The following is a 72,089-nucleotide window of genomic DNA, read 5'->3' as shown; positions in this document are numbered from 1 at the left end:
GAGACTATAAATAGGAGGCGGGACTTCCTGGTTTTTTGTCTTGGACAAAGCAATGAATTTGGCGCGAGCTAACTGTTTCATGGAGGGAAGAATATATTCGTGAGTAATTCTGGCCTTATCTATAATTTCCTCGTTATCTCCAGAAACTTGGCAGGCCCGTGGGTAGACGTGGCCAGGACATGTATCTATGTAAATAAAAGGAAAAAAAAGGAAGGCCTCTGACGGACTCTTTGTTGGGAGTATTGGGGGAAGGGAAACAGAACACCCTTAGAGTCCTCTTAGGAATGTGGTGAGGTCAACAGTGGATAGATTTTTAATAAAACTTTTGGGGTTATGAGAAGAGACCACAAAGTCAGGTAATGTATTCCAAGCATAGATAATTCTGTTACAGAAATCTTGTTTTCTGCAATCTAAACTGGTGCGGTTGACATTAAGTTTAAATCTGTTGGGAGCTCTTGTGTTATTGTAGTTGAAACTGAAGTAGTCATTGGCAGGAAGGACATTATAACGGATGATTCTATGAGCTAAACCCAGGTCCTGTCGAAGGCGACGAAGTTCCAAGTTTTGCCCCGCCCCCATCTATTCTCTGCCTCCCAAGTCTCACCTGATCAGGAGGGAATGGAGATTTTGCAGTAACCTTCCCCTGGATTGGGGAGGGAATGGAGATTTTACAGTATCCTTCCCCTACTATGCCCACCAAGCCATACCCACAGAACCGGTAGTAAAAATTTACAAAACCCATCACTGACAGGTACATGTGAACAGTCCCAATAAACTGATTTATTGTTAAAAAAAAAACCTTGTACATAGGAATCTTTTCAAGTAACAGCACCTGCTTGGAGTTAGATAAAGGTCAATGGAATTCAAGGAGAGTTAGATTTATACAGCTTATGGCTACATAGGGATTTTTGATGGATCCTTATTTTAACTCTATCCCTAGGTTCTGCCCTCTTTCTTTTACAACTGAAATTAACACATCGGTGCAGTTTATTAAATATTTACTTTAAAGATTGATACGATGTCCTTCAAAACATCATTATCCCATGCTTGTAAAATCTGTCTGAGTTTCTCTCAGGGGTTGCTAGCCATTAGCAATACCTGTTGAAATAGACAAATAGTCTAATTTAGCACTTTCCAATTATTTCCTTTATGCAAACCATTACATCTAAGTCAAAATTTGGAAGTTGGGTTGATTTTGTGTGATTCATGGACAGTATAATTGATGTCCCCTCTTTTTAGAAAAAATCCATGGGACTTCCGAAAATAGCCTGTCCTATCCAAAATCTTGGAGCAACTATTTGACTGTTTGTTTGCTTGTTCACTCATTTCATTTCGTTTATACATTGTGTTCTACTAGTTGCAATGCGGCCTGCAGAATATCGTAGTGGTTTTTTTTTTTTTAATGAGAATGCTAAAATGTGTTGCAATTTTATGCTTTTCCTAAATTTCACACTTATATTCATGTTATAGCAAATGGCAGCACCTTTGGCGGATATTGAAAAAAATAAGGCTGATTGTGTCTGGTTAGTAGGCAGATAGGAGTCCTCTAGCAAATACTATGATTGTAAGCTACATTACAGACAGATGACAAGGGACTTTTTTTTATCATTTATGTATTTATTTTAACACCCACATCAGAGGCCATCATCCGTATCCTCTCTGATAGTCCTTGGACCAGAAATTGGGAATCACTAGAGAAATTCAGTGTAAGGTGTTTTCTTGATTTTTGAAAACAGATTCTGAGAACATTTTGTGTTTTCCCCTGTATCTTCCATCTTAAAGAATTAATTTAATTGGCTTTTCTAAAAGTTTGTTTCTATTGCCTTCTCAACACCTGGCATTTAAGGTATGCACTGTAAATGGCAGCGAGGAAAGAGTAGTACTCACGAGTTTCTCTGCCTCTACAAATTATTTATCCGATTTGTTAAAGAAATGTGAAAATCTCTGAGCCGTAAATGATCAGTAACACCTATTGGATTAGCACTGCACAAACACATCTGGCATCTCTGAGAGATGCACAATACATTATGCATTTGCAAATGTAGTGATTGCACTATTGAAACGACATAGCCATGCAATCTTTTCTTTCCCCCTCCTTCTGTTTGGTTTTCATACCTTTTGTTGTGTCTGCGCCCCCCGAGCCGGGCCTCCAGCCAGAAAGTGACTTGGAGCTGGACCTGCTGCCAGAAAGTGACTTGGAAAGTGAGGAGGAAGGGCCGTCAGGACTTACCTCGGGAGCACCGGCTTCCGTGGCTCAACTCCAGGAGCCAGAGGCAGGCCAAGTGGACAAGATAACGAGGCCTCCGTTCCCTGACTCTTCCCCTTCCCAGGCCACGCCTTCAGACCCAGGTGATGGCAATCAGGCTTGGTTGGACCCTAGGTTTCATAGGCAGGAGAGGAGGGAACAACAGAAGCAGGGGTGGAGCAGACCTAGGAAGTGCTGAGTCATGGAGCCACACCCCCCACAGGATATAAAGGCAGCAAGCACTGCTGTGTCTCTTCGTAGCAGGCAAATCAACTGATTAACTAAGAGCTGAAATTTGTTCCTGGGTGACTCACCGCATCGAGGGAGATAACAGAGAACTTGGCAGACAGTCGCTATCCTGCTGCCAGAGCTGATAGTGCCGGCTAATTAAGCCATCACTTGGACGGAGGCGAAGGGGGGACAGAACACCTTTTACCTGTGCTGAGCTAGTGTTACACCAGTTCAGTGTTGCTGAATCGGGGCCAAACAAACTGCAGTGCCCTATTCAGCACTCTTGGTGTTATTAATGAATGTTGTTGGGATTGGATTTTCCAAACATTTGCTGGCTGACTGAATCAGTAAATTATGACTCCTTGGTGCTATATTTAAATGTTATTCATGAAAATGGAGGTTGGCCTTTTAGAACAGGGCTCTCCAACCTTGGCAACTTTAAGACTTGTGGACTTCAACTCCCAGAATTCCTCAGCCAGCTTTGCTGGCTGAGGGATTCTGGGAGTAGAAGTCCACAAGTCTTAAAGTTGCCAAGGTTGGAGGGCCCTGTTTTAGAAGATGAACAGGAAATGTTTTCTTCCAAAAGTGCTTAAGTTTATAGAATGGATAGGTTGCTAATTTCTTCTTCACTGCCAACTGATGGAGAGGAAGAACGGAAAACTGTCAAATGCCTGTCAGAGTTCATCTTAATCTATAGAAAAGAAAGTTCTTGTGTACCATGAGCTCTCAAACTGTGCTTCGGTATCGTTTTTATATGAATGCTCAGAATAGAAATATCCAAACAACCTATCATAACCATCTTCTCAAAAGAAGGGACATGATCAGCCACAATCTTTGTAGCTAAACTGGGCATGTACTTTATTTGCTAACATTCACCCCACAAAACAACTCATTTCAAAAGCTCTCCACAAAAAGTATGCATTATGAATTTATGGGCAAGAAAATATGTGAATTAGGGAAAGCACTGTTTACTATGCATGTGTGTCTGTGTACACACACACACACACACACACACACACACACACACGTATAATAAACACTACTTTCCTTACTTCACACACACACACACACACCATAATAAACAAAGTAAAATTATATAGGGGGGAGGGAGGGAGGGAGGGAGAGAAAGGGAGAGAGAGAGAGAGCAAGACATACAAAGACCAATTAGGGACTATGTGAATACACACACACACACACACACACCATATTCCATAATTGTGCTTTTCCTTGGATGAGAAGCAAAATATTTTCAAGGGAGAAAACCAAGACAGTCCAGTTGCCTTCTGAAAAACAGCTTTGGGACAATCATGACCTGGATGACTGAGAATCTCCACAGACTAACAGCTTTATTATTTTTTATAGCTAACTCAAGGTAGCCAACATATCTAATATCCCTTCATCCTCCTAAATTTTCCTCAAAAGAACAACTCTGTGAGGGCTGAGAGAATGACTGGCCCAAAGTCATCCAGCATAAACTAGAGCCATGATGGCAAAACTATGGCACGCGACTCCCCCGCGCTCTCCCGCTTTTGGCATGTGACAGCAAAAAGGTTACCCATCACTGAGCTAGAGAAAAGTGTGTGAAAGGAGAGAGATTTTATATGGTATGGTCAAGTTAATCACATAGTTTAGAAAAAAAATAAACATACCCATTTTTCTTAAAAATAGTTTGCTGAAAATATAATAATAGGCAATAATAATAATAGGCAAATATTTAAATATTTATTTATTTATTTAAATCATGTCAAGACCACCCAATTCCAATGATTCTGAGTATTTAACAGATAAAAACAGTAGATAATCAAAATAAAATCTTAAAAGATGGCATCATCCAAGGGTGAATCAGTGAAAACTCTCACAAAACCTTAGAAATAAAAAAAAAAATAGATAGAAGCACACAGATCTACATATAATTTCTTGGGAAAGGAACATATTTTTAATGTTATTTCCAAAGCAGTAAAGTGGGGGCTATATAAATTTCCAGAGAGAGATGCTATTCCAGAGGTCAGGCAATGCTATATAGAAGGCCTATCTCCTGGGTCCTGCTACATTTCATTATTTAACTGACATGATCAAGAGAAATTCAGCTCTGCTTGATTTTACAGGATAGGAAGAACACATCTCACCCTGACTTAAAATGGATTTAGGTTGATTCATGCATCAGTGGTCTAGGCTTCTTAATCCTGAAAAATAATCTGATTAGAGAACATATTGTTGGCTTCTTAATCCAATTCTCATAGTTGTGAAAATGTGAGTCTACGTTCATGTTCATACACACCAAGCGATGTGTTTTCAGCTGCCGTCAAGCAGTTCCAAAAGACGAAAATGATCAAATGATAAGTTACTCGTTGGATACGGCATTCAATTAATTTTAAAATAAAATGCTTTGATCAGATTCATATATCTGTAGACAACAAATTTTCAAAATTCCGAGAGGTAAATGTTGACATGGTAAATGAAAGAGGTAGAACTCAGTTCTCCCAAATTCTTGGATGAGGTCAATCAGAAAATTAAATTACAAAAACATTTAGAATATCATGTATACAGGGACCAACATTGCACACACTTAATATTCTTGCATAGAAAAACTCAAAGAAATAGTGCAGGATTTATTTATTTTATTTATTTATTTATTTATTTTGTCATAACAATATATGTAGGTATCATACAAAAAGATTATATAATATATAAACACATATATGGGTAAATATAAGGAGGTATAAGCATATATGTATATAGGAAGAAGAAAAGAAAAACAATAGGACAGGAACAGTAGGCTCGTTTGTGCGCTTATGCACCCCCCTTATGGTCCTCTTAGGAATGGGGTGAGGTCAATAGTAGAAAGTTTTTGGATAAAACTTTTAGGATTATGGGAAGAGACCACAGAGTCAGGTAAAGTATTCCAAGCACTGATGATTCTGTTACAGAAGTCATATTTTCTGCAATCTAGATTAAAGCGGTTGACATTAAGTTTAAATCTATTAGTTGCTCTAGTATTATTGCAATTAAAGCTGAAGTAGTCTTTGACAGGAAGGACATTACAATAGATGATTCTGTGAGTTAAGCTTAGGTTTTGTCGAAGGCGACGGAGTTCCAAGTTTTCTAAGCCTAGGATTTCAAGTCTGGTGGGATAGGGTATTCTATTGTTTTCAGAGGAATGGAGAACTTTTCTTGTAAAATATTTCTGGACTCGTTCAATTGTATTGATGTCGGAGATGTGGTGAGGGTTCCAAACAGGCGAACTGTATTCTAGAATTGGAATAGGATTGGAAGATGTGGAAAGACCTGGCCCATAGAATCACCAAAAGTCAGACACAACTGAATGTATAACATCATCATCACCATCACCATCATCATCATCATCATCATCATCATCATCATCATCATCATCATCATCATCATCAATATTCTTGCTTTAATCTGTGCAATAGAAGCTGATCCTTCCTATGGAAGAAATTGACTATGGTTTTGCTCTGCGGAAGACACAACACAGTTCTTTTGCTATGGGCAAAATGTATATTTCTTGTTGGCTACTGGTTGTGAAAAAAGATTAATTTATTGGGTATCAGAAGATTGATCATATCCTTAAGTATTCATTTCCTTGTTTATGAGTGAAGTGAGTTTGAAAAACATGTGAGCATGTTCCTGTTGCTTGGCAACCATGGGCAATATCTAAAAAATGAGCCAATCAACTTATAAAGCACGATTCTTTCTCTGATTGTAGTGTGTGTGTGTATCTGATATAAAAGTTGCAAATTTTAACATCCCAGAATTTGTAATATAGTGCTCGAATCATTGTTAAAATGGGAATGACTATTGTCTCTGAATACCTTTCAGTATTCATTTGCACCATAATTCCCACTGTTTGTAAGATCAAGCTGCCTAATTCATGCCATATCCATAATATATCATATAATACATTATAGAGCAACCGGTGATGGTTTTTTCTTTGACTAAAATGAGTTATTTCTTTCACAAATGGAAAATAATTTAGATTATTCTAAATCAATTTGTAGAAGATTGAGTCAGATTTCTTACTAGCCAATATCAATCAGAATAGAACTGGAAGGGGCCTTGGAGGTCTTCTAGTCCACCCCCTGCTCAAGCATGAGATCCTATACCATTTCAGTAAGGGGCTATCCAGTCTCTTCTTAAACACCTCCAGTGATGAAGCACCAACAACTTCCGAAGGCAAGTTGTCCCATTGGTTTTATTGTTTGCACTGTTAGGAAGTTTCTTCTCAATTCCTGGTTGCTTCTCTCCTTGGTCAGTTTACAGCCATTGTTTCTCATCTTGCTTTCTGGTGCTTTGGAAAAGATGTTGACCCCCTCTTCCTTGTGGCAGCCCCTCAAATACTGGACTACTGCTATCATGTCACCCCTAGTCCTTGTTTTCCCTGGGCTAGCCATTCCCAATTCCTGCAACCATCCTTCATATGTTCTAGTCTCCAGGGCCTTAATTATCTTAGTTACTCTTCTTTATCTTGAGCTTCATCCACACAGTCATTAAAATACATTTATTTAGCTGGTAGCTATTGTAATTATAACCACCAAAAATATCAGGAACATAAAAAAGACTATCTTTTGTGGGGTTCTTGGTAGACTCTGGTTTGGTGGTTTCTTGCAAAATTTTATTATCAATAGCAATAGCAATAGTACTTAGACTTATATACTGCCTCACAGTGCTTTTATAGCCCTCTCTAAGTGGTTTATAGAGCAGCATATTGCCTCCAACAATCTGGGTCCTCATCAAGCTAGGTAACAACATTAAATATTTATTTATTTATTTATTTATTTAATTTAATTTAATTTAATTTATATACCGCCCTTCTCCCGAAGGACAAACATTCTCGTTTGTTGAGATTTTTTTTTTCCCTCTTAAAATTCTAAACTTTTGAGGAAATTAGTGCTCTTATTTCACTTTGAGGAAATTAGTGCTCTTATTTCACTTTGTTTAGCGTCATTTTACTTCTGAATGTTTATTCATTTATTTACATATCAAATTAAGAGACCCATCTCCCCTGCTGTCCTTTGGGCAGTGCACAATTAAAAGATAAAAACATGAAAACCATATAAATATTATATTCCAGTAGGAGGCGGTTAAAACAAGAATAGAATAATTAGGGTTAAAAAGCTGGGGGGGGGAGCCTTCAACGCATTAATCAACACCATGGTTGCATGCTCCCCTGTGAGACCCAAGCAAATTGGCAGAGCCAGGTCTTCAAACACTTCTGAAAGGAGAGGAGAGTGGAAACTCACCTCACCTCTGGGGGGAGAGTATTCCAAAGGGCAAGAATAGTGGCAGAGAAGGCTCTCTTCCTGGGCCTCGCCAGTTGAAATTCTTTAACTGACAGTCTGCAGCAACCTGCCTGACTGGGTGGGAGTGGCAGTAATGAGAAAGCAAAATGAGGATTATGGTTAGAGCCAGTTTAGAGAAAAGAAGGACTGGGGGACATGATAGCAGTATTTCAATATTTGAGAGGCTGCCACAAAGAAGAGGGGGTAAATTTATATTCCAAACCCCCATGAAGGTAGGATAAGACGCAATGAATGGAAACTAATCAAGGAGAGAAGCAACCTAGAACTAAGGAGAAATTTCCTAACAGTGAGAACAATTAACCAGTGGAATGGCTTGCCTACAGAAGCTGTTGGTGCTCCATCACTGGAGGCTTTTAAGATGAGATTGGACAACTATTTATCAGAAATAGTATAGGTCTTCTGTGAGAGCAGTGGGTGGGGCTAGAAGACTGTTATTCTGCGATTCTGGATGGGCCAATGTAATAGTTTTAACATAACACAAATGGAGTTCCTGTCACGGAAGAGTCCCAAAATAGCATCCTTCGCTTGCAGCAGGAGTGGATAGTCTTTTTCGCAACGGGGAGCTGCATTTTGGAGTGACTGTGAGGGTTTTGCAAGGTGGGCTCCACAATGGTGGTGCCAAAATATCTGAACTTCATTGAACTTTTGTGGATATGGAGAAATTGAAGGGGTCAAAATGGCAGTTTATCTTATTTTGCCCAGAATAGTCTAAAACAGTTCATTGGACTCTCCAAAATGGGCCAAACATTTTAGCCTTGCTTTCTTGATCATGGAAAACGAATGTGATAGGCTGCATTTCTTGTTTGTATTGATTTTGGTCTGCAGACAGAAAACAGGGCTTTGGATTTCTGTTTTCTATTGACTATTGCTTTCAAATTCATTTATTTTTAAAGCATGAATACAACTTAATTGCATATTTTATTATTTCCAATATAGATATAGATATAGATATAGATACACACACACATACACACACACACACACAAATAGTGGGGATATCCCATCTTTTCCATAAAGTATTTATCTGCAGTTTTAAAGATTTTTTCTTCTAAATATGTCAACATGTCAATATGATTGATTCCCAGTAATCAATATGTGTATCAAGAATAGTATATATTCAGTATACTATATATATAATATATATATATATATATATTCGGTACAGTCAGCTAATTCCATCACTGACCATTGGGGGCGAACTATTGGCCCCCACGGAAAGGGCTCGTAATCTGGGCGTCCTCCTGGATGCACGGCTGTCTTTAGAAGATCATATGATAGCCGTCACCAGGGGAGCCTTTCATCAGGTTCGCCTGATACGCCAGTTACGCCCCTTTCTGGATCGGGCTTCCTTATGCACGGTCGCTCATACCCTTGTTACATCCCGCCTGGACTACTGTAATGCTCTCTACATGGGGCTCCCCTTGAAGTGTGCCCGGAGACTCCAACTGGTCCAGAATGCGGCTGCGCGGGTGATAGAGGGAGCACCTTTGGCTCCCATGTAACACCCTCCTGCGTAGCCTGCACTGGCTCCCAGTGGTCTTCGGGTTCACTTTAAGGTACTTGTCATCACCTTTAAAACGCTCCATGGCCTAGGGCCGGGATATTTACGGGACCGCCTACTGCCACCATTAGCCTCTCACCGACCAGTGCGCTCTCACAGAGAGGGACTCCTCCGGATACCGTCAGCTAAACAATGTCGGCTGGCGACCTCTAGGAGGAGGGCCTTCTCTGTGGGGGCCCTACCTCTGGAACGAGCTCCCTCTGGGGCTTCGTCAACTCCCCGATCTCAAGTCCTTCCGCCGCGAGCTGAAGACGTTGCTGTTTCGAAGAGCAGGACTAGCCTGAATGTAGTTTTTTAAATTGGGATTTTTAAAAAAGGGGTTTAAATGAGGTTTTAAATTTGTATTCAAAAGTCAGAGCATCAATTGAATTCAACTATCTATTCTTTAGCTGTTTTTAATCTATTATATGTTTTCTGTTGTTGTTTTTTGTCTGTGAACCGCCCTGAGTCCTTCGGGAGAAGGGCGGTATACAAATATAATAAATAAATAAAATAAATAAATAAATATAGACATGGTTTTGCAATAACTCTCTTTGTGTTGAAGGTGTAGGTCAGTTCCAAGAACTTCACAGTGATTAAAACTATTCTTTGATTACTTAATTACCTAGGGTTTCCATCAAAGCCAAACATGCATCATAACAGCCTTTTTAGTATTTCAGGCCTTCTGAGAAAGATTAAGCCTGTGATAAGTTAATCACACCATGACTTAGTTATCTGAACTTCATTGAACTTTTGTGGATATGGAGAAATTGAAGGGGTCAAAATGGCAGTTTATCTTATTTTGCCCAGAATAGTCTAAAACAGTTCATTGGACTCTCCAAAATGGGCCAAACATTTTAGCCTTGCTTTCTTGATCATGGAAAACGAATGTGATAGGCTGCATTTCTTGTTTGTATTGATTTTGGTCTGCAGACAGAAAACAGGGCTTTGGATTTCTGTTTTCTATTGACTATTGCTTTCAAATTCATTTATTTTTAAAGCATGAATACAACTTAATTGCATATTTTATTATTTCCAATATAGATATAGATATAGATACACACACACACACACACACACACACACACACACACACAAATAGTGGGGATATCCCATCTTTTCCATAAAGTATTTATCTGCAGTTTTAAAGATTTTTTTCTTCTAAATATGTCAACATGTCAATATGATTGATTCCCAGTAATCAATATGTGTAGCTAACATCAAGAATAGTATATATTCAGTATACTATATATATAATATATATATATATTCGCATAGTCAGCTAATTCCATCACTGACCATTGGGGCGAACTATTGGCCCCCACGGAAAGGGCTCGTAATCTGGGCGCCCTCCTGGATGCACGGCTGTCTTTAGAAGATCATATGATAGCCGTCACCAGGGAGCCTTTCATCAGGTTCGCCTGATACGCCAGTTACGCCTTTCTGGATCGGGCTTCCTTATGCACGGTCGCCATGCCCTTGTTACATCCCGCCTGGACTACTGTAATGCTCTCTACATGGGGCTCCCTTGAAGTGTGCCCGAGACTCCAACTGGTCCAGAATGCGGCTGCGGGTGATAGAGGGAGCACCTTTGGCTCCCATGTAACACCCTCCTGCGTAACCTGCACTGGCTCCCAGTGGTCTTCCGGGTTCACTTTAAGGTACTTGTCATCACCTTTAAACGCCCATGGCCTAGGGCCGATATTTACGGGACCGCCTACTGCCACCATTAGCCTCTCACCGACCAGTGCGCCTCACAGAGAGGGACTCCTCCGGATACCGTCAGCTAAACAATGTCGGCTGGCGACCTCTAGGGGAGGGCCTTCTGTGGGGCCCCTACCTCTGGAACGAGCTCCTCTGGGGCTTCGTCAACTCCCGATCTCAAGTCCTTCCGCCATGAGCTGAAGACGTTGTTGTTTCAAGAGCAGGACTAGCCTGAATGTAGTTTTTAAATTGGGATTTTTAAAAAAGGGGTTTAAATGAGGTTTTAAATTTGTATTCAAAAGTCAGAGCATCAATTGAATTCAACTATCTATTCTTTAGCTGTTTTTAATCTATTATATGTTTTCTGTTGTTGTTGTTTTTTGTCTGTGAACCGCCCTGAGTCCTTCGGGAGAAGGGCGGTATACAAATATAATAAATAAATAAATAAATAAATAAATAAATATAGACATGGTTTTGCAATAGCTCTCTTTGTGTTGAAGGTGTAGGTCAGTTCCAAGAACTTCACAGTGATTAAAACTATTCTTTGATTACTTAATTACCTAGGGTTTCCATCAAAGCCAAACATGCATCATAACAGCCTTTTTAGTATTTCAGGCCTTCTGAGAAAGATTAAGCCTGTGATAAGTTAATCACACCATGACTTAGTTATCTGAACCCATCCCTTTTCCGAAAAACAAATGAGCTTTCTGCCTTCTTCTTGTTTATGGCTGCAATATATTTGTAAACAGTTTCCTTAAGTTGGTTGAAAGCATGCTTGTTCTGCCTCATTTGTTCGCAGATAACTTGCTGCGTCTTGAATCTCTAGCTTTTTTTGTTTCTAATGATTCTTTTGAAATATTATTTTAATGAACCTATGAAACACATCATTGTATTCTTTATTTTGTGGCTGGACTGTTAATGATAGTCATCCATTAACTAAATGGTTTTGTAAGCAACACAAACGTAATAAATAAAGTTAGTCAGTTCGTTTATACTACTTTTCTGCTGATGGGCATACCACATGCTGGGGAGGTAATGTTTCATGACCAAAATCGCTCCCTTTGTAGGCCAACTGGTAATCTTTGTATTTAGACCTGTCAGAGAATTCCAGAGAACAAGGCATATTATTATTTGTGTATACTTAAAAAGCCCTTTAATCTTACTACACTAAATTCAATAATATAACTGACCTTATCTTCTATGGATAGAAGATAATATTTGTAGCTCAGGGTTTTATTTTATTTATTTTTTTATTTTATTAGATTTTTATACCGCCCTTCTCCCAAAGGACTCAGGGCGGTGTACAGCCGAAATAAAATACAGAGTATATACAATTAAAAGAAATTAAAAGAAACTATTAATAAATGGCCGATAATTTAAAAATTTACAAATATTTAAAATCTCTAAAACCCCAATTTAAAATCAACTATTTATGCCAGTCCTGCTTGAGTGAATAAGTATGTTTTTAGTTGAACTGTGGAGACCTTGGTGTTCTCTGAGTTTGGTTGTTTTCTTGCAGACATTTCATTACCAAGCTAAGTAACATAATCAGTGTTAGACTAGGAGGATCTCACAGCTATCTCCTGTAATTGATGTTGAAATTGTCTGTAGTAGCATTTAGCTATAAATGCCATCTAAGAAGCCAGGATATGAAGATCCTGGACATCACCTCTTTCTGATGGAATTGGGTTCCATCGTGTTTTTTTAGAATAGAATAGAATAGAATAGAATTTTTATTGGCCAAGTGTGATTGGACACACAAGGAATTTGTCTTGGTGCATATGCTTTCAGTGTACATAAAAGATCAAAAATAAAAAATAAAAAAATAAAAAATCAACTAGAGGCGAGTTTCATTTTTTCAAAAAGTTTATAATAGCCAGAATTCTCTAGTAGAGTGCCTTCTAACTAATTAAATAATAGTGTCACAGGTCTGGAAGCAGATTGCTGGACCATCTAGCAAAAGTTTCTTCTTAATAAAATCAGTTCAGAACGGGTGTCCAGAAGATAACTTTGACTGTTCCTATTTCTCTTATTAATCTCATAACTTTTCTCTTACGGAAAATTATCTCCAGCCTTTATATTTAGCTGAACAAAGCTTTTTTTAAAAAAATACTTAAAATCTTAGACATATATTTTGGTACATATTAAATATATTTTATTTTTGTTTTGATCTTAAAACCGTAAAACATCTGAAAAAAAGAAAAGAAAGAATAACACAATAGAATGAAACTAATGTTATCAATACCTATATTGATCATATATTTTTGGTATATAAATAAAATATATAACAAAGTTAGTAATATATTGACTATTATTGTGGGATTGCATATAAATATACTAAATACTAGGATTAAGAACAGGGAAAGAAAACAAATAATAGAGAACTGAAAAATTTGACACAAATTTAAGTCATACTTTCAGAAAGTTTATTCACGGCATAATCCTGATTAGAATAGAACGTAAGAGTGGTTGTTAAGAGCCAATTTTTAATTCTCTTCCCCATTGGGAGGAGCTCAACAAACCTATTAGTGAGGAAAATATGAAGAGATAATAAAGCAACTGAGTCATAATAAATCTCCAGGAAATGATGCTGATATTTTTATAACATTTTAATAGGAATTAATTATTGAAAATAGTCTAGAATGGTTCGCCTTTTAAAAGGAGAATGTTGATCTAACTGCTGTAGGCTCAGCCCACAACTAGATCAGGATCCTAAAACCTAAATGAGCAATTCACTATCAAGGAGAATTGGAAATATAATCCCATTTTACATACTCTGAGACCCGTGAGGGCAAACCTATGGCATGTGTGCCAGAGGTGGTACGCAGTGCCCTCTCTAATGGCATGTGAGCTATCACCCCAGTTTAGCTCCACTGCGCATGTGCGCACACCTCCCACCGGCCAGCTAGTCTTTGGGTTTCTGCTGCGAATGTGGGGGGGTGAAGCGCGTGCAGGGGGGCCCACATGCAGGGGGTCCAGGTACGTGGGGGGCCCATGTGCAGGACACGGGGCGTATGCAAGGGGTGTGTGCATGCATGGGACATGGCACATGCAGGGGGCTCCATACATATGCACGGTGGAGTGCGTGAAGGGGGTGCGTGCACATGCACGGGGGCGGGGTGCATGCAATGGGGGCCCGCACATGCATTGCATTTTGTAGGTTCCGGCACACGCTTGTGTTTTGAGCACTCAGTCCAGAAAAGGTTAGCCATCTAGTGAAAGAAACAGCTGCAATATAATATAATACGAAGGAAATAAATTTACCTGTGTATTATGACCAGAATTATGCAAAAATGAAAATTTATGACTGGGTAACAAAGCTATTGAATGTAACTCGAGGCACCAGGTCTAGTTGTCAAATCTCATCTTTAATATCCATGTTTGCAATAGTGGCAAACAAAATGTGATTGAATGCTAATAGTCAGGGAATTATGCTTGAAAGCAGGCAGCATAAATTTGGCTTATTTGCTAACCTTGCAGTTCTCTTTTCCATAAAGGTACTGTAAATAGAAATGAAGAGGAGGAGGAGGAAGAAGAAGAATGATCATTGGTCAATGAGGGTGCTTGGTAGTGCCCAATTTAAGATTAATTTCATTGTTCTGCTAAAAAATAGAGTGTTCAAACACAAGATGAATATTGTGGAAAAGAGCAATTATCTGAGGTTCATTTATTTTTATTGGGTCATTTAGCAAATACCATAATGTTAATTAATGTTAATATAATTAGTTATAAAAAAAATAAGAAATTTGGGTTTAGAATCCTCCACCTTTTTCTGTAATCTGGGCAATCTTAGTTTATTAAACAGTGGATCCTAAATTAAGTAATTTCATAAAGAGGAGATAATTTATTAAGGTACTAATATAGAAAATGAGTTTGGAAATACCAGGGAAAAGTTATATTTTAACCATTTCAGTGTCCCTGGGTGTACCTTCATGGATCAGTTCCTTATCAATATTTTCCCCAAGCATTATTTCATAGTTCATAATTATTTATCAAGTCAGAATAGATGAAATATTAAGAAAGATAGCAGATATACATTTATTGCTACTGCATATAAGTATGGATTAGTGCTTTCGTCGATGATGCAAATAATTATTGATCCTTCCAAATAAAGATTGTTCAGAATGATAAGGTTAGCCTTTGTTTGTGTTCACTGACTTTTCCTACAGAAATCTGAAATAAAACTGCATGCTGATGTATAATAAAAGGTTAAACCAAGAAACATCATGGGAGGGTTAATGCACTCCATGTCATTTCTTAAATAGTGGAACACAGTATATTGGTTTGCAAGGCGGTTTCTATTTTAGAGATTGTGGCTTGCAAAGAATACCAGGAACATCCTTGTGATAAAACTGGGATTTGGTTACAGTTGTAGCATATAGCCAAAACATTTCAAAACTCAACTGTTAATGCTAGTATATGACTAGGGAATTCTGCGACCTGAACTCCACACATCATAACTGTTACCACAGTTCATCTAAGCCAGGGGTGTCAAACTCAATTTCATTGAGGACCACATCGGGGCTGTGTTTGACCTTGGGGGGCCAGGGGAGATGTGGCAGGGTGGGTGGGCATGGCTGGGTGGGTGGGCGTGGCCAGCTTGATGCCACTCCCCAAACTGCTGGCATGTTTCTTCTTTGCATTGGGTAGACCAGGGTCATGCTGGCCCAATGTTTTCTCTTCGCAATGGGTAGACTGGGCCGAAGCCACGCTGACCCAATGTTTCATCTTCACATTGCGTAGACCAGGCAAAGCGACACAGGTAGACCAGGCTGAAGCTACTTGGGTTGTCCCCTTACATTTTCCAGGATGGCCCCAGAGCCAGATCCGACCACATCGCAGGGCCAGATCCAACCCGCAGGCCTTGAGTTTGACACCTCCGATCTAAGCCATTGCTTCTCAAACCTGGGTAAATTATCCCAAATTGAATGAAAGTGATTTTTCTCATGAACCCATTACTCATCACAACAGAGACATTTAAATAAGGATTTTCTGAGAAATAGTTTTGGGGTTTCGGAAAAGATTTGGGAAAGGCTGATATATCATTTTATTAATTAATTTATAAGACTTTGATAAGATGAGTGGATTGCAGTTGTAGGACAAGATGTTCATACACTATCTTCATATATGGCATAGTTGCAAAGCACCTTTCAGAATAACAGGAAAAATATTTGGATTCCAGAAGATACGATGATGATCAGCAGCCTAGATGGCTTTTAAAGAGGCTTAGTATATGAATTTAATAACCAGTTAAGTAATGAATAATCTCCTGGAATCCAGTGATGCTTTGCAACTATGCCAAAGTTTAATTCTTGCTAAGGAAGTAATGAAATGAAGAGGGAGGGGAGGGGAGAGAGAGGAGAGGAAAGGAGGAAAAAGGAGGGGAAGGAAAAGGAGGGGAGGGGGAAGAGAGGGAAAAAGAGGGGAGGAGAGGAGAGGACTAAACTCGGCAATAAAAAGCCAGAAATTTCCAAACCTTCCTCATCCCTAGGCTCTCAGCCTGTCTGACTGCAACATCTATCTGCCCAGCAGCATCAGACCACATCTTCCTAGTGCAGTGAAGCCTCCATGTGTATGCATCTTCATTCACTTCTGCTCACCTCCCAACTGAGCTCTGGCTATTTCCATTTTATTCCATCTTGCAAAGTGTGTTTTGTCATCTTAAACAATGTTCTTTGCTTCTGCCGCAGGATTGCAGGAGAATTTCTCCTCTAGTTCCAGCATATTCACACTTTACCATGGTGGGAAACCGCATTCCTTTCCCTATTCCTCATTTAAAACTTATTTACCATATACGTAAGCAATCCTTTAGGATAAAATTCTTATGGAGACAAATTTCAGCTTCTGCATTTTCAGTGTCCCTGGGTGTACCTTCATGGATCAGTTCCTTATCAATATTTTCCCAAGCATTATTTCATAGTTCATAATTATTTATCAAGTCAGAATAGATGAATATTAAGAAAGATAGCAGATATACATTTATTGCTACTGCATATAAGTATGGATTAGTGCTTTCGTCGATGATGCAAATAATTATTGATCCTTCCAAATAAAGATTGTTCAGAATGATAAGGTTAGCCTTTGTTTGTGTTCACTGACTTTTCCTACAGAAATCTGAAATAAAACTGCATGCTGATGTATAATAAAAGGTTAAACCAAGAAACATCATGGGAGGGTTAATGCACTCCATGTCATTTCTTAAATAGTGGAACACAGTATATTGGTTTGCAAGGCGGTTTCTATTTTAGAGATTGTGGCTTGCAAAGAATACCAGGAACATCCTTGTGATAAAACTGGGATTTGGTTACAGTTGTAGCATATAGCCAAAACATTTCAAAACTCAACTGTTAATGCTAGTATATGACTAGGGAATTCTGCGACCTGAACTCCACACATCATAACTGTTACCACAGTTCATCTAAGCCAGGGGTGTCAAACTCAATTTCATTGAGGGCCACATCAGGGCTGTGTTTGACCTTGGGGGGCCAGGGGAGATGTGGCAGGGTGGGTGGGCATGGCTGGGTGGGTGGGCGTGGCCAGCTTGATGCCACTCCCCAAACTGCTGGCATGTTTCTTCTTTGCATTGGGTAGACCAGGGTCATGCTGGCCCAATGTTTTCTCTTCGCAATGGGTAGACTGGGCCGAAGCCACGCTGACCCAATGTTTCATCTTCACATTGCGTAGACCAGGCAAAGCGACACAGGTAGACCAGGCTGAAGCTACTTGGGTCGTCCCCTTACATTTTCCAGGATGGCCCTGCGAGCCAGATCCGACCACATCGCAGGGCCAGATCCAACCCGCAGGCCTTGAGTTTGACACCTCCGATCTAAGCCATTGCTTCTCAAACCTGGGTAAATTATCCCAAATTGAATGAAAGTGATTTTTCTCATGAACCCATTACTCATCACAACAGAGACATTTAAATAAGGATTTTCTGAGAAATAGTTTTGGGGTTTCGGAAAAGATTTGGGAAAGGCTGATATATCATTTTATTAATTAATTTATAAGACTTTGATAAGATGAGTGGATTGCAGTTGTAGGACAAGATGTTCATACACTATCTTCATATATGGCATAGTTGCAAAGCACCTTTCAGAATAACAAGAAAAATATTTGGATTCCAGAAGATACGATGATGATCAGCAGCCTAGATGGCTTTTAAAGAGGCTTAGTATATGAATTTAATAACCAGTTAAGTAATGAATAATCTCCTGGAATCCAGTGATGCTTTGCAACTATGCCAAAGTTTAATTCTTGCTAAGGAAGTAATGAAATGAAGAGGGAGGGGAGGGGAGAGAGAAGAGAGAGGAGAGGAAAGGAGGGAAAAGGAGGGGAAGGAAAAGGAGGGGAGGGGGAAGAGAGGGAAAAAGAGGGGAGGAGAGGAGAGGACTAAACTTGGCAATAAAAAGCCAGAAATTTCCAAACCTTCCTCATCCCTAGGCTCTCAGCCTGTCTGACTGCAACATCTATCTGCCCAGCAGCATCAGACCACATCTTCCTAGTGCAGTGAAGCCTCCATGTGTATGCATCTTCATTCACTTCTGCTCACCTCCCAACTGAGCTCTGGCTATTTCCATTTTATTCCATCTTGCAAAGTGTGTTTTGTCATCTTAAACAATGTTCTTTGCTTCTGCCTCAGGATTGCAGGAGAATTTCTCCTCTAGTTCCAGCACATTCACACTTTACCATGGTGGGAAACCGCATTCCTTTCCCTATTCCTCATTTAAAATTTATTTACCATATACGTAAGCAATCCTTTAGGATAAAATTCTTATGGAGACAAATTTCAGCTTCTGCTTTTTCAGTGTCCAGTAACCTAAATGTAAAGAAAAGAAGAGTCACGGAAGCAATAGGAAATCAGTAAAACACATAAGGTAAAGGTTCCCTTCGCCCATATGTGCTAGTCATTCCCGACTCTAGGGGGCGGTGCTCATCTCTGTTTCAAAGCCGAAGAGCCAGTGCTGTCCGAAGACGTCTGCATAGTCAAGTGGCTGAGATGACTAAATGCCAAAGGTGCACAGAATGCCAAAGGTGGCCCCTAGTTTTTCTACTTGCATTTTTTACGTGCTTTTGAACTGCTAGGTTGGCAGAAGATGGGACAAGTAATGGGAGCTCACCCCGTTATGCGGCATTCGGGATTCAAATACGTAGAATACAATTATTGCAAACAAATCAGATATAAATACTAGTCTTCAGCTTATGACCACAATTGAGCCCAACATTTCTGTTGCTAAGCGAGACAGTTATTAAGCGAGTTTTAAGTTTTAAGACCTTTCCTTGCCACAGTCGTTAATAACAATAGTTGTTAAGTCTATCCGGCTTCCTCATTGACTTTGCTTGTCAGAAGGTTGCAAAAAGTGATCACATGACCCCCAGAACAGTGCAACCGTCAAAAGTACATGCCAGTTCCCAAGCGTCAAGATTTTGATCATGTGATCACAGGGATGCTGCAAAGGTCAAAAATATGAAAATAGTCATAAGTCACTTTTTCAATGCCGTGTGTAACTTTGAATAGTCACTAAATGAAAGGTGTGTGTGTAAGGTGAGAATTATTTGTACATCCTGGTGTGCTTGTTGTCTCTGGATCCAAAATAATAAAAATAAATAAATAGAGCCAATTGCCTGGTATGAGCCACGGTGGCGCAGTGGTTAGAGTGCAGTACTGCAGGTTACTTCTGCTGACTGCCAGTTGCCTGCAATTTGGCATTTCAAATCTCACCAGGCTCAAAGTTAATTCAGCCTTCCATCCTTCCGAGGTGGGTAAAATGAGGACCCCGGTTGTCGTTGGGGGCAATAGGCTGACTCTGTAAATTGCTTAGAGAGAGCTGTAAAGCACTGTGAAGCAGTATATAAGTCTAAGTGCTATTGCTATCACTGCCCTACACTTGGCCAAACACCATTTCCATGTGAATAATTCATGTGAATAAGCCTTGAGACACTGCCCTAAGAAGGCAGGCAGGCTGATGATCTAGTCCTAATAATGAGTAGGTCCTTATTATAAATGATGAGTCTAGTCGCTTTGTGGTTGATATGCTTTATACCAGAGCATCCCAGCCTCTCCTTTCTTATAAATTAAATTGGATACAGATTTTCAAAGCTTCAGTAACTTTCAAATGTAAGGATAATTGGAGACTAAGAGGAGGACAAACTTAAGTGATGAGAAAGCTTTTATTTACACAGTGCCCTTCCTTGTATGGGCACATTGGAAAGGGGAAAAAATGTGATGTGATTCATTAAATGGCTTTTCTGCAAATCTGTAAAAATAAATAAATAGAGCCAATTGCCTGGTATGAGCCACGGTGGCGCAGTGGTTAGAGTGCAGTACTGCAGGTTACTTCTGCTGACTGCCAGTTGCCTGCAATTTGGCATTTCAAATCTCACCAGGCTCAAAGTTAATTCAGCCTTCCATCCTTCCGAGGTGGGTAAAATGAGGACCCCGATTGTCGTTGGGGGCAATAGGCTGACTCTGTAAATTGCTTAGAGAGAGCTGTAAAGCACTGTGAAGCAGTATATAAGTCTAAGTGCTATTGCTATCACTGCCCTACACTTGGCCAAACACCATTTCCATGTGAATAATTCATGTGAATAATTCATGTGAATAAGCCTTGAGACACTGCCCTAAGAAGGCAGGCAGGCTGATGATCTAGTCCTAATAATGAGTAGGTCCTTATTATAAATGATGAGTCTAGTCGCTTTGTGGTTGATATGCTTTATACCAGAGCATCCCAGCCTCCTTTCTTATAAATTAAATTGGATACAGATTTTCAAAGCTTCAGTAACTTTCAAATGTAAGGATAATTGGAGACTAAGAGGAGGACAAACTTAAGTGATGAGAAAGCTTTTATTTACACAGTGCCCTTCCTTGTATGGGCACATTGGAAAGGGGAAAAAATGTGATGTGATTCATTAAATGGCTTTTCTGCAAATCTGTAAAATAAATAAATAGAGCCAATTGCCTGGTATGCGCCACGGTGGCGCAGTGGTTAGAGTGCAGTACTGCAGGTTACTTCTGCTGACTGCCAGTTGCCTGCAATTTGGCATTTCAAATCTCACCAGGCTCAAAGTTAATTCAGCCTTCCATCCTTCCGAGGTGGGTAAAATGAGGACCCCGGTTGTCGTTGGGGGCAATAGGCTGACTCTGTAAATTGCTTAGAGAGAGCTGTAAAGCACTGTGAAGCAGTATATAAGTCTAAGTGCTATTGCTATCACTGCCCTACACTTGGCCAAACACCATTTCCATGTGAATAATTCATGTGAATAATTCATGTGAATAATTCATGTGAATAATTCATGTGAATAATTCATGTGAATAATTCATGTGAATAATTCATGTGAATAATTCATGTGAATAATTCATGTGAATAATTCATGTGAATAAGCCTTGAGACACTGCCCTAAGAAGGCAGGCAGGCTGATGATCTAGTCCTAATAATGAGTAGGTCCTTATTATAAATGATGAGTCTAGTCGCTTTGTGGTTGATATGCTTTATACCAGAGCATCCCAGCCTCTCCTTTCTTATAAATTAAATTGGATACAGATTTTCAAAGCTTCAGTAACTTTCAAATGTAAGGATAATTGGAGACTAAGAGGAGGACAAACTTAAGTGATGAGAAAGCTTTTATTTACACAGTGCCCTTCCTTGTATGGGCACATTGGAAAGGGGAAAAAATGTGATGTGATTCATTAAATGGCTTTTCTGCAAATCTGTAAAATAAATAAATGGAGCCCATTGCCTGGTATGAGCCACGGTGGCGCAGTGGTTAGAGTGCAGTACTGCAGGTTACTTCTGCTGACTGCCAGTTGCCTGCAATTTGGCATTTCAAATCTCACCAGGCTCAAAGTTAATTCAGCCTTCCATCCTTCCGAGGTGGGTAAAATGAGGACCCCGATTGTCGTTGGGGGCAATAGGCTGACTCTGTAAATTGCTTAGAGAGAGCTGTAAAGCACTGTGAAGCAGTATATAAGTCTAAGTGCTATTGCTATCACTGCCCTACACTTGGCCAAACACCATTTCCATGTGAATAAGCCTTGAGACACTGCCCTAAGAAGGCAGGCAGGCTGATGATCTAGTCCTAATAATGAGTAGGTCCTTATTATAAATGATGAGTCTAGTCGCTTTGTGGTTGATATGCTTTATACCAGAGCATCCCAGCCTCCTTTCTTATAAATTAAATTGGATACAGATTTTCAAAGCTTCAGTAACTTTCAAATGTAAGGATAATTGGAGACTAAGAGGAGGACAAACTTAAGTGAGGAGAAAGCTTTTATTTACACAGTGCCCTTCCTTGTATGGGCACATTGGAAAGGGGAAAAAATGTGATGTGATTCATTAAATGGCTTTTCTGCAAATCTGTAAAATAAATAAATAAATAAATAAATAAATAAATAAATAAATAAATAAATAGAGCCAATTGCCTGGTATGAGCCACGGTGGCGCAGTGGTTAGAGTGCAGTACTGCAGGTTACTTCTGCTGACTGCCAGTTGCCTGCAATTTGGCATTTCAAATCTCACCAGGCTCAAAGTTAATTCAGCCTTCCATCCTTCCGAGGTGGGTAAAATGAGGACCCGATTGTCGTTGGGGCAATAGGCTGACTCTGTAAATTGCTTAGAGAGAGCTGTAAAGCACTGTGAAGCAGTATATAAGTCTAAGTGCTATTGCTATCACTGCCTACACTTGGCCAAACACCATTTCCATGTGAATAATTCATGTGAATAATTCATGTGAATAATTCATGTGAATAATTCATGTGAATAAGCCTTGAGACACTGCCCTAAGAAGGCAGGCAGGCTGATGATCTAGTCCTAATAATGAGTAGGTCCTTATTATAAATGATGAGTCTAGTCGCTTTGTGGTTGATATGCTTTATACCAGAGCATCCCAGCCTCCTTTCTTATAAATTAAATTGGATACAGATTTTCAAAGCTTCAGTAACTTTCAAATGTAAGGATAATTGGAGACTAAGAGGAGGACAAACTTAAGTGATGAGAAAGCTTTTATTTACACAGTGCCCTTCCTTGTATGGGCACATTGGAAAGGGGAAAAAATGTGATGTGATTCATTAAATGGCTTTTCTGCAAATCTGTAAAATAAATAAATAGAGCCAATTGCCTGGTATGAGCCACGGTGGCGCAGTGGTTAGAGTGCAGTACTGCAGGTTACTTCTGCTGACTGCCAGTTGCCTGCAATTTGGCATTTCAAATCTCACCAGGCTCAAAGTTAATTCAGCCTTCCATCCTTCCGAGGTGGGTAAAATGAGGACCCCGATTGTCGTTGGGGGCAATAGGCTGACTCTGTAAATTGCTTAGAGAGAGCTGTAAAGCACTGTGAAGCAGTATATAAGTCTAAGTGCTATTGCTATCACTGCCTACACTTGGCCAAACACCATTTCCATGTGAATAAGCCTTGAGACACTGCCCTAAGAAGGCAGGCAGGCTGATGATCTAGTCCTAATAATGAGTAGGTCCTTATTATAAATGATGAGTCTAGTCGCTTTGTGGTTGATATGCTTTATACCAGAGCATCCCAGCCTCTCCTTTCTTATAAATTAAATTGGATACAGATTTTCAAAGCTTCAGTAACTTTCAAATGTAAGGATAATTGGAGACTAAGAGGAGGACAAACTTAAGTGAGGAGAAAGCTTTTATTTACACAGTGCCCTTCCTTGTATGGGCACATTGGAAAGGGGAAAAAATGTGATGTGATTCATTAAATGGCTTTTCTGCAAATCTGTAAAAATAAATAAATAGAGCCAATTGCCTGGTATGAGCCACGGTGGCGCAGTGGTTAGAGTGCAGTACTGCAGGTTACTTCTGCTGACTGCCAGTTGCCTGCAATTTGGCATTTCAAATCTCACCAGGCTCAAAGTTAATTCAGCCTTCCATCCTTCCGAGGTGGGTAAAATGAGGACCCGATTGTCATGTGGCCGGCATGACTCAACGCCAAAGGCTGTTACCTTCCCACCAAGGTGGTCCCTATTTTTTCTACTTGCATTTTTACGTGCTTTTGAAACTGCTAGGTTGGCAGAAGCTGGGACAAGTAACAGGAGCTCACCCCATTACATGGCAGCACTAGGGATTCGAACCGCTGAGCTACCGACCTTTCGATCGACAAGCTCAACGTCCTAGCCCCTGAGCCACTGCATCCCCTAAAAACACATTAAAACCAGGAAGTAATGACACCCAGGTGGGTGGGCGGAGCTTTGCTCTGCCATTGCTACTGGATCACTGAACTACCAGCCACGATCGCTACCCAATCGTGCAATCCATTCCGGTCCGGTAGCATTTCACCCCTGCTTGAAACTGCCTGTTTGGAAGACTTGTCAGAATTTGCAGCAATACAACCAGCAGACAAGTAAATAATTCAGCAGGATTCATTTATGGAAGAAACTTGTTTATATACAATAATATAAAGCATGATGCATGTATACAATACCCATGCAGCAGAATCCAGAACCAGAACAACCAGAATTCAGAATCACTGAATCACAGAATCTATAATCCAAGGACAAACTAACTCTGGAGATCAGTTATGCTAAGCCACACCCAGGCTTCGAGCTGTCTCCCATGGCTCACAACAGATCCTGTTTCTTAGTCTCAAAACAGTTCCCATTGGCTGACTTGTTGTTATGGTTATCTCAGCTCATCATTTCATACACACTGGCAAGACTGAAGTACTGTTTGTTGAGCATCCATCTGAAGAGGTCCTCTCTAGGCAGAGGCATTTTTAGTTACAATCACTGGCTTCAAAATAATGGCATGACCTCACAATCAAAGTTGAACCCCTTTTAAGTAACTGCAGTAATCCATTCCGTCCGTAGCATTTCACCCCTGCTTGAAACTGCCTGTTTGGAAGACTTGTTAGAGTTTGCAGCGATCCAGCACACAAGTAAATAATTCAGCAGGATTCATTTATAGAAGAAACTTCTTTTTATATACAATAATATAAAGCATGATGCATGTATACAATACCCATGCAGCAGAAGCCAGAACCAGAACAAACAGAACTCAGAATCCAGAAGCACAGAATCTATAATCCAAGGACAAACTAACTCTTATATACAGACAAGTTATGCTAAGCCACGCCCAGGCTATGAGCCATCTCACATGGCTCACAACAGATCCTGTTTCTTAGTCACCAAACAGTTCCCATTGGCTGAGTTGTTGTTATGGCTATCTCAGCTCATCATTTCATACACACTGGCAAGACTGAAGTACTGTTTGTTGAGCATCCATCTGAAGAGGTCCTCTCTAGGCAGAGGCATTTTTAGTTACAATCACTGGCTTCAAAATAATGGCATGACCTCACAATCAAAGTTGAACCCCTTTTAAGTAACTGCAGTAATCCATTCCGTCCGTAGCATTTCACCCCTGCTTGAAACTGCCTGTTTGGAAGACTTGTCAGTATTTGCAGCAATACAACCAGCAGTCAAGTAAATAATTCAGCAGGATTCATTTATGGAAGAAACTTGTTTATATACAATAATATAAAGCATGATGCATGTATACAATACCCATGCAGCAGAATCCAGAACCAGAACAACCAGAATTCAGAATCACTGAATCACAGAATCTATAATCCAAGGACAAACTAACTCTGGAGATCAGTTATGCTAAGCCACACCCAGGCTTCGAGCTGTCTCCCATGGCTCACAACAGATCCTGTTTCTTAGTCTCAAAACAGTTCCCATTGGCTGACTTGTTGTTATGGTTATCTCAGCTCATCATTTCATACACACTGGCAAGACTGAAGTACTGTTTGTTGAGCATCCATCTGAAGAGGTCCTCTCTAGGCAGAGGCATTTTTAGTTACAATCACTGGCTTCAAAATAATGGCATGACCTCACAATCAAAGTTGAACCCCTTTTAAGTAACTGCAGTAATCCATTCCGGTCCGGTAGCATTTCACCCCTGCTTGAAACTGCCTGTTTGGAAGACTTGTCAGAATTTGCAGCGATCCAACCAGCACACAAGTAAATAATTCAGCAGGTTTCATTTATGGAAGAAACTTGTTTACATACAATAATATAAAACGTTACGCATGTATACAATACCCATACAGTAGAAGCCAGAACCAGAACAACCAGAATTCAGAATCACTGAATCACAGAATCTATCATCCAAGGACAAACTAACTCTGGAGATCAGTTATGCTCAACCACACCCAGGCTTCGAGCTGTCTCCCATGGCTCACAACAGATCCTGTTTCTTAGTCTCAAAACAGTTCCCATTGGCTGACTTGTTGTTATGGTTATCTCAGCTCATCATTTCATACACACTGGCAAGACTGAAGTACTGTTTGTTGAGCATCCATCTGAAGAGGTCCTCTCTAGGCAGAGGCATTTTTAGTTACAATCACTGGCTTCAAAATAATGGCATGACCTCACAATCAAAGTTGAACCCCTTTTAAGTAACTGCAGTAATCCATTCCGGTCCGTAGCATTTCACCCCTGCTTGAAACTGCCTGTTTGGAAGACTTGTCAGAATTTGCAGCAATACAACCAGCAGACAAGTAAATAATTCAGCAGGATTCATTTATGGAAGAAACTTGTTTATATACAATAATATAAAGCATGATGCATGTATACAATACCCATGCAGCAGAATCCAGAACCAGAACAACCAGAATTCAGAATCACTGAATCACAGAATCTATAATCCAAGGACAAACTAACTCTGGAGATCAGTTATGCTAAGCCACACCCAGGCTTCGAGCTGTCTCCCATGGCTCACAACAGATCCTGTTTCTTAGTCTCAAAACAGTTCCCATTGGCTGACTTGTTGTTATGGTTATCTCAGCTCATCATTTCATACACACTGGCAAGACTGAAGTACTGTTTGTTGAGCATCCATCTGAAGAGGTCCTCTCTAGGCAGAGGCATTTTTAGTTACAATCACTGGCTTCAAAATAATGGCATGACCTCACAATCAAAGTTGAACCCCTTTTAAGTAACTGCAGTAATCCATGTGGGAATTGTAATTAAATGTGTGGGTGACCTTGGGAGACAATAATAAAGAGAAACTGATTAGGTAACAATCAGAAAAGAGAAGGATGAACCTACTATCAAGTAATGGTTAGAGAAAGAAATTTAAAAGGACCCACCCTAATTGATCAGAGGGTTAAAAGTGGGGAATTTGTACCTTCAGATTTGCAAATTCCTTGTAATATAGCCTTACAATAATGTAAATTTAGCTTATCTAGTCATGTTTCTGTCTGAATGTCCCAGGAGGGTTGACAGGAAGTGATTGAAGCATGAGAGACACTAAACAGACTTTATTCTAGCCATATTGAAAATATTGTTGGAAGAAATGTCCATCTGGGTTCAGTTCCAAGTGGGGAGAAAGGCACTGGAAACATGGTGGCTCTTTGGAAAAATAGCTTAACGGTGGACAGGACTACATGGTCTTTAGGTTCTGGGAAAAAGGGCAGAGATGCTGAGAGTGCCTGGGTTTTATGACATCTCTGGGCTTTTGAATTTGAACTTGTATTCGGATTGGTTGTCAGACTCCCATGGGGTCATGCAGGGGTAACTTTGTAGGTAGTCTGTGTCCCAGGCTTGGTTGAGGCTTGCTGGGTGATGTTTGTAATGAAGGGACTTTGAGCAATTGCTACTATGGCTCTGCCTCAAAGAGGTAGATCTTTGTTATGTAGAATTGACTGGCCCAGGCCTTAATGTCCCATTGACAAAGGTTTGTGTGGCGGGTGTTTCTGCCTCCCTTTTAGGGGAAATATTCTGCCCTTTTAATATTTCTTAAAATATCTCATTTTCCTAGGAGAGGAGTAAGTGCTAACTTCCTACAATACCTTTGGAACACAGAGATCTCCTTCAGCAGCATGTTGGGTGCCGATTTGCCTGAGGGTCCATCATTTGGCACCATAACATCAATCATTTTATGTTTTCTATCCAAATGGTTTTCTTGGTTAAAAAAATACAGGAGTTTTTAACATTGTCTTCCCCCATCCAGCACGAATTGCTGTCTTTTTTCATTAACCTGATCACTTCTCTCCAGCAACTTTCAATATCGTTGCTTCCCAATATAAGTGCCTGCAAGGCTTAAGAGGGTTGTAAAAATTTAAGAAAGGTAAAGAGAGTGAAACAAAAAGATTTGCCCATCAGTAAGAAAGCTCTTCATGGCTTTACATCTTCAGGTTCATTATCTGTGTCAATTGACAAGACTAGTGGTTCTTAAAGTTGTTGCTTGTAGGACCTGTTCCCATTTTAAAACTCCAAAGCATCTTTTATTGTATGGGTTATATTTATTGATACTTACTATATCAAATATAATGTATTCATAGAAAAATAGCAATATTAAATAACCAGATATTAACATAAATACTGACTGAATCGGGATGCCGCATCCACAGCCACTCCGTCTTGGAGGGATTAAGCTTGAGCCTGTTTCTCCCATCCAGACCCGTACAGCCTCCAAACACCGGGACAGCACTTCAACAACTTCATTGGGGTGGCCCGGGTGGAAAAGTACAGCTGGGTGTCATCAGCGCACTGCTGGTATCTCACCCAAGCCACTGATGATCTCACCCAGCGGCTTCATATAGATGTTGAACAGAAGGGCGAGAGAATCGACCCCGCGGCACCCCACAAGTGAGGCACCTCGCGTCGACCTCTGCCCCCCTGTCAACACCGTCTGCGACCGGTCAGAGAGATAGGAGGAGAACCACCGATACACGGTGCCTCCCACTCCCAATCCCCCCAACCGGCGCAGCAAGATACCATGGTCGATGGTATCAAAAGCCACTGAGAGGTCTAATAGGACCAGGGCAGAGGAATAACCCCTGTCCCTGGCCCTCCAGAGATCATCCACCAATGCGACCAAAGCTGTCTCCGTGCTGTATCCGGGTCGGAAGCCGGACTGGAACGGGTCTAGATAGACGGATTCATCCAGGTATTGGGGTAGCTGTATTGCTGTTGCGCCACAGCACTCTCTACAACCTTCGCAACAAAGCGAAGATTGGAGACTGGACGATAATTACCCAAAATAGCTGGGTCCAAAGAGGGCTTCTTGAGGAGGGTCTCACCACCGCCTCTTTCAAGGCGGCAGGAAGACCCTTCCAACAAGGAAGCATTGATAATCCTCTGAGCCAGCCTCGTGTCACCTCCTGAGTGGCCAGTACCAGCCAGGAAGGACACGGGTCCAGTAAACATGTAGTGGCGTGAAGCCTCCCAACAACCTGTCCACGCCTCGGAGCCACAGGGTCAAACTCATCCCAAACAGACTCAACAAGACGTGCCTCCTCTCCTCGCTTGATCATCCCAATTTCGGTCCAGACCATCCCGGAGCTGAGCGATTTTATCGTATAGATAACCACTAAACTCCTCGGCACGTCCCTGAAGGAGGGAGCGGGTCACCCGAAACAGGGTGGCCGGGCGGTTATCTGCCGACGCAATGAGGGTGGAGGCGAAAGAACGCCTCGCCTCCCTCATTGCCACTAGGTAGGTCCTAGAATAGGTCCTAACTAGTGTCCGATCAGCTTCGGAACGGCTGGACCTCCAGGTGCTCTCTAGGCGTCTTCTCCGGCGTTTCATCTCCCTCAGCCCCTCGGAGAACCAAGGGGCCGGACGAGATCTGCGCCGGGTCAGAGGCCGCAAAGGCACGACACGGTCCAAGGCCCCAGCCGCGGCCTGTTCCCAGGCCACGACTAGTTCCTCAGTCGTGCCGTGGGCCAGATCCTCAGGAAATGGCCCAAGCTCCGTCAGGAACCTCTCGGGGTCCATCAGGCGCCTGGGACGGAACCAACGAATAGGTTTCAAAGTCAAAGAGCCAGTGCTGTCCGAAGACGTCTCCATGGTCATGTGGCCGGCATGACTCAACGCCAAAGGCTGTTACCTTCCCACCAAGGTGGTCCCTATTTTTTATACTTGCATTTTTACGTGCTTTTGAAACTGCTAGGTTGGCAGAAGCTGGGACAAGTAACAGGAGCTCACCCCATTACACGGCAGCACTAGGGATTCGAACCGCTGAGCTACCGACCTTTCGATCGACAAGCTCAACGTCCTAGCCCCTGAGCCACTGCATCCCCTAAAAACACATTACTTCCTGGTTAAAACCAGGAAGTAATGACACCCAGGTGGGTGGGCGGAGCTTTGCTCTGCCATCGCTACTGGATCGCTGAACTACCAGCCACGATCGCTACCCAATCGTGCAATCCATTCCGGTCCGGTAGCATTTCACCCCTGCTTGAAACTGCCTGTTTGGAAGACTTGTCAGAATTTGCAGCAATACAACCAGCACACAAGTAAATAATTCAGCAGGATTCATTTATGGAAGAAACTTGTTTATATACAATAATATAAAGCATGATGCATGTATACAATACCCATGCAGCAGAATCCAGAACCAGAACAACCAGAATTCAGAATCACTGAATCACAGAATCTATAATCCAAGGACAAACTAACTCTGGAGATCAGTTATGCTAAACCACACCCAGGCTTCGAGCTGTCTCCCATGGCTCACAACAGATCCTGTTTCTTAGTCTCAAAACAGTTCCCATTGGCTGACTTGTTGTTATGGTTATCTCAGCTCATCATTTCATACACACTGGCAAGACTGAAGTACTGTTTGTTGAGCATCCATCTGAAGAGGTCCTCTCTAGGCAGAGGCATTTTTAGTTACAATCACTGGCTTCAAAATAATGGCATGACCTCACAATCAAAGTTGAACCCCTTTTAAGTAACTGCAGTAATCCATGTGGGAATTGTAATTAAATGTGTGGGTGACCTTGGGAGACAATAATAAAGAGAAACTGATTAGGTAACAATCAGAAAAGAGAAGGAGGAACCTACTATCAAGTAATGGTTAGAGAAAGAAATTTAAAAGGACCCACCCTAATTGATCAGAGGGTTAAAAGTGGGGAATTTGTACCTTCAGATTTGCAAATTCCTTGTAATATAGCCTTACAATAATGTAAATTTAGCTTATCTAGTCATGTTTCTGTCTGAATGTCCCAGGAGGGTTGACAGGAAGTGATTGAAGCATGAGAGACACTAAACAGACTTTATTCTAGCCATATTGAAAATATTGTTGGAAGAAATGTCCATCTGGGTTCAGTTCCAAGTGGGGAGAAAGGCACTGGAAACATGGTGGCTCTTTGGAAAAATAGCTTAACGGTGGACAGGACTACATGGTCTTTAGGTTCTGGGAAAAAGGGCAGAGATGCTGAGAGTGCCTGGGTTTTATGACATCTCTGGGCTTTTGAATTTGAACTTGTATTCGGATTGGTTGTCAGACTCCCATGGGGTCATGCAGGGGTAACTTTGTAGGTAGTCTGTGTCCCAGGCTTGGTTGAGGCTTGCTGGGTGATGTTTGTAATGAAGGGACTTTGAGCAATTGCTACTATGGCTCTGCCTCAAAGAGGTAGATCTTTGTTATGTAGAATTGACTGGCCCAGGCCTTAATGTCCCATTGACAAAGGTTTGTGTGGCGGGTGTTTCTGCCTCCCTTTTAGGGGAAATATTCTGCCCTTTTAATATTTCTTAAAATATCTCATTTTCCTAGGAGAGGAGTAAGTGCTAACTTCCTACAATACCTTTGGAACACAGAGATCTCCTTCAGCAGCATGTTGGGTGCCGATTTGCCTGAGGGTCCATCATTTGGCACGATAACATCAATCATTTTATGTTTTCTATCCAAATGGTTTTCTTGGTTAAAAAAATACAGGAGTTTTTAACATTGTCTTCCCCCATCCAGCACGAATTGCTGTCTTTTTTCATTAACCTGATCACTTCTCTCCAGCAACTTTCAATATCGTTGCTTCACAATATAAGTGCCTGCAAGGCTTAAGAGGGTTGTAAAAATTTAAGAAAGGTAAAGAGAGTGAAACAAAAAGATTTGCCCATCAGTAAGAAAGCTCTTCATGGCTTTACATCTTCAGGTTCATTATCTGTGTCAATTGACAAGACTAGTGGTTCTTAAAGTTGTTGCTTGTAGGACCTGTTCCCATTTTAAAACTCCAAAGCATCTTTTATTGTATGGGTTATATTTATTGATACTTACTATATCAAATATAATGTATTCATAGAAAAATAGCAATATTAAATAACCAGATATTAACATAAATAAAATGTTCTTTCATAAAACTCACTACTGTATACTTTTTAACAAATAAAAAATAATAAACTGGTAGAATAGAATAACAGAGTTGGAAGGGACCGTAGAGGTCTTCTAGTCCAACCCCCTGCTTAGTCAGGAAACCCTACACCACTTCAGACAAATGGTTATCCAGCATCTTCTTAAAACTTCCAGTGTTAGAGCATTCACAATTTCTGGAGGCAAGTAGTTCCACTGATTAATTGTTCTAACTGTTAGGAAATTTCTCCTTAGTTCTAAGTTGCTTCTCTCCTTGATTAGTTTCCACCCATTGCTTCTTGTTCTACCCTCAGGTGCTTTGGAGAATAGCTTGATTCCCTCTTCTTTGTGGCCCTGAGATATTGGAACACTGCTATCATGTCACCCCTAGTCCTTCTTTTCATTAAACTAGACATACCCAGTTCCTGCAACTGTTCTTTGCTGTTGATGTTTTCTTTGCTGGTGCTGTTTTCTATTTTTGCGCAATATCTAGCAAATAATTTTGATTTTGCTAAACCCTGAAAGGTTCCTAGGGGATCCCCAGGGGTTCCCAGACCATACTTTAAGAAACACTGGCCTAGACTACAGATGATAAACCTTTCTGGCCAGTTAATTTATGTGGGATTTTAAAAGTGTGCGAACAATGTTGTATATAAATGGCTGCCATCATAGCAAATGCCACTCAGGAAACATTGAATCCATTGTTAATGGTCATATTTGCTTTTGCTTCTGTTCTAGGAATATAGGCACACTTCTAAAACAATAATAGAAAATAAAATGAACAAACAAGCTAAGCATTAAACTTCAAACATCTCCCCTTAATAATTTTCTGAGAATATTTATGGATTCTCTGTGGGACCCAGGGAATTTCTTCTACTTTAGGTTAATTTCTAGAGGATGAAACTTTGCTTTTCAGAATGCCAAGCCCTACCTTATTATTTATTTTAATTAAAAGAATCTTTTTAAGAAATAGAAGTCAGACAAACAGCAAAAAAAGTGCCTCTGGACATGTCAGTCCTCCTGGGCCTTGTTTTATTTCTCCTAGATCCTGAGAAGATAAAATTCAATGGTGGATAGGAGCATAATTCTTTATTATTTCACTTCTATGTACTTTAAGATTCACAAAAGTTGCCTCATTTTCTAAGTGCCTTGCCATTATGTTGTAACCTTTCCAATCGAATTGCTTTGTGTCTGTGTGTGTGTGTATGTGTGTGAATGGGGTTTAAAAGAGTTGTTCATTTTGTGTTTGCTTTACTTTATAGTACTTACTTTTAGTGTCACTCTGACTTAGCAGGGAAAAACTGAATAGCCTGCTGCTGGTAGGGAGCAACGTTTCAACTCTATCATAAAGAATTCATGATGTCTTAGAAATATCAATTAGTTGTACCTGGCTATTTTTGTAACTCTGGGTGAAGTGCTTTCCGTTGACTCACACCATTAAGGGCTTTTAGATGAAATCTAGAATGCCCGCTTTGCCTCTTTCAAAATGTGTCCTCCAAATTGGAGAAATTTGGTGAGTGGCTAATTTGCAGCAAGGCCATCACAATCTCTGTCGTTTTCAAAGTACATTTTGGAAACCTTCCTTTCCAAAATGTAGAGTAAAGCCTATTAGTCTTTAAAGGTACCAAGTATATGTCAAGGGGGTAATGAATAGATATAATATTAAAATTAGAAAACAATATTGGAATAATATAAATTATCTGATAGCATTTGGAAAACCAATTGAAGGAAGGTAAAGTAAGGACAATGATGTTTCGATTTACTTGATTATTTGGGTGGATCAGTCAGGCCAGTTTTGGGGGGAAAAGTGCAACTGAACTTGAAAAGGACTGAATCTCCTTCCTTCCTTCCTTCCTTCCTTCCTTCCTTCCTTCCTTCCTTCCTTCCTTCCTTCCTTCCTTCCTCATTTGTGTTATGCAATACGTACTTCTTGTGACAGGACTATTGATCTATAATGAGTTCCCGAATAGGGCAGGAGTTCAGACTAGATCAGGGGTGTCAAACTCACATCATCACGGCAGCATCATGTGACGTATTTTATTAATTAATTAATTTATTTATTAATCATATTTATATACCGCCCTATCTCCCGAAGGACTCAGGGCGGTTTACAGGCACTTAAAAAACACATAAACACATAAATACAATATAAAAACAATTAAAAAACTTATTCTATAAGCCCGTTATTAAAATATAAAACAAAAACCCAATTAAAACCCATAAATTTAAAATCTAGCCCAGTCCTGCACAATTAAATAGGTATGTTTTAAGCCCGCGGCGGAAGGTCCAAAGGTCCGAAAGCTGACGAAGTCCGGGGGGTAGTTCGTTCCAGAGGGTGGGAGCCCCCACAGAGAAGGCCCTTCCCCTGGGCGCCGCCAGGCGACATTGCCTCGCTGACGGCACCCTGAGGAGTCCCTCTCTGTGAGAGCGCACGGGTCGGTGAGAGGTATTCGGTAGCAGTAGGCGGTCCCGTAAATAACCCGGCCCAATGCCATGGAGCGCTTTAAAGGTGGTCACCAAAACCTTGAAGCGCACCCGGAAGGCCACAGGTAGCCAGTGCAGTCTGCGCAGGATGGTGTCGCGGGAGCCACGAGGGCTCCATCTATCACCCGCAGCCGCATTCTGACTAACTGCAGCCTCCGGATGCCCATCAAGGGGAGCCCCATGTAGAGAGCATTGCAGTAATCCAGGCGAGACGTCACGAGGCGCGTGAGTGACCGTGCATAGGGCATCCCGGTCCAGAAAGGCGAACTGGCGCACCAGGCGAACCTGGTAGAACGCTTCCTGGAGACGGCCGTCAAATGATCTTCTAGAGACAGCCGCTCATCCAGGAGGACGCCTGTTGCGAACCCTCTCCATCGGGGCCACTGACTCGCCACCGATGGTCAGCCGGATTTAGCTGACTGTACCGGGATGCCGCATCCACAGCCACTCTGTCTTGGCGGGATTGAGCTTGAGCCTGTTTCTCCCCATCCAGACCCGACGGCCTCCAGACACCGGGACAGCACTGATAGCTTCGCTGGGGTGGTCCGTGTGAAAAGTACAGCTGAGTATCATCCGCATACAGCTGATACTTCACACCGAAACCACTGATGATCTCACCCAGCGGCTTCATGTAGATGTTGAACAGTAGGCGAGAGGATCGACCCCGCGGCACCCCACAAGTGAGGCGCCGGGCCGACCTCTGCCCCTGTCAACACCGACTGCATCGTCGGAGAGATAGGAGGAGAACCACCGATAAACGGTGCCTCCCACTCCCAATCCCTCCAACCGCGCAGCAGGATACCATGGTCGATGGTATCGAAAGCCGCTGAGAGGTCTAATAGGACCAGGGCAGAGGAACAACCTCATCCCTGGCCCTCCAGAGATCATCCACCAACGCGACCAAAGCCGCTCCGTGCTGTAACCGGGCCGGAAACCGGACTGGAACGGGTCTAGATAGACAGTTTCATCCAGGTGTAAGGGAAACTGATATGCCACCATATTTCTACAACCTTCGCGAAGGTTGGAGACCGGACGATAATTACCTAAAACAGCCGGGTCCAGGAAGGCTTCTTGAGGAGGGGCCTCACCACCGCCTCTTTCAAGGCGGCCGGAAGACACCTCCACCAAAGAAGCGTCAGAATCGCCTGAGCCAGCCTCGTGTCACCTCCCGAGTGGCCAGCACCAGCCAGGAGGGGCACGGGTCCAGTAAACACGTGGTGGCATTCAGCCTACCCAACAACCTGTCCATGTCCTCGGAGCCACAGGGTCAAACTCATCCCAAACAATATCGCCAAGACCACCCTCGAGCATCTCACCCGTCACCGCAATCTTGGTCCAGACCATCCCGAAGCTGAACGATTTTATCGTATAGATAATTAAACTCTCAGCACGCCCCTGCAACGGGTCATCCCGCCCCTGGTGTAGGAGGGAGCGAGTCACCAACAGGGCGGCTGGGCGGTTATCTGCCGATGCAATGAGGGAGGAGGCGAGCTACGCCGCTTCCTCAATGCCACTAGGTAAGTCCTAGTATAGGACTTCACTAGTGTCCGATCAGCTCGAACGGCTAGACCTCCAGGAACTCTCTAGGCGTCTTCTCCGCGCTTCATCCTCTCAGCTCCTCGGAGAACCAAGGAGCCGGTTGGGACCTGCGCCGGGTCAGAGGCCGCAAAGGCACGACACGGTCTAAGGCCCCGCCACGCCCGCTCCCAGGCCGCAACAAGTTCCTCAACCGAGCCGTGAGCCAGACCTCAGGAAATGGCCCAAGCTCCGTCCGAACCCATCCGGGTCCATCAGGCGCCTGGGACGGAACCAACGATCGGCTCCGTCTCCCTGCGGTGGTGAATGGCGGTCAGAAAGTCCAGGCGAAGAAGAGAGTGATCTGACCATGACAAAGGTTCAGTGACTATTTCCTTTAAGTCCAGATCTCTCAACCACTGACCAGAGAGAAAAATCAGGTCCAGAGTGCCACCCCCAATGTGAGTAGGGCCATCAACTACTTGGGTCAGGTCCAAGGCCGTCATGGAAGCCATGAACTCCCGAGCTGCCGTCGATGACGAGCCGGGAGGTGGCAAGTTAAAGTCCCCATGACTAAAAGTCTGGGGTCTCAACTGCCACCCCAGCAAGCACCTCCAGGAGCTCGGGCAGGGCAGCTGTCACGCAGCAAGGAGCCAGGTACGCGACCAGCAAGCCCATCTGACATCTATGACCCCATCTCACAAAGAGGGATTCACACCCGGCAATCTGAGGTACAGTGGTCTCCCTCGGCTCCAGACTCTCTCTAATCACAACCGCCACCCCACCACCCCTACCCTGGCCCCTCGGCTGATGGAATGCCCGGAAACCCGGCGGGCACATTTGAACAAGGGGCACGCCCCCTTCTGTGCCCAACCAGGTCTCTGTAACGCCCATAAGGTCCGCGGCACCCCCCTGAATAAGATCGTAAATCAGGTGGGCCTTATTGACCATATCCGTATTGGGACTTTTCCCTCTTCACTAAACCGGGCATGGGTGTGGCTAGCATTTGATGCATCCAGCCTGCGGGCCAGGAGTTTGACAGCTCTGGATTTCTAGATGATCTCCAAAGTCCTTTCTAATTCCTTTTGTAATTATGGTCTCTACATCATACTTAATGGTAGTCCTTTATACTGCATTTCTCAGGCCCCATCTTGAGTTCACTATACCTAGAAAGCATTCAGCATAATAGGAACACATTCAGAGAAGATGTTCAACATGATGAGAGAACTTATAACTAAGTCATGCGTAGAAAATATTGAAAGAAGTGGGAATATTTTGGTTGACAAAACTTTTCAGATATTGGATAGAATGTCACACATGAGAATATCAAGATCTGCTCTCCATTCCTTCACTTTACAGAAACCAAAATAATGGCTTTAAATCACAGGAATGCAATAAAGTTGTTTCTTATCATTTAGAAACTGTCATTATTTGGGGACAACACGTTTCTCTATGTACTTTGTCCTTTAATCTGCTTTTTTTCCTCAGCTTGGGTACTTATTAAATGGATGGACTTCAGCTCCCAGAATTCCCTACTCACTACAGAGAATTTGGGGAATCAAATTTGACACATCTGGAGGAAAACCAGTTTGGGGAAAACTCAGTTTAGAAATATCAGAATATCAAATTATCTGCACTGGCATTGTTTTGAATTTTGTTGAATCTGTGTTTGGTGTAATTTATATATTACAACAAGAAATTACAAAGGGTGTCCTAAACTAGCTTTCTGAATCTGAAATACTGCTATTTTACAAAATTATGCCAAGCAGAATTAGAGCAAAGCCAAAGTGTTGGTGGTTCATTAAAACCCGCTAAGCATAAATAAAAGAGAATAAATACTCTTCACTGAAGACCTTCTCTAAATGATGATTAATTACTCTTTTAAAGGATTATTCTAGAGATATGCTAAATTACTCAGCAGCAATTTAAAGTTGGCAGACAGCAGACATTTTTCCGTCTGTTGTGTTCCTGCTGGCCAGCTTTTCTTGGCCTCTTTTGTAGTCATCCTGTTTGAAAATGGAATTGGGATTGTTGTCCTCTAAATTTCAGCTGTCACGTCAAATTATGTCACACTTTTATGCTGGGCCGTAGTATGGAGTGATGCAGTATGTCATAAAAAATGACTTGCTAACAGCATGCATGTCATACTTCCAATTATCCTACAATATTATAAAATAGGAAAATGTTTGTTGGTATTCCCTACTCCACTGCATGCCTTCAAAATAATATTTGCTTGTCCTGGCTTCATTTGCAATTGCAGAAGTGTTGAAGAACAGAAATTGCTATGCCCTTCAGCGTCTCAAATCATATCTACTTTTTTTTCCCCATGAGGGTGAAAACTTGAATATTACCAATTTGGCCCTGCTAGCATTAACATTTGCAGGAAAAAGTTTTGCATGGACTACTGCAATGGTGTTGCTGTATATGCGTTTGGGGGGCGGGGAGGAGAATATGGGTTAGAGTAGAAAACCTGAAATATATTTCATAAATGTATCTCAGGTCCTGCCCTTGTGTTGAAGTCTGTGTAGCATAAATATTCCCGAGGACAGGATTTATGGAGCAAACGGTGGCAGTGAGTCAGCCCAGTAAAATATGATTTATTGCATTTGGAATCAGTTAGGGCTGCAGCCAAGGTACACACCATGTTGGTGTTTGATTCCATCAAAGCCTTATGACAAGGCAGTTCACTCTCTTAACCGCAGACAGCTGTACAAAAGGAGCAAAGACTTTTTGTGGTTGTTTTTTGCATTACGGCTATTGTTTAGAAATGGGGGGAGGAATCTATAGAACTACTTGGAGACAGGCACCAAATGGGGAAGAATAACTAAGATGCTTTTTAAAACAACAACAACAACAACAACACCCTCTATCCTTCCCAATATGTCTTGAAGGAGAAATCTGTAAAGTTTGCCACACCAGAAACAGAGTGTAAGGTTCCTTTCCTGACTTGAATGCAGTGGTGGGATTCAGCCAGTTCAGGAAGATTCGGGCTGGCCCCTCCCCTCCTCACCCTGCCCATTCCAGGAGTCCCCACATGTCCCATTTTGGGCAAGTGGAGGGAGGCCTATTAGGCCCAAAACGGAGTGCAGGGAAGGGTACGGTGTGCCCCTTCCGTGGCCCGTTTTTGCTCCCAGGAGGCTTCAGAGAGGCCTTCTAGGCCCAAAAGGGTTGTGTGGGGGGAGTGTGTTCCCCTCATGGCCCATTTTATCTCCCAGGGGGGTGCAGGAGGCCGAGTCCTGCCTGTCACACCCCCTGGCCAAGCCCACCATGGCCATGCCCACCCAGCCAGTCATTAGGGAAGACAACCAGTTGTTAAATTATTGGAATCCCACCACTGGTTGAATGTATGCATTTTGCCTGGTTTGCACCCATTTTACCTGGGATCTACCTTTGCGTAGAAATGGGAATCGAAGGCAGAAAAATCCATATTGTCCTTTGAAAAACAAAACAGCGGTACTATAAAGTAATGGCTGATAGCATTGATAACCCAATATAAAGCAGAAAGGAGAAGCCTGGGCCTTCTCCATAAAGGATATATGATGTTTGAGGACTGCATTGGTTTCCAATAAATAGAGTGAAAGAGGGAGGTCTCAAGATAGAAATCTTTTGTCCAGTATGCCTTTACTTAATATTAAATGGGTAAAATAGGGCTGATAAGGGGATGCAATGGCTCAGTGGTTAAAGACGCTGAGCTTGGATGGGTTCTAGACCCAAGCACTGCATGATGGGGTGACCTCCTGTTCAGTGGTGGGCATGGCTTGGTGGCGTGGTGTTGCTTGGTGGGCATGGGTTGATGGGCGTGGCAGGGGAAGGATATTGCAAAATCCCCATTCCCTCCCCACTCCTGGGGGAAGGATATTACAAAATCTCCATTCCCACCCCACTCTGGGGCCAGCCAGAGGTGGTATTTGCCAGTTCTCCAAACTACTCAAAATATCCGCTACCATTTCTCCAGAACCTGTCAGAACCTTCTGAATAGCACCCCTGCTCCTGTTATTTGCACCAGCTCCTGTCCACCTAGCAGTTCAAAAGCAGGCAAATACAAGTAGATAACAGAATAACAGAATTAGGAGGAACCTTGGAGGATTTCTAATTCAACCCCCTGCGCAGGCAGGAAACCCTATACCATTTCAGAGAAATGGTTGTCCAATTTCTTCTTAAATAGGTACCACTTTGGTGGGAAGATAACAGCGTTCTGTGCACCCACATGACCACAAAAATGTCTTCGGGCAACGATGGTTCCTATGACTAAGAAAACAGAGATGAGTACTACCCTCTTGTCGTGTCCCACTCCTCCGCTGACGGCCGGGTCAGGGAAATCCGAATCAGGTTTGCCTCTGCAGCTCTGCCCAAAGTCCTAGCAAAGTCCTCAGAGCAGGCAGGAGACCAGAAAGTGACTTCAGCAAGATAAGTTCGACTTTGCCTGACTCAGAGACTGCCAGAAAGCAGATCCTTTATATAGGCCATGGGGTGTGGCTCCATGACTCAGCACTCATTAAGGCCTGCCCCTCCCTTCCTTCTGTTGCCTCCGCCTATCCAGTCTTCTGATGCGAGGGTCACTCCAATCAGCAGCTGTTGGAAATAAACTTTCCTCAGGCTCACATGCTGTGGAGGAGGGGGAGGGGTCTAGCGCTTGCCTGGGCATGGAGCCAGGGCTGGGGCCGGGGGGTGCTCCCTCCTCTGCAGCCTGCTTGGGCATGGAGCCAGGGCTGGGACCGGGAGGCATACATTCCTCCGTGTTCGGGAGCAGATAAGAAGGCCCCGGCTGCTGTGCGAGCGGGCAAGACACAACACCTCTGGAGTTGGACATGACTGGACAGGAGAAACTTTACCTTTAGCTTCAGAGTCGATGTTATTTCATCCCAATATTTTAAATAATTTTCTGTTTTTATCATTTTAGGAATCACAAATTAGGAGCTGAGGCAGCGCTTAGGAGGACCTGGGTGTTAGGTTTCTTTTTGAACTATGCCTCCTCTCTGTGATTATTCACCATTTTGGCTAGGGCTGATGGGGATTTGAATCAATCAAAAAACGAGAGGGTCATAGGTTTCTCTTCCCTCGTGTCCTCATTTTCTAGTCTTGCTCAGTATTTCAGAATCTCAATCCATTTATTAATCATTACCTCAAATGTCAATTAAACTCAAATTGTGAGTGAACGTTGCTGTATCTCCTCTCATAGTGGATTGCCAGACATTCTTTGATGCTTCTTTGCTTATTACAAAGTAAAATAATAATAATTAAATACAGATGAACTTAAAAGAAGCAGGAAGAAAAGTAAAAAAAAAAAAGAAGAAGAGAGAGGGGGGGGAAAAGGTGAAGTTTTGCTAACTAGAGCACCTGTGCCAGCATATGAATTGAAATATTTGCATTTTAAAACATTCCCAAATGAGTTGGATACCCATCTGCTTATCCACTGCCTGAATGGCATTTGTTTTCAAGAAGAAACAAGAGCAGCAGTTGTGAAAAGACACGTTATTAGAAATCCCTAAGATCTGTAATGATTTTAATAAAGAAGAGAAATGTAATGAATAAGAAAGGGAGAACACTTTGACCTTCCCAGGAATATTAGATGGCAGATGAAAGCAAAGATCTGAAGAAGCCTTTGTAGGCATGGCCGCTCCATTGCATGGCACAGTTAATTTTTCATTCATGTTTGGAATCACAGCTGCTAAGAAATTGCTGTTCTTCCCTTGTTATCTCAGCTGCTGAGATTTACTTTAGGGCATCATTTTTTTTTTCTTTTAACTTGAATGTTTTCAGAAAAGGCTGCAGCTGGGTCTCCCATTATTCTGGGGCAAATTCTGAGTTTCTCAAAAACTTTCACAAAGGTTGTGAAAGTGCCTTCTGCTTTTCTCTGGGTGCTTGATCATTCTTTCAGACATCTCTCGGACTAAATTTTTGCTGCTGGTGGGTGTTTTCTATTATAAGTTTTTCCATGCCTCTGTGACGTGGTGGGAAGCATCGCAGGAGGTCAGCAGTACTGATATGAAATAACTTCAAGATTTTGTTATGAATATTTTGCCAAGTTAACCATTTTGAGGGTCAGTTTACTAATGTAGTTAAGGGATCAGGCTAGAAACCAGGAGACTGTGAGTTCCAGTCCATCTGAGTGTGCTTGAGCCAGTCCGTCTGTCTCAGCCCTAAGAAGGTGGCAATCGAAAACTATTGAAACTTTCCAAGAAAACAGCAGGGACTTGTCAAGGCAGTTGCCAGTAGTACACACTGATCGATGGATGGATGGATGGAAGGAAGGAAGGAAGGAAGGATTCTGCCTCACATAGCATCCAACTTGAAAAATTCCATCTTCTCAAAATTCTACATGTATCAAAAATACTTTTCTATCTTGGCTCTGTTTAACTATTCTATAAGCTCACCTATTATTGATTTTAGAAAGAATGTAATCTCTGAGTTATGGTTCCATTTTTTTTTTCTTATTCATGGTTTTGTTACATTGGTACTGTGTTCCTTTTTGCTGGTTTCATTTCTCACTTGACATCAAAATAAAAACTTATCTTGCATCAATAAAAAAGAGTGCAGAATGTCAGTCCGTCTAAAGGTAAGCATTTTAATTCTTTTGAAGTGTACAAATAATTCTTTGTACCAGTTATGTAGAGAGTCTATACATTTGTTGCATTCCTCTGTGAAAAGTACATGTGTTGATATTAACTACACAATTTGTTGATATTAACAAGACAATGTAAATATTTTATTTCAATAAGATGTTGACTCCAGATAGCTGATTGAAGGCACTTGGATTACATTTTCTCTTTAGATTCTGATGTTATTTTTTAAATTGTGATGCGGATTCCCTGGGATAGGGTTAGAGACAGAGACAGAGACAGATATAGAGATAGAGGTATATAGATATAGATGTGTGTGTGTGTGCAAATGTGTATATTTGTATTACACACACACGCACACACACTTTCCTATACCTACGCATGAATGCACTGAAAAGCACAACCAAACAGTTGGCATTGTGTACAACAGCGGTTCTCAACCTTTATAGTGCAGCGACCCCTTTAATACAATTCCCCACGATGTGGCGACTCCAACCGTAAAATTATTTTCGTTTTGAATTTATCGCGCCTGAAGCCATATTGGCTAGCGATCTGAACTGCTTGCGATTGCCTTGAGGACGGAGGCATTAAAACAGAGACTCCTCCCCTATTAACTTTATCGCACCTGAAGCCAGATTAGGCTAGCGATTGGGAGTGATTGCAGCTGGCTTGAGAGGGAGACATCAGAGTAAAGATTTCTCTCTTTTTTAATTCATCGCACCTGAAGCCGAATTCGGCTAGCGATTTGAAGAGCCTGCAGCTGGCTTGTGGAATCAACCATTGGAGCACCATTCTGCGACTCGCAAGTATACTTCTGATGGTCTTAGACGACCCCTGGCAAATTGTCATTCGACCCCCAACGGGGTCCCGACCCACAGGTTGAGAACCGTTGGTGTACAAGAACATCTGCACAGTGTACTGACTAGACTAAGGGTGTCAAACTCGATTTCATTGAGGCCCGCATTAGGGTTGTGTTTGACCTCGGGGAGCCAGGGTGGGCATGGCCAGCTTGACATCACTCATTTCAGGGGTTCCTGTGGTGGTCTGAGTGCTCTGCCAGAGAAAATGGCCTCCCAGCTCCGTTTTATTTATTTATTTATTTATTTATTTATTAAATTTGTATACCGCCCTTCTCCCGAAGGACTCAGGGCGGTTCACAGCCAAGTAAAATAGACAATATATAAATACAGTTTAAAATACACTTAAAAAACTTATTAAAATTGGCCACAATTAAAATTTAAAACTAAAACCCATTTAAAACCCATAAATTTAAAAACTAACCCAGGCCAGCGCAGATAAATAAGTAAGTTTTAAGCTCATGCGAAAGGTTCGGAGGTCCGGAAGTTGACGAAGTCCTGGGGAGTCGTTCCAGAGGGCGGAGCCCCACAGAGAAGGCCCTTCCTGGGCGCCGCCAGACGACACTGTCGCTACCGACGGCACCCTGAGGAGTCCCTCTGTGAGAGCGCACGGGTCGGTGAGAGGTATTCGGTAGCAGCAGGCGGTCCCGTAAGTAGCCCGGCCCTATGCCATGGAGCGCTTTAAAGACGTTCACCAAAACCTTGAAGCGCACCCGGAAAGCCACAGGCAGCCAGTGCAGCCTGCGCAGGATAGGTGTCATTCGGGAGCCACGAGGGGCTCCCTCTATCACCCGCGCAGCTGCATTCTGGACTAACTGTAGCCTCCGGATGCCCCTCAAGGGGAGCCCCATGTAGAGAGCATTGCAGTAATCCAGACGAGACGTCACAAGGGCGTGAGTGACCGTGCATAGGCATCCCGGTTCAGAAAGGCGAACTGGCGCACCAGGCGAACCGGGGGGAAAGCCCTCCTGGAGACGGCCGTCAGGTGTTCATCAAAAGACAGCCGTCCATCCAGGAGAACGCCCAAATTGCGCACCCTCTCCATCGGGGCCAGTGACTCGCTCCCGACAGTCAGCCGTGGACTCAGCTGACTGTACCGGGATGCCGGCATCCACAGCCACTCTGTCTTGGAGGGATTGAGCTTGAGCCTGTTTCTCCCCATCCAGACCCGTACGGCTTCCAAACACCGGGACAGCACTTCGATAGCTTCATTGGGGTGGCCCGGTGTGGAAAAGTACAGCTGAGTGTCATCAGCGTACAGCTGGTACCTCACACCGAAACCACTGATGATCTCACCCAGCGGCTTCATATAGATGTTGAACAGAAGGGGCGAGAGAATGACCCCGCGGCACCCCACAAGTGAGGCGCCGCGGGTCGACCTCTGCCCCGTCAACACCGTCTGCGACGGTCGGAGAGATAGGAGGAGAACCACCGAAAAACGGTGCCTCCCACTCCCAATCCCCCCAACCGGCGCAGCAGGATACCATGGTCGATGGTATCAAAAGCCGCTGAGAGGTCTAATAGGACCAGGGCAGAGGAACAACCCTATCCCTGGCCCTCCAGAGATCATCCACCAACGCGACCAAAGCCGCCTCAGTGCTGTAACCGGCCGGAAACCGGACTGGAACGGGTCTAGATAGACAGTTTCCTCCAGGTGCAGGGGAAACTGATATGCCACCATATTTCTACAACCTTCGCTGGCCAAGGTTGGAGACCGGACGATAATTACCTAAAACAGCCGGGTCCAGGAAGGCTTCTTGAGGAGGGCCTCACCACCGCCTCTTTCAAGGCGGCCGGAAAGACTCCTCCAACAAGGAAGCACTGTAATCCCTGAGCCAGCCTCGTGTCACCTCCCGAGTGGCCAGCACCAGCCAGGAGGGCACGGGTCCAGTAAACACGTGGTGGCATTCAGTCTACCCAGCAACCTGTCCATGTCCTCGGAGTCACAGGGTCAAACTCATCCCAGACAACATCACCAAGACCGCCTCGACGCCCCATCCGAATCGCCACAATTTTGGTCCAGACCGTCCTTAAGCTGAACGATTTTATCGTATAGATAACCGTTAAACTCCTCAGCACGCCCCTGCACGGGTCATCCCGCCTCCTGGTGAAGGAGGAGCGGGTCACCAAACAGGGCAGCTGGGCGGTTATCTGCCGACGCAATGAGGGAGGAGGCGTAGCGCCTCGCTTCCTCAGTGCCACTAGGTAGGTCCTAGTATAGGATCTAACTAGTGTCCGATCAGCCTCTGAACGGCTGGACCTCCAGGAACTCTCTAGGCGTCTTCTCCGGCGTTTCATCCCCCTCAGCTCCTCGGAGAACCAAGGAGCCGGTTGGGATCTGCGCCGGGTCAGAGGCCCCAAAGGCACGACACGGTCTAAGGCCCCAGGCGGAGCCCGCTCCCAGGCTGCAGCTAGTTCCTCTGCCGTGCCGTGAGCCAGACTCTCAGGAAGTGGCCCAAGCTCCGTCTGAAACCTCTCTGGGTCCATTAGGCGCCTGGGACGGTACCAACGTAATGGTTCCGTCTCCCTGCGGTGTTGGGTAGCGGTCAGAAAGTCCAGGCGAAGGAGAGAGTGATCTGACCATGACAAAGGTTCAATGACTATTTCCTTTAAGTCCAGATCTCTCAACCACTGACCAGAGACAAAAATCAGGTCCAGTGTGCCTCCCCCGATGTGAGTGGGGCCATCCACTACTTGAGTCAGGTCCAAGGCCGTCATGGAAGCCAAGAACTCCCGAGCTACTGCCGATGACGAGCCAGCAGATGGCAGATTAAAGTCCCCATGACTAAAAGTCTGGGGTCTCCACTGCCACCCGCGCAAGCACCTCTAGAAGCTCGGGCAGGGCAGCTGTCACGCAGCAAGGAGCCAGGTACGCGACCAGCAAGCCCAACTGACATCTACGACCCCACCTCACAAAGAGGGATTCACACCCGGCAATCTGAGGTACAGTGGTCTCCCTCGGCTCTAGACTCTCTTTAATAACAACCACCTCCACCCCTACCCTGGGCCTCGGCTGATGGAATGCACGGAAACCCGTGGGCACATCTCGACCAGGGCACGCCCTTCAGTACCCAACCAGGTCTCCATGCGCCTATAATATCCGTGGCACCCCTGAATCAGATCATATATTAGGGGCCTTATTGGCCACGGACCGTGCGTTGCATAACATCAGACGAAGGCCCAGGCTCTGAGAGTCTTGACCATCCGGGAAACGGGTGAAGTCAGGGGGATCGGGGCACGCGATCGCCTGCATACATCGAACGCGTGACCCCTTGCATCGATACGGTCCCCCCCCACCCCCCCCTCTCCCCCTCCCCCTTACCGTGCAAATAGACTCACCTCACACAAAGGAACACTCCCCCCTAACCTCCGAACCCATTTGACAGTCGCCACGAGCATGCGCTGGAACTGGTTTCCCTCCCGACGGGCTACCCCCATCACCCGCCCTACCCCTCCCACCCCTTAAAATTGCCCTGTCTAAAAACCCCCAAAGGCTCTTTCTTCTCGCATGCCACCTCTGTGGGTCCCAAGACCCGTCATTGAGGCCGGCCCTTGGTAGCGATATGGGCCATTCCTGCGGCGGGGCACTGCAGGCGCAAGAGTTCATGTACAGTGTAGCGCATAGAAAAAAGTGCGAATCGACGAGGGATGCTAAGATGGTAAAATCCCAAAGAAATAAAATGGTGAATCTTCCAGCGGGAGTCCAGTTGGTAAAAGGACCGATGGAGCCGGAACCGGATAGCGATGACAGAGCAGGAACAGACAGGCCGGCAATCTCCATAGTGTGCCTATGGGGAATAGTTCTACAAGGTCTTAGTCAAGTAGAAGTGGCTCTCGGTCTGTCCGGGTCCATAGACCAGTCCAAGCTATTCCAATCCAGTCCAATCCTCTCCATAACCCGCAGATGGACATGCATGACCGACCAGTTTAGGTGATCAAAGTCCGGTATGGGAGGGGGGGGGAAGGGGAGGTAGAAATATGATGGAGCAAGCCAGGCCTCCAAGGGCCATTTGATGACACGCAAAACAGGCCACAAGAGGGGACAAACCTCAGCCATGGATCCGGCCTCCTCTCCCACCAGGGCCTCACCACACCCATCCATTGGTGGGACTGCCATACACAGGGCGCCCGTTGGGCAGGCGCCTCGCAGTCCTGAGGCCTCGCCGGGCCCAACCAGCATCAAGAAACTGGCGCCGATGGAGCTGGCGCCAACGGAGTTGGCAGGCCCACTGACAGCCAGAAACGGGTCGATTCAAATCCACAACCCGGCTGTCAGAGCCAGGCGGGACCGCGCCGACGATCTCCGCCGCTGGAACTTGGCCAGGATCGCGGGGTCGCCGCTGGAATCGCCGCTGGGGCAGGGCCGCTGGGGCAGGGCCGAATCACCGCTGGGGCAGGGCCGCTGGGGCAGGGCCGAGCCAAGGCCGGAGCCGCAACAAGCCGCAGGCCTCCTCGCCTCGCCGCCTCCTCGCCTCGCCACTGGGGCAGGGCCGAATCACCGCTGGGGCAGGGCCGGAGCCAAGGCCGGAGCCCGCAACCAGCCGCAGGCCTCCTCGCCTCGCCTCGCCTCGCCTCGCCTCGCCACTGGGGCAGGGCCGAAATCACCGCTGGGGCAGGGCCGAGCCAAGGCCGGAGCCGCAACAAGCCGCAGGCCGCAGGCCTCCTCGCCTCGCCTCGCCTCGCCGCCCAAATGGCCGCCCCTTCCGGACCGCCTCTCCGTCCCTCGGCCCGTTCTCGGCTGCCGTATGTCCCGAGAGGCCACAAACCTCTCCAGCGGCAGCCAGATAGATCATACCCACACCGAGGGACCGGAGAAGCCTGGTGAGTCAGCCGAAGTCTCCATTTCCTGGGAAAGCCACCATCGCCGACTCGAGCTCTTCTAAACCGCCACCATTCTCGCGCATGCGCAGAGCCTACTGCGATGGCCTCCTGCAATCCTCTGCCAGCAAATCGGAGCTCGGGAGGGCAGCCCGCAGAGGCACTGCGGGCCAATCTTCTCTGTTTCCATGGTGGCCCATGGGCCAGATCTAAGCACCCCATGGGCTGGATCCGGGCCCCGGGCCTTGAATTTGACACTCCTGGACCAGGGGTGAAATTCAAATTTTTTTGCTACCGGTTCTGTGGGCGTGGTTTGGTGGGCGTGGCAAGGGAAGGATATTGTGAAATCATTCTGGGGCCAGCCAGTGGTATTTGCCGGTTCTCCGAACTACTCAAAATTTCCGCTACTGGTTCTCCAGAACCTGTTAGACCTGCTGGATTTCACCGCTGCCCTGGACTAGACCCTCTCAAGTTTCCATAGAAAGCAATAGTGCAGCGGTCCCCAACCTTTCTGGCTTTGTGAATCAGCAGTGGCAGAGTGGGGAGGAGATGGGCTGGTTCTGTGCAGGCACATGCAGCTCCATTTGCTCATGCAGCTCCATTTGCACAAGCAGCAGGTATACGCACCCATCATTCACACGAATGAAACGGCGTGTGTGTTCACCCACTGGTTGCGTGGCCTGGTTCCAAACAGGCCATAGCCCAGTACTGGGCCATGATCCAGTGGTTAAGGATCCCTCTCATAGAGAATAACACATTTGTTTCCCTCCTGTTAGATCCAATGATGGAAGAAACGGACACAGCTCTTTCAGTAACAACTCTTTATTAGTGGACCAGTACAACCCAACAACTTGCTTGTCTGGCAGTGTCCTCTTTTATAGAGGGCTGTCAGATGGCTTAACCAATGAGCTTCAAGTATTTTCCCGCTGTTTTGGAGGAGTAAAGCCTAAAGCTCACACCTTATATGGTACACCTCCAACTTTACCATCTCTGCCATCTTTTTTCTTTTTTTTGGTTTTCTGCTATTATTTTCTAATCCTTATAACCTTTTATAAACTACACAGAGTTGCTGGAAATTGGGTTGCATATACATACATACATACATACATACATACATACATACATACATACATACATATATATATATATATATATATATATATATATATATATACACACACACACACACACACACACACACACACACACTCATACATATTTTAAAAATATTATCAGTATTGTAAGCTTCCATCTTAAAAAAGCAATCCTCCTGAATCTATCGCCTGCTTTTAATGGTCCTTCCTTCATACCTGCCAATTCATATTTAACACTTGTATACACGTGTGCAACTGAATATATGTGACCAGGCACAAATCTATAAGTTTGTAATATATTTCTGGTAATGATAGGATAGCTCAAGTTTTTGGTGGTGGTGTGAAAGCATCTGTCACCTATTTGATTCTCTCTCCATGTCACAAAAACTGTTATGAGCGTCTGTGCAACAGCTAAAGTAATCTAATCTACTCTGCCTGACTGAGGGCAGAGCACTTGTGTGGTGGTTCCAGCACTTTCCAGCCACATTCTTATCTCTGCGTGATAGGATGACTTAAAACATTTCCACTACAAACCACCGTTTGTGATGACAGATGAACTAAGGAGTGAGTGATGGAGCTATCACAGTATCATTCAGCACACAGCCTGGCCATTTTGAGTTAGGCACTGTTCCATTTGTATCTTCATCCACAGTGTGTTCCGTTGCTGGGTCTGTGATTGCCAGTTTTATTATTTATACTGAGGAAAATATGGTAGAAAAGTGAACTTTTATGGACCGATTTGAGTCAGAACTGTTACAAAAGTAGTTTGATCTCTCTCCGCACGGAATAGAATTTGGGTGGTCAACAGATTTCCTGCTCATTCAGTATGTTCATTTAGTGATTCAATTCAATTCAAATCTTTATTGTCAGAGCACAACATATGTACAATGAGATTGCTTGAGCTCCCTCAGTGCACACACGCACACCCAACACAATACAACTCACAGTGAAGACAGAAAATCCCTAACCCAATAAATCATATTAACAAAACACCCAGTCCTATTGCACCAGTGTGAACATGTTACACATTGCCCTGGCCCTGCAGTCCATCATACTACATAGTTATGATGTTATTTCTCATTCAGGAGTCTGACAGCCCACAGATTAAAAACTATTCTTCAGCCTGTTTATGCGGCTGGCTATACATAAATAGGGCTGGGAAGTGGCTCACCAGGCTAATGCAGCCTGTTATTAACACACAGCTGCCTGCAATTACAATTACTGTAGGCTCGAGTCCCACCAGGCCCAAGGTTAACTCAGCCTTCCATCCTTTATAAGGTAGGTAAAATGAGGACCCAGATTGTTGGGGGGGCAATAAGTTGACTTTGTAAAAATATACAAATAGAATGAGACTATTGCCTTATACACTGTAAGCCGCCCTGAGTCTTCGGAGAAGGGCGGGGTATAAATGTAAAAAAAAAAAAAGAGGTTGGTGGATCAAAGACAAAAGTTTAATTTCCTTGTTTAATTATGTACTTTTATATATATTCATACATTTCATTTTCATTTTCGGTTTGTATTGCTTTTGCTACACCGAGAAATTAAACAATCATTTCCCCTTTTCTTGAAGTTAAAAATGACACAGCCCTAAAGGAATGAATTTAGAGACTGGGTGTGTTATCAGCTCTAGCCACTCAGTTTGTGTTTCTCACTAAAGGTCATTTTCCCCTCTTTATTTGTGAATCTAGGCTAGGCATAATGTCAGGCTGTTTGATTTCTTTGACATTTCACACAATCAGACCACCTAGTGTCCCACAGTTCAATTGCATGCCACAGTTCTTTTCTAGAGGGATTTCCTCCTTCTTTAAGAGTACCAGTAGTCAAGTATATGGAGAGAGGGGGGAGGGGGGTGGAAGGAGAAGAGAGAGGGAGGGACGAGAGAGAGGGGGAGGAGAGAGGAGAAGAGAGAGAGAGAGAGAGGAGAGCAAGGGAGGGAAGAGAGAGAGGAAGAAGAGAGAGGGGGAGGAGAGAGAGGGAGGGAGGGAGGAGGAGAGAAAGAGACAGAGAGAGAGGGGAAGAAGAGAGAGAGGATAGAGAGGGAGGGAGGGAGGGAGGGAAGGAAGAGAGAGGAAGAAGAGTGAGGGGGAGAAGAGAGAGAGAGAGAGAGACTGTTGTTCTTAATAATTGGGGAAGGAATGTATAATATACACCAGAGGAATTAGGCAGCTATTTCCTTTAGTAGCTACAGCCTACTTTCCAAAATTGGCAACGTTTCTGCCTGCCTCTTGACAAGAGCTTCAGTGTGGGTGTGTTTATTTGGTTGTTGTTGCTTTTCTCCCCATCATTGTGACAGCTAAAAGAGGCAAGGAGGCACCGGGGACCTTACTGGAGGAGCCCTAAGGACTCTCTGAAGAGCAGTTGAATGAAATGCCTCAGAGCGAAAGGGAGTCATTTATCAGAGCTAACTCTGATGTAAAATATTTCTGTAACCACTTCCTCCTGTACTTCATGGGCACTCTGTGTCAGCGAAGATAACAAGGGGCTTTCTCTAAACTGAAAAACAAAATACCCCAGGTTTTATTTTCAATGGAGTGGTAGTTGTTTTGGTTCTGGGTTTTTGGGGGCTTCAATATTTCCAGTGTGGGTATGGATGCACAGATTGTCACCAATTTAAAGCAAGTGGGGGAAAACCAAAGGAGAATTATATTTCTTTCCTGACTGAATGCTGGTCCTTGGTGTTGTATAGGAAAGCAGTCGTTCAGTTTAATGGAAGCACAGCTGGTGTTATGTGAAAAATAATCATTATGATAGAAAGCACACATTTTTCATGTTTCCTGTCAGATCTGTCAGGGCATGTTGGGTGTGGTTGCTATAGAGTTCTCCTGACATGCCTTGAATGAGAAGTTTAGCATTTTAAAAATTACAATTTTGTAATTTTTGGGGGGAGGGATGGAATCTTGAATCATTACGTACTTAATGAAAGAGTGAGAGTTAGAGCAAAAGGAAAAGGCAGAACAATTTTTATTTTCTCACCTACTCAGGATTTTAAGCTTTCATTTTTTTAATGCAGACTTTCTTTCTTTCTTTCTTTCTTTCTTTCTTTCTTTCTTTCCTTCTTTCTTTCTTTCTTTCTTTCTTTCTTTTTTTCTTTTGTCACACAGTATATATAAGCGTAAGCATGAAATAACTATACAATATATAAGTATATATATAAGTATGAGTATGTAATAACTAGATTAATTGGATATAACAAAAAGGAAACAATAGGACAGGAACGGTAGGCACTCTTGTGCTCTTATGCACGCCCCTTATATACCTCTTAGGAATGGGTTGAGGTCAATAGTAGACAGTTTTTGGTTGAAGATTTGGGGATTTTGGGAAGAGACCACAGAGTCAGGTAGTGTATTCCAAACATTAACAACTCTGTTACTGAAGTCATATTTTCTGCAATCAAGATAGGTGCGGTTAACATTAAGCTTAAATCTATTGTGTGCTTGTGTATTGTTGCAATTGAAGCTTTAGTAGTCTTTGAAAGAAAGGACATTGTAATAGATGATTCTATGAGTTAAACTCAAGTCGTGTCGAAGGCGGCATAGTTCTAAATGTTTGTCACTTCATTGATTTTGCTTTGTGAGTTGAAAGCAAAATGCAACAATGTTGAAAGCAATCTTTTCCAATCTGATGTGCTTCCGATTGGCTGGGACTTCAATTCACACAATTCCCAACAGTTATGCTTGCTGGCATCTTGTCTCTGAATTTAACTGGATGAATGTTGCTATTTTAACAGGTCACATTCTTCCTCATATCCTCATTGTGCAATTATCCTAGTCTTTCCTCCCTCCCCCCCCCAACTTCATCTCTTCATTACAGGTATTCCTTGATTTACAACCACAATTGAATCCAGGATTACAGCTGTAAATCATGAAGGTCAATAAACAGGTCATCATGTGACGGACCCAATGTTACAACAATTTTGCAGTGGTGGTTAAGCAAATCCGTGGCCGTTAAGTGAATTCCACAGTCATTAAGCAAACCCATTGTCGGCAGTGGGAATTTTTATTTATTTTTTGCCAGAAATAGGAAGCAAATGTCAGTTTCGGGGGAGGGGGGGGGTTACAAAGAAATTGCGATTACAGGAGTGCAGGACATTGCAAAGGACTGTAATGGCTTTTCTCCCAAACGTTGAGAGATTAGATGACATGTTTGCATGGATTGGTGCCAGGTTTGTTTTTACTGTTTTTAATATTTTATGTTTTCGAGGGTGCGAGTGGGTTTTTAAAATGATTTTATTGGGAGCCGTCAGAACTGTCTGAATAATGGTATATATAAACCTTTTAGATAAATAAATATTAAATAAATGTGAGCCAGTTGGTGAGTGCCTACAATGCAATCATGTGACTGCAGAGAGGGGGGTAGCTATTGGAACTTTCAATTCAGTTGTAAGTAACAGAATAACAAAGTTGGAAGGGACCTTGGAGGTCTTCTAGTCCAACTCCCTGTTCAGGCGGGAAACCCTATACCATTCTGGACAAGTGGTTGTCTAATCTCTTCTTAAAAACCTCCAGTGATGGAGCACCACAACTTCTGGAGACAAGTTGTCCTAATGATTAATTAATTAAGGGGTGGGGAGAGAGGGAGGGAGGGAGAGAGAGAGAGAGAGAGAGGAAGAGAGAGAGGAGGGAGGAGGAGGAGAGGAAGAGAGAGAGAGAGGGGAAGAAGAGAGAGAGAGGATAGAGAGGGAGGGAGGGAGGGAGGGAAGGAAGAGAGAGGAAGAAGAGTGAGGGGGAGAAGAGAGAGAGAGAGAGAGACTGTTGTTCTTAATAATTGGGGAAGGAATGTATAATATACACCAGAGGAATTAGGCAGCTATTTCCTTTAGTAGCTACAGCCTACTTTCCAAAATTGGCAACGTTTCTGCCTGCCTCTTGACAAGAGCTTCAGTGTGGGTGTGTTTATTTGGTTGTTGTTGCTTTTCTCCCCATCATTGTGACAGCTAAAAGAGGCAAGGAGGCACCGGGGACCTTACTGGAGGAGCCCTAAGGACTCTCTGAAGAGCAGTTGAATGAAATGCCTCAGAGCGAAAGGGAGTCATTTATCAGAGCTAACTCTGATGTAAAATATTTCTGTAACCACTTCCTCCTGTACTTCATGGGCACTCTGTGTCAGCGAAGATAACAAGGGGCTTTCTCTAAACTGAAAAACAAAATACCCCAGGTTTTATTTTCAATGGAGTGGTAGTTGTTTTGGTTCTGGGTTTTTGGGGGCTTCAATATTTCCAGTGTGGGTATGGATGCACAGATTGTCACCAATTTAAAGCAAGTGGGGGAAAACCAAAGGAGAATTATATTTCTTTCCTGACTGAATGCTGGTCCTTGGTGTTGTATAGGAAAGCAGTCGTTCAGTTTAATGGAAGCACAGCTGGTGTTATGTGAAAAATAATCATTATGATAGAAAGCACACATTTTTCATGTTTCCTGTCAGATCTGTCAGGGCATGTTGGGTGTGGTTGCTATAGAGTTCTCCTGACATGCCTTGAATGAGAAGTTTAGCATTTTAAAAATTACAATTTTGTAATTTTGGGGGGAGGGATGGAATCTTGAATCATTACGTACTTAATGAAAGAGTGAGAGTTAGAGCAAAAGGAAAAGGCAGAACAATTTTTATTTTCTCACCTACTCAGGATTTTAAGCTTTCATTTTTTTAATGCAGACTTTCTTTCTTTCTTTCTTTCTTTCTTTCTTTCTTTCTTTCTTTCTTTCTTTCTTTTTTTCTTTTGTCACACAGTATATATAAGCGTAAGCATGAAATAACTATACAATATATAAGTATATATATAAGTATGAGTATGTAATAACTAGATTAATTGGATATAACAAAAAGGAAACAATAGGACAGGAACGGTAGGCACTCTTGTGCTCTTATGCACGCCCCTTATATACCTCTTAGGAATGGGTTGAGGTCAATAGTAAACAGTTTTTGGTTGAAGATTTTGGGATTTTGGGAAGAGACCACAGAGTCAGGTAGTGTATTCCAAACATTAACAACTCTGTTACTGAAGTCATATTTTCTGCAATCAAGATTGGTGCAGTTAACATTGAGCTTAAATCTATTGTGTGCTTGTGTATTGTTGCAATTGAAGCTTTAGTAGTCTTTGACAGGAAGGACATTGTAATAGATGATTCTATGAGTTAAACTCAAGTTGTGTCGAAGGCGGCATAGTTCTAAATGTTTGTCACTTCATTGATTTTGCTTTGTGAGTTGAAAGCAAAATGTGACAATGTTGAAAGCAATCTTTTCCAATCTGATGTGCTTCCAATTGGCTGGGACTTCAATTCACACAATTCCCAACAATTATGCTTGCTGTCATCTTGTCTCTGAATTTAACTGGATGAATGTTGCTATTTTAACAGGTCACATTCTTCCTCATATCCTCATTGTGCAATTATCCTAGTCTTTCCTCCCTCCCCCCCAACTTCATCTCTTCATTACAGGTATTCCTTGATTTACAACCACAATTGAATCCAGGATTACAGCTGTAAATCATGAAGGTCATTAAACAGGTCATCATGTGACTGACCCAATGTTACAACAATTTTGCAGTGGTGGTTAAGCAAATCCGTGGCCGTTAAATGAATTCCACAGTCATTAAGCAAACCCATTGTCGGCAGTGGGAATTTTTATTTATTTTTTGCCAGAAATAGGAAGCAAATGTCAGTTTCGGGGGGGTGGGGTTTACAAAGAAATTGCGATTACAGGAGTGCAGGACATTGCAAAGGACTGTAATGGCTTTTCTCCCAAACGTTGAGAGATTAGATGACATGTTTGCATGGATTGGTGCCAGGTTTGTTTTTACTGTTTTTAATATTTTATGTTTTCGAGGGTGCGAGTGGGTTTTTAAAATGATTTTATTGGGAGCCGTCAGAACTGTCTGAATAATGGTATATATAAACCTTTTAGATAAATAAATATTAAATAAATGTGAGCCAGTTGGTGAGTGCCTACAATGCAATCATGTGACTGCAGAGAGGGGGGTAGCTATTGGAACTTTCAATTCAGTTGTAAGTAACAGAATAACAAAGTTGGAAGGGACCTTGGAGGTCTTCTAGTCCAACTCCCTGTTCAGGCGGGAAACCCTATACCATTCTGGACAAGTGGTTGTCTAATCTCTTCTTAAAAACCTCCAGTGATGGAGCACCACAACTTCTGGAGACAAGTTGTCCTAATGATTAATTAATTAAGGGGTGGGGAGAGAGGGAGGGAGGGAGAGAGAGAGAGAGAGAGAGGAAGAGAGAAAGATAGAGAGGGAGAGAAGCTTCTAGTTTTCTAGATCATTTTTGTAGCCAGTTTGGGTTGTCCATTCCTTCACAACCATTTTCTGGATCCCCAAAGTTCATAACACAGGATACTTCAAAGTGAGGTCCTGTTCATGCTTCTGGATTAGGGTGAATCCTGGATTCCAACAATCAAGATTCTTCTGGTGCAACCCTACTGATGAACATACAGTTTTCATCTAAAGGTGTGGAAGATTTGTGGGGTGAAACCAGTGGTGGGATTCAGCCAGTTCGCACCACTTCGGGAGAACCGGTTGTTAACTTTCTGAGCAGTTTGGCAAACTGGTTGTTGGAAGAAATCGTTAGGGCAGAGAACCGGTTGTTAAATTACTTGAATCCCACCACTGGGTGAAACCCCACTGTTTTGAAGTGCCCAAGTTCATAGAGACCTCTCAACCTAGATATTTACTTCTCTGTTCCTTGATAACACTTCATATCTTCAAGTTTTTCAAATTCTCATCTTAGATGCAGGGCCCAATCTGGCACCAGCTTGGTTGCTTAATCAATTCTGCTATGAATATTTCATATATCAGTCTGAGTGAATACTTATAAGTGGAATCTAAATAGAAAAGATTTATGAGGATATGGTGGGCCATTACATTTTGCTTAGCAATTTCCTTCCTTTTAGAGAACCCCTATAGAGAAACTGCATTTATTGACAATTTTTGCAATTCCTTTCTAAAACTCCGCAACTGTGCTGCACATATTTTTTTCTCATTCAATTTTGAATGACTTTTCTTCTTTTCTAAATTAATCTCTTTTGCTTTTAAGCAGATATATGATTTGTTATAATTGAAGTAAGTGATAAATGGGGACGGGTGGGAGAAGAGATTAGTTAAAAGTCCTAATGCAAAAATATGCATCACAAAAATTGTGTTGAGGTATTATATATGTACGAGTAATGTGTAGAGTTCATTTATTCAGTATTCTGCTATAAGTTATGAAAGTGAAGTCTGGTAATGTCTAAAAAAATTTATTGTAGTCTAGCCTCTGATTCAATATGTTACATATTTTGTTTGGGTTTTTTCTTCATCATTATGGAGAAGGTTTTTGTGTGGTTTCATTCCTGCTAGGCTAGGAAATATATCAGTTTTAAAATTAATATATTAATTTAATTACATTTTGTTTTTATGTTGAAGGAAGATCCATGGTTCTGATGTCCCCAAAATCTTTGATATTCTAGAAAACCCATCAAGGAATTTATAATATAACAATCATATTATTTTAAAAGATAAAAAGGGGAAAAAATTGTAGGTGAAAGAAGCAAAGTAACCAGTAGAAGAGAGAATTTGTAACTCACGGTGAAGCTATGGGGTCCTTGGTGCTCTCTGAGCTTGGTTGTTTTCTTGCAGACGGTTCATTACTGAACTAAGTAACATCTTCAGTTCAAGCAAAGTAAAAATATAACAACAGTCAAATATGCGTACTTTTACCAAGTACGCTTGGTCCGCCAGTTGCGCCCCTTCCTTGACCGGGATGCCTTATGCACGGTCACTCACGCTCTTGTCACTTCCCGTTTGGATTATTGCAATGCTCTCTACATGGGGCTGCCCTTGAAGTGCACCCGGAGGCTGCAGCTAGTCCAGAATGCAGCTGCGCGGGTAATAGTTGCTCCCATGTAACACCAAACCTGCGTGGCTTGCACTGGCTTCCTGTGGTCTTTCGGGTGCGCTTTAAGATTTTGGTCACCACCTTCAAAGCGCTCCATGGCTTAGGGCCCGGGTACTTACGGGACCGCCTGCTGTTACCGCATGCCTCCCACCGACCCGTACGCTCTCACAGAGAGGGTCTTCTCAGGTGCCGTCTGCCAAACAATGTCGGCTGGCGGCCCCCAGGGAGGGCCTTCTGTGGGAGCTCCTACGCCTGGAACGAACTTCCTCCTGACTACGCCAAGTGCCTGATCTTCGGACCTTTCGCTGTGAGCTGAAAACGCATTTATTTATTCAAGTGGGACTGGCATAATATTTTAATATTTTAATATTTTAAATTTTAACTGGGGTTTTATCATTATATGGTTTATAATTTTAAATTTTAAACTTTTAAATGTAGCCATTTTTTCTAATATGTTCGGTTTTAAATTGTCGTTTTAATTGTACATTTTGTGTTTTTATCTTTGGCTGTTCACCGCCCTGAGTCCTTCGGGAGAAGGCGGTCTATAAAAATTAATAAATAAATAAAAATAAAAATAAAAATAAATGCAAAGGATTAGATTAACTTTAGTTACATTTAAGTTAGGCACACAATTTAATGAAAGTCATGTCTAGGCGAGATGGCCATCATAAAAGTCTAAATAAGCAAACAAACAAATAATAAATAAATAAATAAATTGTCTTTGACTTACAATAGTTCATTTAATGAAGTTACAATGGCACTGGAGAAAATGACTTGTGACCATCTTTGTGACCATCTTTCAAGCAAAGTAACCAGTAGAAGAGAGAATTTGTAACTCACGGTGAAGCTGTGGGGTCCTTGGTGCTCTCTGAGCTTGGTTGTTTTCTTGCAGACGGTTAATTACCGAACTAAGTAACATCTTCAGTTCAAGCAAAGTAAAAATATAACAACAGTCAACTATGCGTACTTTTACCAACACGCTTGATCCGCCAGTTCGCCCCTTCCTTGACCGGGATGCCTTATGCACGGTCACTCACGCTCTTGTCACTTCCCGTTTGGATTATTGCAATGCTCTCTACATGGGGCTGCCCTTGAAGTGCACCCGGAGGCTGCAGCTAGTCCAGAATGCAGCTGCGCGGGTAATAGTTGCTCCCATGTAACACCAAACCTGCGTGGCTTGCACTGGCTTCCTGTGGTCTTTCGGGTGCGCTTTAAGATTTTGGTCACCACCTTCAAAGCGCTCCATGGCTTAGGGCCCGGGTACTTACGGGACCGCCTGCTGTTACCGCATGCCTCCCACCGACCCGTACGCTCTCACAGAGAGGGTCTTCTCAGGGTGCCGTCTGCCAAACAATGTCGGCTGGCGGCCCCCAGGGGAAGGGCCTTTTCTGTGGGAGCTCCTACGCTCTGGAACGAACTTCCTCCTGGACTACGTCAAGTGCCTGATCTTCGGACCTTTCGCTGTGAGCTGAAAACGCATTTATTTATTCAAGTGGGACTGGCATAATATTTTTAATATTTTTAATATTTTAAATTTTAACTGGGGTTTTATCATTATATGGTTTATAATTTTAAATTTTAAACTTTTAAATGTGGCCATTTTTTCTAATATGTTCGGTTTTAAATTGTCGTTTTAATTGTACATTTTTGTGTTTTTTATCTTTGGCTGTACACCGCCCTGAGTCCTTCGGGAGAAGGGCGGTATAAAAATTTAATAAATAAATAAAAAATAAAAAATAAAAATAAATGCAAAGGGATTAGATTAACTTTAGTTACATTTAAGTTAGGCACACAATTTAATGAAAGTCATGTCTAGGCGAGATGGCCATCATAAAAGTCTAAATAAGCAAACAAACAAATAATAAATAAATAAATTGTCTTTGACTTATTTGTAGGGTTTCCACAACACAGGAAGTTATCATATCCCAGTTTTGCACTACCATTGTATTCGAACCCAAACATTGAGGTTTATGGTTATGGTTCTCATGGCTTAATGTTATTTGTGGGGCTACATCATTTAACAAACCTTGGCTTCATATGATGGTGAATCCATCATCTAGTGGTTATCTAATATACGATACTATTTTAAAACCAATGGGAATGTCTTTGGAATTTAGCTATGATGCTAACTACAAAACCCTGGTGGCACAGTGGTTAAAATGCAGTATTAGAGGCAAACTCTGCCCATAGCCTGGACTATGATCCTGAGAGGGATCAAGATTGAATCAGCTTTCCATCCTTCTGAGGTTGGTAAAATGAGGACCCAGATTGTTGGGGACAATATGCAAATAATGCTTACATTGTAAATTGCCCACAGAGTGCAAGGAAGTGCTATGGGGCAGTATATACAGTAAGCTTAAATGCTAATGTTAATCCTAAAACAGTTAGTATCCTGGTTTCTCAACTTCCAAATGGAAAGTACACCTTTTCCCACCATCCTCTGTTTATCCCTTTGAATAGAGCATGACAAACTGATAAAGAAGTCCCAAAGGTGCTTTTTCAGGAGGCAACTGGACTTTCTTCTTTTTTTCTTTTGAAGATATTTCGCTTCTCATCCAAGAAGCTTCTTCCGTTCTGACAGGATGGCGGGGGATGGAAGACCTGAAGAAGCTTCTTGGATGAGAAGCAAAATCTCTACAGACTGATAAAGAAGAAAAACTACTGATATTTTTCACAGTAATGCATGCCACTTGTCCAGTTAGTCTTTTTATTTAATCTGTTTTTAAATATATGCGGTTCTGAGTTTGAATGTTTAGCCTACTCATTTTTTCCTATTCAACGTTTTTGAGCCCAAATATTAAATTGGCCAAGAAGCGTAATAAACCGGCAAACACTCTGAAGTTTGGCTCATGAATATATCATTCATTATTTTGCAAAAATGGAGCCACTTGTGAACGAAAGGGAGAATCTTATCTCAAAGATTCTCAAAATTTATTTCTTTAAAACAAATTTCTGACCATTTCCCTTAATAGGGAACATTTGTACAGGTCATCTTTGACTTACAAGAGTTCATTTAGTGAAGTTACAATGGCACTGGAGAAAAATGACTTGTGACCATTTTTTGCACCTTTGGCCAGAGTAGTATCCCCATGGTCATGTGACCAAAATTTAGATGCTTGGCAACCAGTTCATATTTATGATGGTTGCAGTGTCCTGGGGTCATATGACCATCTTTTGTGACCATCTTTCAAGCAAAGTCAATGGGGAAGCCAGATTCACTTAACAACCATGTTAACTTACCAACTGCAGTGATTCACTTAGCAACCGTGACAAGAAAGATCATAAATTGGGGGCAACATTCATCTAACAACCACCTCACTTAGCAACAGAAATGTTGGTCTTCATTGTTGTCATATGTCTTCAAGGCTTTGAGCCTGTGGCCCTTATTCTGACTGTAACTGAATGATTGTGGAGAAAAGTGGAGGGGGGAGAGGAAAAACCCAGAAAATGATCCAGCCAGACAACTGACCAGCATCTTTGCATAATAAATTGTGGCAAAGTCAGTAATAATGCAATCACTATAACGAAAAGTACAACAATAAAATGCATCTATTGATAAGGATGACTACCGATGGTGAAGCAGTCAATTGAATTAGAGAAATGCTTGAGTCGACAGCAGGGGGAGGGGCAGGGTGTTGGCTTATTGATATACATGCTCATAAAAGTGAGAACAAATTTTGCCCAACAACACTGAAAGAAAGATACAATTCTGAGAATATCCGATTGGAACTTAAACCTGGAAAATATGCAGCAATGGTAAATTTAACTCTATATTGTCCCAACAGACATTGAACCAAGTTTAAACAAGAATACATAAAATATATCACACAGCATGGCAGATATAAACATTTACAATTTGGCTTCCAAGGGGGCCTAAGCAGTGGTGGGTTGCTACTGGTTCGCCCCGGTTCAGGCAAACTAGTAGCAGCGGCGGCGGGAACTCCGCCTACTCACCCGGACAGAAGCCTACGAGTGAACTGGTAGCGATGGAATTTGAATCCCACTACTGGGCCTAAGTGTTTATAATCATTGCAAATTAGCAGAAACACAAAGAGGAGGAAGTTAGAAACCAACAGCACTTTCCCCCCTTCTATTTTTCTTTTAGTTGTTGCCTATTTTTGCTTTGTTTCGTTTCTCTTCTTCTCAACACGCAGAAACAATAAGAAGAAGACAGTACAGTGGAGACTTTATTAAAAATCAGCTTAAGACAGAAGCCTTTATTGTACAATAAACATTTTGATAATAATTTGAAATTGTTTATGAATGTTATATTCAGCTTTACGCGTAAAATCCTAGCAAATATTATGTTTATTAACCGCAACATTTCAAAATCAGAGTTAACACTGATATAATACTTTTTTTTTTACTATTTTTAAAGGTGTAAGTTATATAAAGATTAGAGTTTTAATAATATCTGGTCAATACTATATAAATGCGACTATCAAAATAATATAACATCTTATGACAATATTTCCAGTTCCATATAATATTATGTAGTGTAAGTAGTTTTATAATAATACTGTGATTTCCTGAAAATAAAACTGGGTCTTATTTTTTGGGACCAAAAGACTCATTAGGTCTTATTTTCGGGGGATGTCTTATTTTGTAGCCACCTGCCCGCCTCCTCCCACTATTTGCTTGCCCACAGCCGCAACAGCTTGCAGGGCCTCCCCCCCCATGCCTCTGCCTCCTCCTGCTGCCAGTGCCACCATGCAAGCCTCCCGCAAGCCTCACGTGAGCCAGGCAGCTGCACAACACATCTAGATCACCTGTCTCCCCCTGCCTCTGTCTCCACGTTCTGACTTATCTCCACTGCACCAAGGGGACTTATGGGCTGCGACTGCTGCTGGATACCATCGGCTCCCATGTACTCACCACCTCTTGTGCTGGCCATGCACATCCCCCTGGGGTTATTTTTGGGGTAGGGCTTATATTAGGCCCACACCCAAAAAATCAGGCTAGGGTTTATATTTGGGATGGGTCTTATTTTTGGGGAAACACAACACAATAAAACATATTTATACAAAAGTAGATGGCGTTCATGATCATGTCATAGAAGTATCTATGGAGATTCTCCGTCATCCAGGTTATGGTTGTTCCATGGAGCAAACAAACTTTCTTTGTTTTTCCTTGAAGACGTGTCATTTCTCATCCAAGAAGCTTCTTCAATTTTGGCTAAATGATGGGGAACGGAAGGGAAGAAAAGGTTCCATACCCATTTTCACATTTCTAGTCCCCTACCATTCAGTCAGAACTAAAGAAGCTTTTTGGATGAGAAGCAAAACATCCTCAAGGAAAAACAAAGAAAATCCAATTGCTTCTTGAAAAAGTGCCTTTGTGTCATGTAAGCTCTTTTTTGTACATGTACATGAAAGGCCACATACAAATGTAAAAGGATTGGGACTTTGTTGCCACAGGATGAGTACATTGTGAAGTTTTTAAGATCTCTTGAATCTCGAATAGGCAGCAGAAACACTCCACTGGAGAATACTTTTTTTATAAGATAATGATAAAATCAGCATTAATATGTCACTTGGAGTTGATAATGCCTTATGAATACTTAAGATAGCTCTTTAAGGTTGGTCTCTACTATTTATGTCATTTGGGAAGCTAAAAATGGAGGCTTGACTAAGCCCATCCACTGAGTTTGTGAACCTAGTAAGACTTCAAAAGGAGTAAAGTGTGTCACAGCCTTGATGCTACATTCTAGTGTCACTTTAAACAAAACCTTCATATTTATCCAGATAATAAAGCCATTTATTATTATGGGGAGAAACTATGGAACTATAGAAATTATGGATGGGGAGAAACAGGCTCAAACTCAATCCCTCCAAGACAGAGTGGCTGTGGATGCCAGCATCCCGGTACAGTCAGCTGAGTCCACGGCTGACTGTTGGGGGCGAGTCATTGGCCCCGATGGAGAGGGTGCGCAACCTGGACGTCCTCCTGGATGCACGGCTGTCTTTTGAAGATCATTTGGCGGCCGTCTCCAGGAGAGCTTTCCACCAGGTTCGCCTGGTGCGCCAGTTGCGCCCCTTTCTAGACCGGGATGCCTTATGCACGGTCACTCACGCCTCGTGACGCCTCGCCTGGATTACTGCAATGCTCTCTACATGGGGCTCCCTTGAGGGGCATCCGAGGCTTCAGTTAGTCCAGAATGCGGGTGATAGAGGGAGCCCTCGTGGCTCCCGTGACACCTATCCTGCGCAGACTGCACTGGCTACCTGTGGCCTTCCGGGTGCGCTTCAAGGTTTTGGTGACAATCTTCAAAGCGCTCCATGGCATAGGGCCGGGCTATTTACGGGACCGCCTACTGCTACCGAATACCTCTCACCGACCCGTGCGCTCTCACAGAGAGGGACTCCTCAGGGTGCCGTCAGCTAGGCAGTGCCGTCTGGCAACACCCAGGGGAAGGGCCTTCTCTGTGGGGGCTCCCACCCTCTGGAACAAACTCCCTCCAGGACTTCGTCAACTTCCGGACCTCACAACCTTCCGTCGCGAGCTTAAAACACACTTATTTATCTGCGCGGGACTGGATTAGATTTTAAATTTATGGTTTTAAATGGGTTTTATTATTTATATGGTTTTAACAATTCGGCTATGGAATAAGTTTTTTACTTGTTATTTTAGTTTGTATTTATATGTATTTTTTAAGTGCCTGTGAACCGCCCTGAGTCCCTAGGGAGATAGGGCAGTATATAAATGTGAACAATAAATAAATAAATAAATAAAATTTAACTTAAAATAATCTCTGGTTACCCTTAATAACAATTGCTAACCATTCTGCACAAACCAGACTATAAAAGCTTTCTATGCAAAAAAAAAAAATGTCCTTAGACAAATAAGAGTATATTGGGGACTGTATTCCCAAATTAATGGGTGGTGCCAGAAACAAAACTGACTTTGATGTCATTATTTCATGTTCACACAATTAATCTTTGTTAATTTGGTTACTCATCAGACACATATTTAATAATTTCCCTCATTTATAAGCTTAATAAAATACAATTTTGGAGATCTCAGGTAGATGTGGGTTGTCAAGCTGTGAAGCTCTTGAAAAAAACTAAATTTAGTACATGGATCTGGAAAGCTCATTAGTTTGGCTTGAATATTACCATGAGGGGTTGAGGAATTTCTTAGGTTTATTCCCTGTTAATTCAGATGGGATCCTATTTGAAGATCTAAGCAGAGATTAAGATTGATCACTGTTGCCCACGAGTCAATTAAAATCTGTTTTACAACAAAGAGGGAAGGAGGGCTTTGCCTACAATGACAAGCACATTGCTGGCTATCACCGAAAATGATGAGCTTGCCTCAGGGAGGCCTCACCACCCACCCAGGTGAGATCCACGAAGGTGTTACGACCTACATGAATTCCGATTGAGCGTCACTATTTATGTCATTTGGGAAGCTAAAAATGGAGGCTTGACTAAGCCCATCCACTGAGTTTGTGAACCTAGTAAGACTTCGAAAGGAGCAAAGTGTGTCACAGCCTTGATGCTCCGTTCTAGTGTCACTTTAAACAAAACCTTCATATTTATCCAGATAATAAAGCCATTTATTATTATGGGGAGAAACTATGGAACTATAGAAATTATGGATGGGGAGAAACAGGCTCAAACTCAATCCCTCCAAGACAGAGTGGCTGTGGATGCCAGCATCCCGGTACAGTCAGCTGAGTCCACGGCTGACTGTTGGGGGCGAGTCATTGGCCCCGATGGAGAGGGTGCGCAACCTGGACGTCCTCCTGGATGCACGGCTGTCTTTTGAAGATCATTTGGCGGCCGTCTCCAGGAGAGCTTTCCACCAGGTTCGCCTGGTGCGCCAGTTGCGCCCCTTTCTAGACCGGGATGCCTTATGCACGGTCACTCACGCCCTCGTGATGTCTCGTCTGGATTACTGCAATGCTCTCTACATGGGGCTCCCCTTGAGGGGCATCCGGAGGCTTCAGTTAGTCCAGAATGCGCGGGTGATAGAGGGAGCCCCTCGTGGCTCCCGCGTGACACCTATCCTGCGCAGACTGCACTGGCTACCTGTGGCCTTCCGGGTGCGCTTCAAGGTTTTGGTGACAATCTTCAAAGCGCTCCATGGCATAGGGCCGGGCTATTTACGGGACCGCCTACTGCTACCGAATACCTCTCACCGACCCGTGCGCTCTCACAGAGAGGGACTCCTCAGGGTGCCGTCAGCTAGGCAGTGCCGTCTGGCAACACCCAGGGGAAGGGCCTTCTCTGTGGGGGCTCCCACCCTCTGGAACAAACTCCCTCCAGGACTTCGTCAACTTCCGGACCTCCGAACCTTCCGTCGCGAGCTTAAAACACACTTATTTATCTGCGCGGGACTGGATTAGATTTTAAATTTATGGTTTTAAATGGGTTTTATTATTTATATGGTTTTAACAATTCGGCTATGGAATAAGTTTTTTACTTGTTATTTTAGTTTGTATTTATATGTATTTGCCCTGAGTCCCTAGGGAGATAGGGCAGTATATAAATGTGAACAATAAATAAATAAATAAATAAAATTTAACTTAAAATAATCTCTGGTTACCCTTAATAACAATTGCTAACCCTTCTGCGCAAACCAGACTATAAAAGCTTTCTATGCAAAAAAAAATAAAAATGTCCTTAGACAAATAAGAGTATATTGGGGACTGTATTCCCAAATTAGTGGGTGGTGCCAGAAAAAAAACTGACTTTGATGTCATTATTTCATGTTCACACAATTAATCTTTGTTAATTTGGTTACTCATCAGACACATATTTAATAATTTCCCTCATTTATAAGCTTAATAAAATACAATTTTGGAGATCTCAGGTAGATGTGGGTTGTCAGGCTGTGAAGCTCTTGAAAAAAACTAAATTTAGTACATGGATCTGGAAAGCTCATTAGTTTGGCTTGAATATTACCATAAGGGGTTGAGGAATTTCTTAGGTTTATTCCCTGTTAATTCAGATGGGATCCTATTTGAAGATCTAAGCAGAGGTTAAGATTGATCACTGTTGCCCACGAGTCAATTAAAATCTGTTTTATGACAAAGAGGGAAGGAGGGCTTTGCCTACAATGACAAGCACGTTGCTGGCTATCACCGAAAATGATGAGCTTGCCTCAGGGAGGCCTCACCACCCACCCAGGTGAGATCCACGAAGGTGTTACGACCTACTTGAATCCCGATTGAGCATCACTGTCTCGATGTGTAGGAAACAGGTTGCTTAGAATTCCTATCCTGTCAGTCTGTGGGATGTGATTTGAATTTCTTCTACTGCTTGGAAAGAGAGCTTGGCTGTATGTTGCAATGCATGCCATGAAATATCAATATTATACAAAGATTAAAACTGGTGATTTAATACCAAGCATCAATTTGTTATATCTTCAGGGAATCTTTATTTTTCCTGCCTGTAAAATCTGGGTCAGAGACACAGTGGCTCAGTGGCTAAGACACTGAGCTTGTCGATCAGAAGGTAGACAGTTCAGCAGTTCGAATCCCTAGCGCCACGTAACAGAGTGAGGTCCCGTTACTTGTCCCAGCTTCTGCCAACCTAGCAGTTCGAAAGCACGTAAAAAATGCAAGTAGAAAAATAGGGACCAACTTTGGTGGGAAGGTATCAGTGCTCTGTGTGCCTTTGGCACTGAGTCATGCCAGCCACATGACCACGGACATGTTTTTAGACAGCGCTGACTCTTTGGCTTAGAAACAAATATGAGCACCACCCCCTAGAGCCAGGAACGACTAGCACACATGTGCGGGGGATCCTTTACCTTTAAAGTCTGGGTCTGATAACTGATTAAGGGGATGAGGTAGAAGCTTGGCGTCTTTTGGGGTTGCCACAAGGTTGCCCATGTAACACCTCTGTTGTGTGACCTGCAGTAGCTTCCAGGTGTCAGATCCAAAGAACCAATAACAATATGAGAAATCACTTCAGAGTAGTCCCAAAGGTGTTTTTTTTAAAAGAGGTGACTGGACTTTCTGGTTTTTCTTTGAAGATGTTTGCTTCTCATCCAAGAAGCTTCTTCAGCTAGCTTTTTTTCCTTCCATTTCCCGCCATTCAGCCAGATTTGAAGAAGCTTCTTGGATGAAAAGTATCTTTTATGATTGTAAGCCACCCAGAGGCTTACGGTGGTAAGTTAAGGTGGGTAAGGTAAGGTGAGTGGCCAATAATTTTTACAAATAAATAAATAAAATAAAGAAAAAGAGTGATTTGGCATTTACATAGAATAACCAAAAACTGAAAAGTAACTGAAAGATATTTGGACTTTATGAAGGTGTTGTATAAGTTCAATTGTTTGGGTTGTGTAATAAACATTTGTTCGTTATAGTTATGCCAATTTGAGTTGTGTAAATTATTTTTGCTACTGAGCTAATGAGTGTTCTCCCAAATTCTTTAATACGAAACCTTCTAAACAGCAGGAAGAAATAAGTAAACTTGTTTATTATATGTCTCCTTGGTTCAGGAGCTATATATTTATCTTCTGGTTTCAATTGAAGGACTATGACTATGTGCAAATCATTCAAATACCTTATACTTGGATAGAAAAGTATGTGTGTCAATATATGTATATACCATATTTTTTGGAGTATAAGATGCACCGGAGTATAAGATGCACCTTAGTTCTGGGAGAGGAAAATAATAAAAATGGTGATTGGCAGGTTGATTGGCTCCCTGGAATACCCCCAATCAGCTGTTCCCAGAGGAGAATTTTAGCAACAGTTTCCTTGGTTGTGAGCGCTGTGCCTTGCTTTTTTTTCTGCTTTTTTTTCCTGCCTCTGAAACTTCTGAAACTCCATTTCAGGAAAAAAAAAAACTTTTTTCTGCCTCCGAAAGCCTCCAAAACAGAGCTTCAGAAAAAAAGCCTCTTTTTTGGGGCCGCAGTGTGGCTCAGGCTGTAAGAAGCCTGTTATTAAAACACAGCTGCCTGCAATTACTGCAGGTTCTAGTCCCGCCAGGCCCAAGGTTGACTCAGCCTTCCATCCTTTATAAGGTAGGTAAAATGAGGACCCAGATTGTTGCGGGGGCAATAAGTTGACTTTGTAAATATACAAATAAAATGAGACTATTGCCTTACACACTGTAAGCCGCCCTGAGTCTTCGGAGAAGGGTGGGATATAAATGTAAATAAACAAACAAAAAAGCTCTGTTTGGGGGCTTCTTTTCTGAAGCTCTGTTTGGAGGCTTTTTTTCGGAAGCTCTGTTTGGGGGCTTCTTTTCTGAAGCTCTGTTTAAAGGCTTTTTTTCGGAAGCTGCATTTCTGATGCTTTTTTCAGCCTCTGAAAACTCTGTTTGAGAAACTGGGCGAGGCTATATTCAGATATAAGACGCACTCGGATTTTCACACTCTTTTTTGGGGGGGAAAGGTGTGTCTTATACTCTGAAAAATATGGTTTATGCATTGCAGCTGATAACATTGTTTAGGGAACTAAATAACACACCCACACATAAACCAAACCTGCATTTTAAAAACGCATTAAATGGTAAAAGGTTAAACAAATTAAAGGAAAAAACTAGCCAAACTCCTGTATTACGGAGTAATACAAGAACATCAATATTGTTCATTGAGCAGCCTATTCTTCTAATTTGAATAGAACAACTATTTGTCATGGTTTCTGTCCTTGGGATGGCAGTTATCTAATTAAATGCATATGAAATTCAAAAGCCTTTACAGAGGGACAGTAATTTTCCTTGGTTGTTTTTAAAGTCTCCAAGATGAGAGAAGAATTATGCTGAGCAGATAATGGATGAATTCCTCCATTGTGTATTAAAACCTTGACTTGACTAATCATCCAATGGGTATTAATCAATGTGTTATCTTTTAACTTAAAATTAAAGGTTCTGTGCTCATTTATTGCTGACGCCTGCTAATGATACATGCAGCTCTTGATTACCACGGCATGCACTGTGTGCTGATTGCCCAGCCAAAGACCACAAAAATAATCAAAATTAGATTGGATCTAAAGGAGGTATTTTCAATTTATTAACAGTTATCTCACTCCTTGCAAATGCATGTTGAAATGGTTCCCTTTCCTGAATGTAATTCTTAGTGTGTGTTTTAGGCAGTGGTGAGATTCAGCAAGTTCGCACCACTTCAGGAGAACCGGTTGTTAACTTTCTGAGCAATTTGGCAAACTGGTTGTTGGAAAAAATCATTAGGGCAGAGAACTGGTTGTTAAACTATTTGAATCCCACGACTGGTCTTAGGGTACATCTCTGTTATGAGAAGTGGTACCATTGGTGGAAAAATCCAGAGTAGATGAATTATTATGTATAACTGGAGAAAATCAGTTGGGTTCTGGGTTGTCCTGCCCACCTAAAAGTTCGAAAGCATGCAAATGCAAGTAGATTAATAGGTACCACTTTGGTGGGAAGGTAACAGCGTTCTGTGCACCTGGGCATATAGTAATGCTAGCCACACGACCATGGAAATGTTTTTGGGCAGCACTGGTTCTCTCAGGCAAGAAATAGAGATGAGTCCCACCCCCTAAAGTTGGACATGATTGAACAGGAGAAACATTTACCTGTACCTTAGATCAGTTGCTTAGATCTTACTGAGACATGACACCAGCTATGGAAATGTGGAAATGGAAGAAGTAAGCTAACAGAAATGTGAGGTGTACAAGTATAGAAGTGGGTCAAAGACATGAGAGAATTAAGAAGAAGCCTAAGGGGAAAAAAGTCAGAGATGAACAAAAGGAGAGAGTATAGAAAAAAATCAGCTGAATAAGGTTAGAAGATACCTATAGTATTTGAATTAGTTTTTCAGACACAATTATGACACATCAAGGCATAGCAATGTAACAGGTTGTAGGCCAGAAACAGAATGAAATCTATCTTTGTAAATATTGGGTAGAAGAGTTGAATTAAGCTAAGGAGTATTAGATATGATTGAACAAATTAACAGTTTTGATTGATAGATTGATTGATGTGTCATCAGATCAATGTCAACTCTTAAGCAATCACATAGATAGATCTTCTCCATCTGTCCCTAACCTGGTCCTTCAAATCTTCCAATGGTATATTCATCACTAGAGTAATTGAGTCCATCCATATTTTTGCTGGTTATCTTCCTCTTCTCTTGCCTTCCCTTTTTTTCTAGAATTATTGATATCTCAAGAGATTTAATTTTTTACATAATGGAGTCCAGTTTTACATAATGTGTCCCAAGTAGGAGAATTGAAGTTTGATCACTCAGTCTCAGTCACTCTGACTTGATTTGTTCAATGATACATTTGTCTGTATTCTTAGTTAGCCATGGTATTCTCAAGAATCTTCTCCAACATCAAAATTCAAAAGTGTCAATATTCTTTCAAACCTGCTTCTTCAAGTCCAACTTTTAGTTGCATGGAAAATCACAGGGAAAACCACTTTGTGCATATTTCTGTTGTGTGAAGTTATAGACACATCCCAGGATTTCAATATCTTTTCTAAGGCCCTCATTGCTACTAAGTGCTCCAGCGCAACATATTCCTTGAACTGTTCACTGATAGCCAATCCTAAAATGCAGAAGCTATGCACCACTTTGATATCTTCTTGGTCAATTCTGACATTAGTTATTAATTTTTATTCTGTTAAACTGTTGTCCCATTTATTTTTCACTGCACTCCTTGACTTTCATTATTAGAGCATGCAGATCATTTTAGTTTTAGCATCAAAATAGTGTCATCACCATAGATAGGTTATTGATGTTTCTTCCTCCAGTTTTAAAGCCACATTCATCTTCTTTCAAACCAGCTGCCTTCAATTTATCTTCTCCATAGATTTG

The sequence above is a fragment of the Ahaetulla prasina genome, chromosome 2, assembly GCF_028640845.1.
Source record: "Ahaetulla prasina isolate Xishuangbanna chromosome 2, ASM2864084v1, whole genome shotgun sequence".
NCBI lineage: Eukaryota > Metazoa > Chordata > Lepidosauria > Squamata > Colubridae > Ahaetulla > Ahaetulla prasina.
This window is presented reverse-complemented; position numbering follows the sequence as displayed.